We start from the raw sequence: 62,245 nt of genomic DNA on the forward strand, positions 1-62,245 counted from the left end.
TTAAAATAGGGGCTTTTGCAGCAGCTTTCGCTTACAGCCATACCACCCTGTTTCACGCCTGATCTCGTCTGATCTCAGAAGCTAAGCAGAGTTGGGCCTAGTTAGTACTTGGATGGGAGACTGCCTAGGAATACCAGGTGCTGTAAGTTTTTGAGAGTTTTTCACTACTTATCTAATACACTGGCCCTTAGTGTGGCCAAAGTTTGACCAGCTCTTTGCTTTCCCTTACTGCTTATTTAATTCAATTGCCTTTAAAGTAGCTGTTCTTTAAACAGAGTTTGACTGTTTTTAACTACTTAACTAATGCTCTTATCTTTAATGTAGCTCATTTTGAAGTATTTTTGTATTTCATTCATTACTTATCTAGTATAATGGCACTTAGTGTACCTCACCTTAAAATAGGGGGCTTTTGCAGCAGCTTTGCTTCACGGCCATACCACCCTGTTCACGCCTGATCTCGTCTGATCTCAGAAGCTAAGCAGAGTTGGGCCTAGTTAGTACTTGGATGGGAGACTGCCTAGGAATACCAGGTGCTGTAAGTTTTGAGTTTTTCACTACTTATCTAATACACTGGCCCTTAGTGTGGCCAAAGTTTGACCAGCTCTTTGCTTTCCCTTACTGCTTATTTAATTCAATTGCCTTTAAAGTAGCTGTTCTTTAAACAGAGTTTGACTGTTTTTAACTACTTAACTAATGCTCTTATCTTTAATGTAGCTCATTTTGAAGTATTTTTTTTTTTTGTATTTCATTCATTACTTATCTAGTATAATGGCACTTAGTGTGCCTCACCTTAAAATAGGGGGCTTTTTGCAGCAGCTTTAGCTTACACGGCCATACCACCCTGTTCACGCCTGATCTCGTCTGATCTCAGAAGCTAAGCAGAGTTGGGCCTAGTTAGTACTTGGATGGGAGACTGCCTAGGAATACCAGGTGCTGTAAGTTTTGAGTTTTTCACTACTTATCTAATACACTGGCCCTTAGTGTGGCCAAAGTTTGACCAGCTCTTTGCTTTCCCTTACTGCTTATTTAATTCAATTGCCTTTAAAGTAGCTGTTCTTTAAACAGAGTTTGACTGTTTTTAACTACTTAACTAATGCTCTTATCTTTAATGTAGCTCATTTTGAAGTATTTTTTGTATTTCATTCATTACTTATCTAGTATAATGGCACTTAGTGTGCCTCACCTTAAAATAATAGGGCTTTTTGCAGCAGCTTTAGCTTACGGCCATACCACCCTGTTCACGCCTGATCTCGTCTGATCTCAGAAGCTAAGCAGAGTTGGGCCTAGTTAGTACTTGGATGGGAGACTGCCTAGAATACCAGGTGCTGTAAGTTTTGAGTTTTTCACTACTTATCTAATACACTGGCCCTTAGTGTGGCCAAAGTTTGACCAGCTCTTTGCTTTCCCTTACTGCTTATTTAATTCAATTGCCTTTAAAGTAGCTGTTCTTTAAACAGAGTTTGACTGTTTTTAACTACTTAACTAATGCTCTTATCTTTAATGTAGCTCATTTTGAAGTATTTTTGTATTTCATTCATTACTTATCTAGTATAATGGCACTTAGTGTGCCTCACCTTAAAATAGGGGGCTTTTTGCAGCAGCTTTCGCTTACGGCCATACCACCCTGTTCACGCCTGATCTCGTCTGATCTCAGAAGCTAAGCAGAGTTGGGCCTAGTTAGTACTTGGATGGGAGACTGCCTAGGAATACCAGGTGCTGTAAGTTTTTGAGTTTTTTCACTACTTATCTAATACACTGGCCCTTAGTGTGGCCAAAGTTTGACCAGCTCTTTGCTTTCCCTTACTGCTTATTTAATTCAATTGCCTTTAAAGTAGCTGTTCTTTAAACAGAGTTTGACTGTTTTTAACTACTTAACTAATGCTCTTATCTTTAATGTAGCTCATTTTGAAGTATTTTTTTGTATTTCATTCATTACTTATCTAGTATAATGGCACTTAGTGTGCCTCACCTTAAAATAGGGGCTTTTTTTTGCAGCAGCTTAAGCTTCACGGCCATACCACCCTGTTCACGCCTGATCTCGTCTGATCTCAGAAGCTAAGCAGAGTTGGGCCTAGTTAGTACTTGGATGGGAGACTGCCTAGGAATACCAGGTGCTGTAAAGTTTTGAGTTTTTCACTACTTATCTAATACACTGGCCCTTAGTGTGGCCAAAGTTTGACCAGCTCTTTGCTTTCCCTTACTGCTTATTTAATTCAATTGCCTTTAAAGTAGCTGTTCTTTAAACAGAGTTTGACTGTTTTTAACTACTTAACTAATGCTCTTATCTTTAATGTAGCTCATTTTGAAGTATTTTTTTGTATTTCATTCATTACTTATCTAGTATAATGGCACTTAGTGTGCCTCACCTTAAAATAGGGGCTTTTGCAGCAGCTTTCGCTTACGGCCATACCACCCTGTTCACGCCTGATCTCGTCTGATCTCAGAAGCTAAGCAGAGTTGGGCCTAGTTAGTACTTGGATGGGAGACTGCCTAGGAATACCAGGTGCTGTAAGTTTTTTGAGTTTTTCACTACTTATCTAATACACTGGCCCTTAGTGTGGCCAAAGTTTGACCAGCTCTTTGCTTTCCCTTACTGCTTATTTAATTCAATTGCCTTTAAAGTAGCTGTTCTTTAAACAGAGTTTGACTGTTTTTAACTACTTAACTAATGCTCTTATCTTTAATGTAGCTCATTTTGAAGTATTTTTTTGTATTTCATTCATTACTTATCTAGTATAATGGCACTTAGTGTGCCTCACCTTAAAATAGGGGCTTTTTGCAGCAGCTTTTGCTTACGGCCATACCACCCTGTTCACGCCTGATCTCGTCTGATCTCAGAAGCTAAGCAGAGTTGGGCCTAGTTAGTACTTGGATGGGAGACTGCCTAGGAATACCAGGTGCTGTAAGTTTTTGAGTTTTTCACTACTTATCTAATACACTGGCCCTTAGTGTGGCCAAAGTTTGACCAGCTCTTTGCTTTCCCTTACTGCTTATTTAATTCAATTGCCTTTAAAGTAGCTGTTCTTTAAACAGAGTTTGACTGTTTTTAACTACTTAACTAATGCTCTTATCTTTAATGTAGCTCATTTTGAAGTATTTTTTGTATTTCATTCATTACTTATCTAGTATAATGGCACTTAGTGTGCCTCACCTTAAAATAGGGGGCTTTTGCAGCAGCTTTCAGCTTACGGCCATACCACCCTGTTCACGCCTGATCTCGTCTGATCTCAGAAAGCTAAGCAGAGTTGGGCCTAGTTAGTACTTGGATGGGAGACTGCCTAGGAATACCAGGTGCTGTAAGTTTTGAGTTTTTCACTACTTATCTAATACACTGGCCCTTAGTGTGGCCAAAGTTTGACCAGCTCTTTGCTTTCCCTTACTGCTTATTTAATTCAATTGCCTTTAAAGTAGCTGTTCTTTAAACAGAGTTTGACTGTTTTTAACTACTTAACTAATGCTCTTATCTTTAATGTAGCTCATTTTGAAGTATTTTTTTGTATTTCATTCATTACTTATCTAGTATAATGGCACTTAGTGTGCCTCACCTTAAAATAGGGGGCTTTTTGCAGCAGCTTTCGCTTACGGCCATACCACCCTGTTCACGCCTGATCTCGTCTGATCTCAGAAGCTAAGCAGAGTTGGGCCTAGTTAGTACTTGGATGGGAGACTGCCTAGGAATACCAGGTGCTGTAAATTTTGAGTTTTTCACTACTTATCTAATACACTGGCCCTTAGTGTGGCCAAAGTTTGACCAGCTCTTTGCTTTCCCTTACTGCTTATTTAATTCAATTGCCTTTAAAGTAGCTGTTCTTTAAACAGAGTTTGACTGTTGTTAACTTAACTACTTAACTAATGCTCTTATCTTTAATGTAGCTCATTTTGAAGTATTTTTTTGTATTTCATTCATTACTTATCTAGTATAATGGCACTTAGTGTGCCTCACCTTAAAATAGGGGGCTTTTTGCAGCAGCTTTCGCTTACAGACATACCACCCTGTTCACGCCTGATCTCGTCTGATCTCAGAAGCTAAGCAGAGTTGGGCCTAGTTAGTACTTGGATGGGAGACTGCCTAGGAATACCAGGTGCTGTAAGTTTTGAGTTTTTCACTACTTATCTAATACACTGGCCCTTAGTGTGGCCAAAGTTTGACCAGCTCTTTGCTTTCCCTTACTGCTTATTTAATTCAATTGCCTTTAAAGTAGCTGTTCTTTAAACAGAGTTTGACTGTTTTTAACTACTTAACTAATGCTCTTATCTTTAATGTAGCTCATTTTGAAGTATTTTTTTGTATTTCATTCATTACTTATCTAGTATAATGGCACTTAGTGTGCCTCACCTTAAAATAGGGGGCTTTTTGCAGCAGCTTTCGCTTATGGCCATACCACCCTGTTCACGCCTGATCTCGTCTGATCTCAGAAGCTAAGCAGAGTTGGGCCTAGTTAGTACTTGGATGGGAGACTGCCTAGGAATACCAGGTGCTGTAAGTTTTTGAGTTTTTCACTACTTATCTAATACACTGGCCCTTAGTGTGGCCAAAGTTTGACCAGCTCTTTGCTTTCCCTTACTGCTTATTTAATTCAATTGCCTTTTAAAGTAGCTGTTCTTTAAACAGAGTTTGACTGTTTTTAACTACTTAACTAATGCTCTTATCTTTAATGTAGCTCATTTTGAAGTATTTTTTTGTATTTCATTCATTACTTATCTAGTATAATGGCACTTAGTGTGCCTCACCTTAAAATAGGGGCTTTTTGCAGCAGCTTTTGCTTACGGCCATACCACCCTGTTCACGCCTGATCTCGTCTGATCTCAGAAGCTAAGCAGAGTTGGGCCTAGTTAGTACTTGGATGGGAGACTGCCTAGGAATACCAGGTGCTGTAAGTTTTTGAGTTTTTTCACTACTTATCTAATACACTGGCCCTTAGTGTGGCCAAAGTTTGACCAGCTCTTTGCTTTCCCTTACTGCTTATTTAATTCAATTGCCTTTAAAGTAGCTGTTCTTTAAACAGAGTTTGACTGTTTTTAACTACTTAACTAATGCTCTTATCTTTAATGTAGCTCATTTTGAAGTATTTTTTTGTATTTCATTCATTACTTATCTAGTATAATGGCACTTAGTGTGCCTCACCTTAAAATAGGGGGCTTTTTGCAGCAGCTTTAGCTTACGGCCATACCACCCTGTTCACGCCTGATCTCGTCTGATCTCAGAAGCTAAGCAGAGTTGGGCCTAGTTAGTACTTGGATGGGAGACTGCCTAGGAATACCAGGTGCTGTAAGTTTTTGAGTTTTTCACTACTTATCTAATACACTGGCCCTTAGTGTGGCCAAAGTTTGACCAGCTCTTTGCTTTCCCTTACTGCTTATTTAATTCAATTGCCTTTAAAGTAGCTGTTCTTTAAACAGAGTTTGACTGTTTTTAACTACTTAACTAATGCTCTTATCTTTAATGTAGCTCATTTTGAAGTATTTTTTGTATTTCATTCATTACTTATCTAGTATAATGGCACTTAGTGTGCCTCACCTTAAAATAGGGGCTTTTTGCAGCAGCTTTCGCTTACGGCCATACCACCCTGTTCACGCCTGATCTCGTCTGATCTCAGAAGCTAAGCAGAGTTGGGCCTAGTTAGTACTTGGATGGGAGACTGCCTAGGAATACCAGGTGCTGTAAGTTTTTGAGTTTTTCACTACTTATCTAATACACTGGCCCTTAGTGTGGCCAAAGTTTGACCAGCTCTTTGCTTTCCCTTACTGCTTATTTAATTCAATTGCCTTTAAAGTAGCTGTTCTTTAAACAGAGTTTGACTGTTTTTAACTACTTAACTAATGCTCTTATCTTTAATGTAGCTCATTTTGAAGTATTTTTTGTATTTCATTCATTACTTATCTAGTATAATGGCACTTAGTGTGCCTCACCTTAAAATAGGGGCTTTTTGCAGCAGCTTTCGCTTACGGCCATACCACCCTGTTCACGCCTGATCTCGTCTGATCTCAGAAGCTAAGCAGAGTTGGGCCTAGTTAGTACTTGGATGGGAGACTGCCTAGGAATACCAGGTGCTGTAAGTTTTTGAGTTTTTCACTACTTATCTAATACACTGGCCCTTAGTGTGGCCAAAGTTTGACCAGCTCTTTGCTTTCCCTTACTGCTTATTTAATTCAATTGCCTTTAAAGTAGCTGTTCTTTAAACAGAGTTTGACTTTTTAACTACTTAACTAATGCTCTTATCTTTAATGTAGCTCATTTTGAAGTATTTTTTGTATTTCATTCATTACTTATCTAGTATAATGGCACTTAGTGTGCCTCACCTTAAAATAGGGGCTTTTGCAGCAGCTTTAGCTTACGGCCATACCACCCTGTTCACGCCTGATCTCGTCTGATCTCAGAAGCTAAGCAGAGTTGGGCCTAGTTAGTACTTGAGATGGGAGACTGCCTAGGAATACCAGGTGCTGTAAGTTTTGAGTTTTTCACTACTTATCTAATACACTGGCCCTTAGTGTGGCCAAAGTTTGACCAGCTCTTTGCTTTCCCTTACTGCTTATTTAATTCAATTGCCTTTAAAGTAGCTGTTCTTTAAACAGAGTTTGACTGTTTTTAACTACTTAACTAATGCTCTTATCTTTAATGTAGCTCATTTTTTGAAGTATTTTTGTATTTCATTCATTACTTATCTAGTATAATGGCACTTAGTGTGCCTCACCTTAAAATAGGGGCTTTTTGCAGCAGCTTTCGCTTACGGCCATACCACCCTGTTCACGCCTGATCTCGTCTGATCTCAGAAGCTAAGCAGAGTTGGGCCTAGTTAGTACTTGGATGGGAGACTGCCTAGGAATACCAGGTGCTGTAAGTTTTTGAGTTTTTCACTACTTATCTAATACACTGGCCCTTAGTGTGGCCAAAGTTTGACCAGCTCTTTGCTTTCCCTTACTGCTTATTTAATTCAATTGCCTTTAAAGTAGCTGTTCTTTAAACAGAGTTTGACTGTTTTTAACTACTTAACTAATGCTCTTATCTTTAATGTAGCTCATTTTGAAGTATTTTTTTGTATTTCATTCATTACTTATCTAGTATAATGGCACTTAGTGTGCCTCACCTTAAAATAGGGGCTTTTTGCAGCAGCTTTCGCTTACGGCCATCCCACCCTGTTCACGCCTGATCTCGTCTGATCTCAGAAGCTAAGCAGAGTTGGGCCTAGTTAGTACTTGGATGGGAGACTGCCTAGGAATACCAGGTGCTGTAAGTTTTTGAGTTTTTCACTACTTATCTAATACACTGGCCCTTAGTGTGGCCAAAGTTTGACCAGCTCTTTGCTTTCCCTTACTGCTTATTTAATTCAATTGCCTTTAAAGTAGCTGTTCTTTAAACAGAGTTTGACTGTTTTTAACTACTTAACTAATGCTCTTATCTTTAATGTAGCTCATTTTGAAGTATTTTTTTGTATTTCATTCATTACTTATCTAGTATAATGGCACTTAGTGTGCCTCACCTTAAAATAGGGGCTTTTTGCAGCAGCTTTAGCTTACGGCCATACCACCCTGTTCACGCCTGATCTCGTCTGATCTCAGAAGCTAAGCAGAGTTGGGCCTAGTTAGTACTTGGATGGGAGACTGCCTAGGAATACCAGGTGCTGTAAGTTTTTGAGTTTTTCACTACTTATCTAATACACTGGCCCTTAGTGTGGCCAAAGTTTGACCAGCTCTTTGCTTTCCCTTACTGCTTATTTAATTCAATTGCCTTTAAAGTAGCTGTTCTTTAAACAGAGTTTGACTGTTTTTAACTACTTAACTAATGCTCTTATCTTTAATGTAGCTCATTTTGAAGTATTTTTTTGTATTTCATTCATTACTTATCTAGTATAATGGCACTTAGTGTGCCTCACCTTAAAATAGGGGGCTTTTGCAGCAGCTTTAGCTTACGGCCCATACCACCCTGTTCACGCCTGATCTCGTCTGATCTCAGAAGCTAAGCAGAGTTGGGCCTAGTTAGTACTTGGATGGGAGACTGCCTAGGAATACCAGGTGCTGTAAGTTTTTGAGTTTTTCACTACTTATCTAATACACTGGCCCTTAGTGTGGCCAAAGTTTGACCAGCTCTTTGCTTTCCCTTACTGCTTATTTAATTCAATTGCCTTTAAAGTAGCTGTTCTTTAAACAGAGTTTGACTGTTTTTAACTACTTAACTAATGCTCTTATCTTTAATGTAGCTCATTTTGAAGTATTTTTTTGTATTTCATTCATTACTTATCTAGTATAATGGCACTTAGTGTGCCTCACCTTAAAATAGGGGGCTTTTTGCAGCAGCTTTTAGCTTCACGGCCATACCACCCTGTTCACGCCTGATCTCGTCTGATCTCAGAAGCTAAGCAGAGTTGGGCCTAGTTAGTACTTGGATGGGAGACTGCCTAGGAATACCAGGTGCTGTAAGTTTTGAGTTTTTCACTACTTATCTAATACACTGGCCCTTAGTGTGGCCAAAGTTTGACCAGCTCTTTGCTTTCCCTTACTGCTTATTTAATTCAATTGCCTTTAAAGTAGCTGTTCTTTAAACAGAGTTTGACTGTTTTTAACTACTTAACTAATGCTCTTATCTTTAATGTAGCTCATTTTGAAGTATTTTTTTGTATTTCATTCATTACTTATCTAGTATAATGGCACTTAGTGTGCCTCACCTTAAAATAGGGGCTTTTTGCAGCAGCTTTAGCTTACGGCCATCCCACCCTGTTCACGCCTGATCTCGTCTGATCTCAGAAGCTAAGCAGAGTTGGGCCTAGTTAGTACTTGGATGGGAGACTGCCTAGGAATACCAGGTGCTGTAAGTTTTTGAGTTTTTCACTACTTATCTAATACACTGGCCTTAGTGTGGCAAAAGTTTGACCAGCTCTTTGCTTTCCCTTACTGCTTATTTAATTCAATTGCCTTTAAAGTAGCTGTTCTTTAAACAGAGTTTGACTGTTTTTAACTACTTAACTAATGCTCTTATCTTTAATGTAGCTCATTTTGAAGTATTTTTTTGTATTTCATTCATTACTTATCTAGTATAATGGCACTTAGTGTGCCTCACCTTAAAATAGGGGCCTTTTTGCAGCAGCTTTAGCTCACGGCCATACCACCCTGTTCACGCCTGATCTCGTCTGATCTCAGAAGCTAAGCAGAGTTGGGCCTAGTTAGTACTTGGATGGGAGACTGCCTAGGAATACCAGGTGCTGTAAGTTTTGAGTTTTTTCACTACTTATCTAATACACTGGCCCTTAGTGTGGCCAAAGTTTGACCAGCTCTTTGCTTTCCCTTACTGCTTATTTAATTCAATTGCCTTTAAAGTAGCTGTTCTTTAAACAGAGTTTGACTGTTTTTAACTACTTAACTAATGCTCTTATCTTTAATGTAGCTCATTTTGAAGTATTTTTTTGTATTTCATTCATTACTTATCTAGTATAATGGCACTTAGTGTGCCTCACCTTAAAATAGGGGGCTTTTTGCAGCAGCTTTTGCTTACGGCCATACCACCCTGTTCACGCCTGATTTCGTCTGATCTCAGAAGCTAAGCAGAGTTGGGCCTAGTTAGTACTTGGATGGGAGACTGCCTAGGAATACCAGGTGCTGTAAGTTTTGAGTTTTTTCACTACTTATCTAATACACTGGCCCTTAGTGTGGCCAAAGTTTGACCAGCTCTTTGCTTTCCCTTACTGTATTTAATTCAATTGCCTTTAAAGTAGCTGTTCTTTAAACACAGAGTTTGACTGTTTTTAACTACTTAACTAATGCTCTTATCTTTAATGTAGCTCATTTTGAAGTATTTTTTTGTATTTCATTCATTACTTATCTAGTATAATGGCACTTAGTGTGCCTCACCTTAAAATAGGGGGCTTTTTGCAGCAGTTTTCGCTTACGGCCATACCACCCTGTTCACGCCTGATCTCGTCTGATCTCAGAAGCTAAGCAGAGTTGGGCCTAGTTAGTACTTGGATGGGAGACTGCCTAGGAATACCAGGTGCTGTAAGTTTTTGAGTTTTTCACTACTTATCTAATACACTGGCCCTTAGTGTGGCCAAAGTTTGACCAGCTCTTTGCTTTCCCTTACTGCTTATTTAATTCAATTGCCTTTAAAGTAGCTGTTCTTTAAACAGAGTTTGACTGTTTTTAACTACTTAACTAATGCTCTTATCTTTAATGTAGCTCATTTTGAAGTATTTTTTTGTATTTCATTCATTACTTATCTAGTATAATGGCACTTAGTGTGCCTCACCTTAAAATAGGGGCTTTTTGCAGCAGCTTTAGCTTACGGCCATACCACCCTGTTCACGCCTGATCTCGTCTGATCTCTCAGAAGCTAAGCAGAGTTGGGCCTAGTTAGTACTTGGATGGGAGACTGCCTAGGAATACCAGGTGCTGTAAGTTTTGAGTTTTTCACTACTTATCTAATACACTGGCCCTTAGTGTGGCCAAAGTTTGACCAGCTCTTTGCTTTCCCTTACTGCTTATTTAATTCAATTGCCTTTAAAGTAGCTGTTCTTTAAACAGAGTTTGACTGTTTTTAACTACTTAACTAATGCTCTTATCTTTAATGTAGCTCATTTTGAAGTATTTTTTGTATTTCATTCATTACTTATCTAGTATAATGGCACTTAGTGTGCCTCACCTTAAAATAGGGGGCTTTTGCAGCAGCTTTCGCTTACGGCCATACCACCCTGTTCACGCCTGATCTCGTCTGATCTCAGAAGCTAAGCAGAGTTGGGCCTAGTTAGTACTTGGATGGGAGACTGCCTAGGAATACCAGGTGCTGTAAGTTTTTGAGTTTTTCACTACTTATCTAATACACTGGCCCTTAGTGTGGCCAAAAGTTTGACCAGCTCTTTGCTTTCCCTTACTGCTTATTTAATTCAATTGCCTTTAAAGTAGCTGTTCTTTAAACAGAGTTTGACTGTTTTTAACTACTTAACTAATGCTCTTATCTTTAATGTAGCTCATTTTGAAGTATTTTTTTGTATTTCATTCATTACTTATCTAGTATAATGGCACTTAGTGTGCCTCACCTTAAAATAGGGGCTTTTTGCAGCAGCTTTAGCTTACGGCCATACCACCCTGTTCACGCCTGATCTCGTCTGATCTCAGAAGCTAAGCAGAGTTGGGCCTAGTTAGTACTTGGATGGGAGACTGCCTAGGAATACCAGGTGCTGTAAGTTTTTGAGTTTTTTCACTACTTATCTAATACACTGGCCCTTAGTGTGGCCAAAGTTTGACCAGCTCTTTGCTTTCCCTTACTGCTTATTTAATTCAATTGCCTTTAAAGTAGCTGTTCTTTAAACAGAGTTTGACTGTTTTTAACTACTTAACTAATGCTCTTATCTTTAATGTAGCTCATTTTGAAGTATTTTTTTGTATTTCATTCATTACTTATCTAGTATAATGGCACTTAGTGTGCCTCACCTTAAAATAGGGGCTTTTTGCAGCAGCTTTCGCTTACGGCCATACCACCCTGTTCACGCCTGATCTCGTCTGATCTCAGAAGCTAAGCAGAGTTGGGCCTAGTTAGTACTTGGATGGGAGACTGCCTAGGAATACCAGGTGCTGTAAGTTTTGAGTTTTTCACTACTTATCTAATACACTGGCCCTTAGTGTGGCCAAAGTTTGACCAGCTCTTTGCTTTCCCTTACTGCTTATTTAATTCAATTGCCTTTAAAGTAGCTGTTCTTTAAACAGAGTTTGACTGTTTTTAACTACTTAACTAATGCTCTTATCTTTAATGTAGCTCATTTTGAAGTATTTTTTTGTATTTCATTCATTACTTATCTAGTATAATGGCACTTAGTGTGCCTCACCTTAAATAGGGGGCTTTTTGCAGCAGCTTTCGCTTACGGCCATACCACCCTGTTCACGCCTGATCTCGTCTGATCTCAGAAGCTAAGCAGAGTTGGGCCTAGTTAGTACTTGGATGGGAGACTGCCTAGGAATACCAGGTGCTGTAAGTTTTTGAGTTTTTCACTACTTATCTAATACACTGGCCCTTAGTGTGGCCAAAGTTTGACCAGCTCTTTGCTTTCCCTTACTGCTTATTTAATTCAATTGCCTTTAAAGTAGCTGTTCTTTAAACAGAGTTTGACTGTTTTTAACTACTTAACTAATGCTCTTATCTTTAATGTAGCTCATTTTGAAGTATTTTTGTATTTCATTCATTACTTATCTAGTATAATGGCACTTAGTGTGCCTCACCTTAAAATAGGGGGCTTTTGCAGCAGCTTTAAAGCTTACGGCCATACCACCCTGTTCACGCCTGATCTCGTCTGATCTCAGAAGCTAAGCAGAGTTGGGCCTAGTTAGTACTTGGATGGGAGACTGCCTAGGAATACCAGGTGCTGTAAGTTTTGAGTTTTTCACTACTTATCTAATACACTGGCCCTTAGTGTGGCCAAAGTTTGACCAGCTCTTTGCTTTCCCTTACTGCTTATTTAATTCAATTGCCTTTAAAGTAGCTGTTCTTTAAACAGAGTTTGACTGTTTTTAACTACTTAACTAATGCTCTTATCTTTAATGTAGCTCATTTTGAAGTATTTTTTTGTATTTCATTCATTACTTATCTAGTATAATGGCACTTAGTGTGCCTCACCTTAAAATAGGGGCTTTTTGCAGCAGCTTTTAGCTTACGGCCATACCACCCTGTTCACGCCTGATCTCGTCTGATCTCAGAAGCTAAGCAGAGTTGGGCCTAGTTAGTACTTGGATGGGAGACTGCCTAGGAATACCAGGTGCTGTAAGTTTTGAGTTTTTCACTACTTATCTAATACACTGGCCCTTAGTGTGGCCAAAGTTTGACCAGCTCTTTGCTTTCCCTTACTGCTTATTTAATTCAATTGCCTTTAAAGTAGCTGTTCTTTAAACAGAGTTTGACTGTTTTTAACTACTTAACTAATGCTCTTATCTTTAATGTAGCTCATTTTGAAGTATTTTTTGTATTTCATTCATTACTTATCTAGTATAATGGCACTTAGTGTGCCTCACCTTAAAATAGGGGCTTTTTGCAGCAGCTTTAGCTTACGGCCATACCACCCTGTTCACGCCTGATCTCGTCTGATCTCAGAAGCTAAGCAGAGTTGGGCCTAGTTAGTACTTGGATGGGAGACTGCCTAGGAATACCAGGTGCTGTAAGTTTTGAGTTTTTCACTACTTATCTAATACACTGGCCCTTAGTGTGGCCAAAGTTTGACCAGCTCTTTGCTTTCCCTTACTGCTTATTTAATTCAATTGCCTTTAAAGTAGCTGTTCTTTAAACAGAGTTTGACTGTTTTTAACTACTTAACTAATGCTCTTATCTTTAATGTAGCTCATTTTGAAGTATTTTTGTATTTCATTCATTACTTATCTAGTATAATGGCACTTAGTGTGCCTCACCTTAAAATAGGGGGCTTTTGCAGCAGCTTTACCAAACTTACGGCCATACCACCCTGTTCACGCCTGATCTCGTCTGATCTCAGAAGCTAAGCAGAGTTGGGCCTAGTTAGTACTTGGATGGGAGACTGCCTAGGAATACCAGGTGCTGTAAGTTTTTGAGTTTTTCACTACTTATCTAATACACTGGCCCTTAGTGTGGCCAAAGTTTGACCAGCTCTTTGCTTTCCCTTACTGCTTATTTAATTCAATTGCCTTTAAAGTAGCTGTTCTTTAAACAGAGTTTGACTGTTTTTAACTACTTAACTAATGCTCTTATCTTTAATGTAGCTCATTTTGAAGTATATTTTTGTATTTCATTCATTACTTATCTAGTATAATGGCACTTAGTGTGCCTCACCTTAAAATAGGGGCTTTTTGCAGCAGCTTTTGCTTACGGCCATCCCACCCTGTTCACGCCTGATCTCGTCTGATCTCAGAAGCTAAGCAGAGTTGGGCCTAGTTAGTACTTGGATGGGAGACTGCCTAGGAATACCAGGTGCTGTAAGTTTTGAGTTTTTCACTACTTATCTAATACACTGGCCCTTAGTGTGGCCAAAGTTTGACCAGCTCTTTGCTTTCCCTTACTGCTTATTTAATTCAATTGCCTTTAAAGTAGCTGTTCTTTAAACAGAGTTTGACTGTTTTTAACTACTTAACTAATGCTCTTATCTTTAATGTAGCTCATTTTGAAGTATTTTTTGTATTTCATTCATTACTTATCTAGTATAATGGCACTTAGTGTGCCTCACCTTAAAATAGGGGCTTTTTGCAGCAGCTTTCGCTTACGGCCATACCACCCTGTTCACGCCTGATCTCGTCTGATCTCAGAAGCTAAGCAGAGTTGGGCCTAGTTAGTACTTGGATGGGAGACTGCCTAGGAATACCAGGTGCTGTAAGTTTTTGAGTTTTTCACTACTTATCTAATACACTGGCCCTTAGTGTGGCCAAAGTTTGACCAGCTCTTTGCTTTCCCTTACTGCTTATTTAATTCAATTGCCTTTAAAGTAGCTGTTCTTTAAACAGAGTTTGACTGTTTTTAACTACTTAACTAATGCTCTTATCTTTAATGTAGCTCATTTTGAAGTATTTTTTTGTATTTCATTCATTACTTATCTAGTATAATGGCACTTAGTGTGCCTCACCTTAAAATAGGGGCTTTTTGCAGCAGCTTTAGCTTATGGCCATACCACCCTGTTCACGCCTGATCTCGTCTCTGATCTCAGAAGCTAAGCAGAGTTGGGCCTAGTTAGTACTTGGATGGGAGACTGCCTAGGAATACCAGGTGCTGTAAGTTTTTGAGTTTTTCACTACTTATCTAATACACTGGCCCTTAGTGTGGCCAAAGTTTGACCAGCTCTTTGCTTTCCCTTACTGCTTATTTAATTCAATTGCCTTTAAAGTAGCTGTTCTTTAAACAGAGTTTGACTGTTTTTAACTACTTAACTAATGCTCTTATCTTTAATGTAGCTCATTTTGAAGTATTTTTGTATTTCATTCATTACTTATCTAGTATAATGGCACTTAGTGTGCCTCACCTTAAAATAGGGGGCTTTTTTGCAGCAGCTTTAGCTTACGGCCATACCACCCTATTTCACGCCTGATCTCGTCTGATCTCAGAAGCTAAGCAGAGTTGGACCTAGTTAAGTACTTTGATGGGGGACTGCCTAGGAATACCAGGTGCTGTAAGTTTTGAGTTTTTCACTACTCATCTAATATACTGGCCCTTAGTGTGGCAAAGTTTGACCAACTCTTTGCTTTCCCTTACTGCTTATTTAATTTAGTGCCTTTAAAAGTAGCTGTTCTTTAAACAGAGTTTATTTATTTTTAACTACTTAACTAATGCTCTTATCTTTAATGTAGCTCATTTTGAAGTATTTTTGTATTTCATTCATTACTTATCTAGTATAATGGCACTTAGTGTACTCACCTTAAAATAGGAGGCTTTTGCAGCAGCATTCGCTTCTGGCCACACCACCCTGTTCACGCCTGATCTAAGTCTGATCTCAGAGCTTCGTAAATTGGGTCTGAATTAGTACTTGGATGGGGAGACTGCCTAGGAATACCAGGTGCTGTAAGTTTTGAGTTTTTCACTACTTGCTCTAATACACTGGCCCTTAGTGTGGCCAAAGGTTGACCAGCTCTTTGCTTTCCCTTACTGCTTATTTAATTCAATTGCCTTTAAAGTAGCTGTTCTTTAAACAAGGATTTGACTGTTTTTAACTACTTAACTAATGCTCTTATCTTTGTAATGTAGCTCATTTTGAAGTATTTTTTGTATTTCATTCATTACTTATCTAGTATAATGGCCTTAGTGTGCCTCACCCTTAAAATAAGGGGGCTTTTTGCAGCAGCTTTGAAAGCTTACAGCCATACCACCCTGTTCACATACGATCTCGTCTGATCTCAGAAGCTAAGCAGAGTTGGGCCTAGTTAGTACTTGGATGGGGAGACTGCCTAGGAATACCAGGTGCTGTAAGTTTTTGAGTTTTTTCACTACTTATATCTATTACACTGACCCTTAGGTGCTTAGCCCCAAGGTTGACCAGTAGCTCTTTGCTTTCCGTACTGCTTATTTAATTCAAATTTGCCTTTAAAGTAGCTGTTCTTTGAAGCAGAGAGTTGACTGTTTTTTTAACTACTTAACCTAGTATACTTATCTTTAATGTAATGCCTCATTTTGAAGTATTTTTTGTATTTCATTCATTGCTTATCTAGTATAATGGCACTTAGTGTGCCTCACCTTAAAATAAGGGAGCTTTTGCGGCAGCGGCTTTTAAACTACGGCCATACCACCCTGTTCACGCCTGATCATAGATCTGATCTCAGAAGCTAAACAGAGTTGGGCCTAGTTAGTACTTGGATGGGAGACTGCCTAGGAATACCAGGTGCTGTAAGTTTTGGAGTTTTTCACTGCTTATCTATTACACTGTGGCCCTTAGTGTGGCCCAAAGGTTTGAAACCAGCTCTTTGCTTTTTCCCTTACTGCTTATTTAATTCAATTGCCTTTAAAAGTAGCTGTTCTTTAAGCAGGATTTGACTGTTTTTAACTACTTAACTAATGCTCTTATCTTTAATGTAGCTCATTTTGAGAGTATTTTTTATTATTTCATTCATTGCTTATCTAGTATAATGGCACTTGAGTGTGCCTGACACCTTAAAATAGGGGCTTTTTGCAGCAGCTTTTGAAACTTCTGTTACCTGCCACCCTGTTCACGCCCTGATCTCGTCTGATCGCCAGAAGCTAAGCAGGGAGATTGGGCCTAGTTAGTACTTGGATGGGGAGACTGCCTACGGAATACCAGGTGCTGTAAGTTTTTGAGTTTTCACTTCTTATCTAATACACACAAAGTATGATGTGGCCAAAAGATTTATTGACTCTTTACTTTCCCTTTTCCCTTTATTTAATTCAATTGCCTTTAAAAGTAGCTGTTCTTTAAACAGAGATTTTGACTGTTTTTAACTACTTAGCTAATGCTCTATCTTTTTAATGTAGCTCATTTTGAAGTATTTTTTGTATTTCATTCATTACTTATCTGAGTATGTTGGCACTTGAGTGTTACTCACCTTAAAATAGAGCCGCTTTGCAGCAGCTTTTACAGCTTCTGACCATATGCACCTGTTCACGCCTGATCTTCGTCTCTGATCTCAGAAGCTAAACCCAGGAAGTTGGACCTAGATTGAGTACTTTGATGGGAGACTGCCTGGGAATACCAGGTGCTGTAAAGTTTTGAGTTTTTCACTACTTTATCTAATACACTGGCCCATGAGTGACTGGCCAAAAGTTTGACCAGCTCTTTGCTTTCCACTTACTGTATTTAGTTCAATTTGCCTTTAAAGTGGCTATTTTCTTTAAACAGAGTTTGATTGTTTTTAACTACTTAACTAATGCTCTTATCTTTAATGTAAATCATTTTTTGAAGTATTTTTTGTATTTCAATTATTGCTTATCTAGTATAATGGCACTTGAGTGTACCTCTCACCTTAAAATAGGGAGCTTTTTGCAGCAGCTTTTTCGCTTACTGACCATACCACCTGTTCATTCACGCCTGATCACTCGTCTGATCTCAGAAGCTAATAGGGGAGTTGGGCCTAGTTGGTACTTGGATGGGGAACTGCCTAGGAATACCAGGTGCTGTAAAGTTTTTGAGTTTTTTTCACTGCTTGCTCTAATACACTGGCCCTTAGTGTGGCCAAGAAAGTTTGACCAACTCTTTGCTTTTCCCCTTACTGCTTGTTAATTCAATTGCCTTTAAAGTGGCTGTTCTTTAAACAGAGTTTATTTGTTTCTTTCTGTAACTAATGCTCTTATCTTTAATGTGGCTCATTTTGAAAGTATTTTTTTATATTTCATTCATTACTTATTTTAGTATATTGGCACTAGTGTACCTCACCTTAAAATAGAGGCTTTTTACCTTTGCTTCAGCTCACAGCTGGCCCCGCACACAGGCTGCGCCTGATCTCGTCTGATCTAGGGAAGCTAGCCAGAGTTGAGGCCTAAGATTAGTACTTGAATGGGGAGACTGCCTAGGAATGCCAGGTGCTGTAAGTTTTGAGTTTTCACTGCTTATCTAATACACTGGCCCTTAGTGTGGCCAGAGGTTTGATGACTCTTTGCTTTCTCACGCCTGCTTAATTGAATTCAATTTGCCTTTAAAGTAGCTATTTCTTTAAAGCAGAGTTTGACTCATTTTAACTTCTTAACTAATGCTCTTATCTTTAATGTAAACCATTTTAGGTATTTTTTTTTTTTTTTGTATTTTCATTCATTACTTATCTAGTATAATGGCACTTGAGTGACACCTCACCCTTAAAATAGGGCTTTTGCAGCAGCTTTAAACTTCGGCCGTAGCACTGTGTTCACAGCCACCTGATCTCTCAATCTGATCTCAAGAGCTAAGCCCAGAGTTAGGCCCTAGTTGGTACTTGGATGGGGAGACTGCCTAGGAATGCCAGGTGCTGTAAGTTTTTGAGTTTTTCACTACTTATCACAATACACTGGCCCTTGATGTGGCCAAAGTTTGACCAGCTCTTTGCTTTTTCCCTTACTGCTTATTTAATTCAAGTGCCCCCCAAAGTGGCTGTTCTTTCGCTTGGGATTTGACTGACTGTTTTTAACTAACTAATGCTCTTATAACAATAATGTAGCTCATTTTGAAATATTTTTGTATTTGTCATTCATTGCTTATCTGAGTATAATGGCATGATGTACCTCACCTTAAAATAAGGGACTTTTTGCATGCAGCTTAAGCTTCACGGCCATCCCCACCCTCTTCTAAGCCTGAATCTTTGATCCTGATCTACCAGAAACTAAAGCTTGAGTTGGGCCCTAGTTAGTACTTAGATGGAGACTGCCTAGGAATGCCTAGGTGCTGTAAGTTTTTTAGTTTTTCACTGCATATCTAATACACTGGCCCTTAGTGTGGCAAAAGTTTATTAAACTCTTTGGCACCCGCCTGCCCTTATTTGAATTCAAATTGCCTTTAAAGTAGCTGTTCTTTAAACAGAGTTTGATTTCTTTTAACTACTTAACTAATGCTCTTCCCATCTTTAATGTAACTCATTTTGAAATATTTTTGTATTTCATTCATTACTTATCTGAGTATAGTGGCACTTAGTGTACCTCACCTTAAAATAAGGGCTTTTGCAGCAGCTTTCGCATGCACGACCATGCACACCCTGTTCACGCCTGATCACGTCTGATCTCAGAAGCTAAGCAGAGTTGGGCCTAGTTAGTACTTGGATGGGAGACTGCCTAGGAAGGAATACCAGGTGCTGTAAGTTTTTGAGTTTTCACTACTTATCTAATACACTGGCCCTTAGTGGCCAAAGGGTTGACCAGCTCTTTTGCTTTCCACTTACTGCTTGTTTAATTCAATTGCCTTTAAAGTAGCTGTTCGCCAAACAGGAGGTTTGGCTATTTTTAACTACTTAGCTAATATGCTTATCTTTATTGCTGGCTCATTTTGAAGTATTTTTTTGTATTTCATTCATTACTTATCTAGTATAATGGCGCTTGAGTGTGCCTGCGCTTAAAATAGGGGCTTTTTGCAGCAGCTTTAAACTGCAGCCCTTGCTACCCTGTTTCAAGCCTGATCTAGTCTGATCTCAGAAGCTAAGCAGAGTTGGGCCTAAGATTAGTACTTGGATGGGGAGACTACCTGGGGGCCTGGGTGCTGTAAGTTTTGAGTTTTTCACTACTTATTTAATACACTGTGGCCCATTAGTGTGGCCCAAAAGTTTGAAAAACTCTTTGCTTTCCCATACTGCTTTTTAGATTCTAATTGCCTTTAAAGTGGCTGTTCTTTAAACAGAGTTTGACTGTTTTAACTACTTGGCTAATGCTCTTATCTTTAATGTAGCTCATTTTGGAAGTATTTTTTTTTATGTTCATTCATTTACTTGCTCTAGTATAATGGCACTTGAGTGGCACTCACCTTAAAATAGGGGCTTTTGCAGCAGCTTTGGCTTATGGCCCATGCCACCCTCTTCACGACTGATCTCATCTGATCTCAGAAGCTAAGCAGAGTTGAGCCTAGTTAGGTACTGCTTGGATGGAGAGACTGCCTAGGGATACTGCCAGTGCTTATGCAAGTTTTTTGAGTTTTTTCACTGCTTATCTAATACACTTTGTGGCCTTAGGTGTGTGAAAGTTTGACCAACTCTTTGCTTTCCCTTACTGCTTTTAATTCAATTTGCCTTTAAAGTGGCTATTCTTTAAACAGAGTTTGACTGTTTTCAACTGCTTAACTAATACTCTTATCTTTAATGTAGCTCATTTTGAAGTATTTTTTTGTATGTCATTTCATTACTTATCTAGTATAATGGCACTGATGGTACTCACTGTAAAATAGAGGCTTTTGCGGCAGCTTTTGCTCACGGCCATACCACACTCCTTCTGGCGCCTGATCTCACCGTCTGATCTAAGAAGCTGTGCAGAGTTGGGCCTATTTTGTACTTGGATGGGGAGACTGCCTAGGGAATGCCAGGTGCTGTAAGTTTTGAGTTTTTCACTACTTATCTAATACACTGGCCCTTAGTGTGGCCAAAGTTTGACCAGCTCTTTGCTTTCTTACTGCTTATTTAATTCAATTGCCTTTAAAGTAGCTGTTCTTTAAACAGAGTTTGACTGTTTTTAACTACTTAACTAGTTCTCTTATCTTTGTTGCCAGTCCTCATTTGGAAGCATTTTTTGTATTTCATTCATTACTTATCTACCAGTATAATGGCCATTTAGTGTGCCTCACCTTAAAATAGGGGCTTTTGCAGCAGCTTTGCTTACGGCCATACCACCCTGTTCACACCTGATTTCGTCTGATCTCAGAAGCTAAGCAGAGTTTGGCCTATTTAGTACTTGGATGGGAGACTGCCTTGGAATACCAGGTGCTGTAGGTTTTGAGTTTTTCACTACTTATCTAATACACTGGCCCTTAGTGTGGCCAAAGTTTGACCAGCTCTTTGCTTTCCCTTACTGCTTTTTTAATTCAATTGCCTTTAAAAGTAGCTGTTCTTTAAACAGAGTTTGACTGTTTTTAACTACTTAACTAATGCTCTTATCTTTAATGTAGCTCATTTTGAAGTATTTTTTGTATTTCATTCATTACTTATCTAGTATAATGGCACTTAGTGTGCCTCACCTTAAAATAGGGGGCTTTTTGCAGCAGCTTTCGCTTACAGCCATACCACCCTGTTCACGCCTGATCTCATCTGATCTCAGAAGCTAAGCAGAGTTGGGCCTAGTTAGTACTTGGATGGGAGACTGCCTAGGAATACCAGGTGCTGTAAGTTTTTGAGTTTTTTCACTACTTATCTAATACACTGGCCCTTAGTGTGGCCAAAGTTTGACCAGCTCTTTGCTTTCCCTTACTGCTTTTTTAATTCAATTGCCTTTAAAGTAGCTGTTCTTTAAACAGAGTTTGACTGTTTTTAACTACTTAACTAATGCTCTTATCTTTAATGTAGCTCATTTTGAAGTATTTTTTTGTATTTCATTCATTACTTATCTAGTATAATGGCACATGCCAGTGTGCCTCACCTTAAAATAGGGGCTTTTGCAGCAGCTTTTTGCTCACGGCCATACCACCTGTTTACACCTGATCTCGTCTGATCTCAGAAGCTAAGCAGGAGTTGGGCCTATTTAGTACTTGGATGGGAGACTGCCTAGGAATACCAGGTGCTGTAAGTTTTTAGTTTTTCACTACTTATCTAATACACTGGCCCTTAGTGTGGCTGCAAAAGTTTGACCAGCTCTTTGCTTTCCCTTACTGCTTATTTAATTCAATTGCCTTTAAAGTAGCTGTTCTTTAAACAGAGTTTGACTGTTTTTAACTACTTAACTAGTTCTCTTATCTTTAATGTAGCTCATTTTGAAGTATTTTTTTGTATTTCATTCATTACTTATCTAGTATAATGGCACTTAGTGTGCCTCACCTTAAAATATGGGGCTTTTGCAGCAGCTTTGCTTACGGCCATACCACCCTGTTCACACCTGATTTCGTCTGATCTCTGAAGCTAAGCAGAGTTTGGCCTATTTAGTACTTGGATGGGAGACTGCCTTGGAATACCAGGTGCTGTAGGTTTTGAGTTTTTCACTACTTATCTAATACACTGGCCCTTAGTGTGGCCAAAGTTTGACCAGCTCTTTGCTTTCCCTTACTGCTTTTAATTCAATTGCCTTTAAAGTAGCTGTTCTTTAAACAGAGTTTGACTGTTTTTAACTACTTAACTAATGCTCTTATCTTTAATGTAGCTCATTTTGAAGTATTTTTTTGTATTTCGTTCATTACTTATCTCTAGTATAATGGCACTTAGTGTGCCTCACCTTAAAATAGGGGCTTTTTGCAGCAGCTTTTGCTCACGGCCATACCACCCTGTTCACGCCTGATCTTGTCTGATCTCAGAAGCTAAGCAGAGTTGGGCCTATTTAGTACTTGGATGGGAGACTGCCTAGGAATACCAGGTGCTGTAAGTTTTGAGTTTTTCACTACTTATCTAATACACTGGCCCTTAGTGTGGCCAAAGTTTGACCAGCTCTTTGCTTTCCCTTACTGCTTATTTAATTCAATTGCCTTTAAAGTAGCTGTTCTTTAAACAGAGTTTGACTGTTTTTAATTACTTAACTAGTTCTCTTATCTTTAATGTAGCTCATTTTGAAGTATTTTTGTATTTCATTCATTACTTATCTAGTATAATGGCACTTAGTGTGCCTCACCTTAAAATAGGGGCTTTTTGCAGCAGCTTTAGCTTACGGCCATACCACCCTGTTCACGCCTGATCCTGTCTGATCTCAGAAGCTAAGCAGAGTTGGGCCTAGTTAGTACTTGGATGGGAGACTGCCTAGGAATACCAGGTGCTGTAAGTTTTGAGTTTTTCACTACTTATCTAATACACTGGCCCTTAGTGTGGCCAAAGTTTGACCAGCTCTTTGCTTTCCCTTACTGCTTATTTAATTCAATTGCCTTTAAAGTAGCTGTTCTTTAAACAGAGTTTGACTGTTTTTAACTACTTAACTAATGCTCTTATCTTTAATGTAGCTCATTTTAAAGTATTTTTTTGTATTTCATTCATTACTTATCTAGTATAATGGCACTTAGTGTGCCTCACCTTAAAATAGGGGGCTTTTTGCAGCAGCTTTAGCTTACGGCCATACCACCCTGTTCACGACTGATCTCAGAAGCTAAGCAGAGTTGGGCCTAGTTAGTACTTGGATGGGAGACTGCCTAGGAATACCAGGTGCTGTAAGTTTTGAGTTTTTCACTACTTATCTAATACACTGGCCCTTAGTGTGGCCAAAGTTTGACCAGCTCTTTGCTTTCCCTTACTGCTTATTTAATTCAATTGCCTTTAAAGTAGCTGTTCTTTAAACAGAGTTTGACTGTTTTTAACTACTTAACTAATGCTCTTATCTTTAATGTAGCTCATTTTGAAGTATTTTTTTGTATGTCATTCATTACTTATCTAGTATAATGGCACTTAGTGTGCCTCACCTTAAAATAGGGTTCTTTTGCTGCAGCTTTCGCTTACGGCCATACCACCCTGTTCACGCCTGATCTCGTCTGATCTCAGAAGCTGCTTAGTTGGGCCTAGTTAGTACTTGGATGGGAGACTGCCTAGGAATACCAGGTGCTGTAAGTTTTGAGTTTTTCACTACTTATCTAATACACTGGCCCTTAGTGTGGCCAAAGTTTGACCAGCTCTTTGCTTTCCCTTACTGAAAGCATTAGTTAAGTAGTTAAAAACAGTCAAACTCTGTTTAAAGAACAGCTACTTTAAAGGCAATTGAATTAAAAAAGCAGTAAGGGAAAGCAAAGAGCTCTGCTTCCGGCTTGCGACTGTTCGGACGCTCTTGCTTACTGCTCCGCGCTTTGCTTCTTTTTATCTACTTTTATCTACTTTTTTTCTGATTTTACTAAGTTTTAACTTCAGCATATAGCACAGTGCTCAAACAACACATATTTGGCAAAAACTTTCGGGATTGCAATAATAGCTACTACGAAGAACTAGATTATCTGCCTCCCGCTGCTAGCAGCTTACATTCGGAGACGGAAAACACAGCTTCCTATTTTCAACAAACAAGAAAGAAAATGCCTCTTCTGGAATCTACTTGCTGCACAAACTGCCACAGACTGCTACAAAGGATTGTGGCTCTTGAAACAAAGTTACTTGCTGGACTCCCAAAACAAGCAGATCACACAGCAGATCATCACGGACCCCCTCAGCCCACAGCCGGTGAGTCCTGTGAATCGAATCAATCTCGACAGTGTACAAATGTAGCGAATCAAGCTAAAGCTGATCAACACACAAATCAGTGGCAAAGACAGGGAGCGAGACCCAAAGGCACTCGAGACATCAGACTGTCACGAGTATCTCATATTGCCGCTGTGGCATCATCTACCCCAGACATGGCCATGAGAAGGCTTGGAAAAACTGGTATTTTACCACCCCCTGTACAGCTCGAGAACAGATTTGAATCTTTAACGAATTTGGGTGAGGAATCCCCGAAAGTGACTGAGCAGGAGTCATATCAGCCAGTAGCTAACACCGCTACAAACAGGCGCTCAAGGTCGAGCAGACAGCGGCGTTCAGATCACAGAGAAGCCGAGCCCAGAACTCTGATAGTCGGAGACTCCATTATCAGAAACGTCAGGAGCAGAACGACAACTACATGCTGCTTTCCTCAAGCGACCGTCTCTGATGTAAACTATGGACTTCAGAACGTTCTAATGAAGCACAAGACTGCAAAACGAGTCATCATCCATGTGGGGAAGAATGACATTCGTAAGGAGCAATCAGAACTCCTGAAGAGGGACTTCAGTGAACTTATCGAAACACTTCAAAGAGTTGAAGTCCAGTCGTTCATCAGTGGACCACTCCCAGCAAGGGGAACAAACATGTTTTCACGGTTGCTTGGACTGAATACTTGGCTACAAAGAACCTGCAGTCAAAAAGAGTCAACTTCATCGACAACTTCAATCTGTTCTGGGGACACAGACAACTGTTTAAACTGGATGGCCTTCACCCAAACAAACTTGGTGCGAGAGTGTTAAAGGACAACATCTATTTTTCACTCCGTCATCCATCAGCAGAGTGTGCCAGTCCACTCAACATGAATGGCACACACACACCTGGACAAAGTATGGATGACGACAGGACTTCATATCAGCCTCAGAGTCATCATCTGGTCGACACATCCCACAAGGACACTGAAAACACCACAGAGCCACAACAAGCACTGTCTGTGGACACTATCACGGTTGAGCCCTGCCCGCAGAGCCCATCACAGACACAATGTGACGCACAACAACGGCTCCAGGACTCAGAGCCGAAGGACGACTCTCTGGTAATCAGCCAGGGAAGCCAGGACAGCATAATTCTGCCACCGGAAACACCAATGCTCTGTTTACCAGAGACATTATCCCTCTCTCAAGCATCGCCACTTCTCAGCTTCTCACAAAAAATGGAGGAACTGGTGGCTAAAACCAGACTCTCCCACTCCTTTGCTGCGAGCCCCCAGTTATCAACTACAAAACGGCGGGCACCACCGCCTCCAAGGCCGCTGGGCCCAGCTCGCCCTCCTCCAGCGAGAGCTCTTCGGCCGCTGCGACAACGCCAGGCCATCCCTCCTCCATCTGCAGCTGGTAAAGCAAAAACAACTGATAACAGCTCTCAGTGATGTGTTTCGGGTCCCCGCGACTACAGCAAAAACTTCCAGGGATGTTTAGAAAACAAGCGGGAACCCAGTGTGTCTCTCACTATCTCCGTCTTATTACAGGATAGAAAGTCTAAGGCCTTCTCAAGGCGTACAACTGACAAATCTAATCTATGCCCATTAGACAACAAACTCAGACTTCTATAGAAACAAAAAGTACTACCATCAAGCTAGCATTATTAAATGTTCGATCACTAAAAACAAATCATTTGTGATCAATGATTTAATAATTACAAACAATCTAGATTTTATGTTTCTAAATGAAACATGGCTTGAAGAAAGCTGCAGTGCAACAGTGCTCAATGAAACAGCCCCTCCCAACTTCACTTATATGAATGTTTGCAGAGTTGACAAGAGAGGGGTGGGGTTACTGCTCTCTTTAAAGATGTCTTTCAGTGCAGACAAGTGTCATTTGGTCAGTACTTGTCATTTGAATATCTAGGGATTGTGTTGAAAGGTGCTCCACGCATCCTGTTTATCATTATTTACAGGCCTCCAAAATATTCTCCAGCCTTTGTTGAAGAGTTCACAGAATTGTTATCAATGATTTGTTCAGAATTTGACTGTTTTGTGATTGCAGGGGATTTTAATATCCACATAGAAAATGCAGAAATCAAAACTACAAAAGAATTTGTAACCGTTTTAAACACTTTTGAGCTGATTCAGCATGTGCATGGACCTACACATCACCATGGGCACACGCTAGATTTACTCATTAGTAAGGGTTTACAGCTTTCGTCCATTGTTATCAAGGATGTAGCACTGTCTGATCACTTCTGTATTTTCTTTGATATATTGATCTCTGCTACCACTGAATCCAGATCTGTCACTGTCAGAAAGAGATGCATTAATGAGAACACAAGTGTGCTATTTATGAAGGCTGTTTCTTCAATGCCAAGCATTTCTGCCCGACTGCGTTGATCTTCTCCTAGAGTCCTTTGACTCAAAAGTTAAGAATGTCATGGATGACATTGCACCTGTGAAAGTCAGTAAGAAGACTGGCAGACAAAAGTCATGTTGGAGAAAATCAACAGCAGTGCAGATCATGAAAAGGCAATGCAGAAAGGCTGAGCGGACGTGGCGGAAGACAAAACTTGAAATCCACTATAGCATCTATAAAGACAGCCTGCATGCTTTTAATGTGGAATTAGCCACAGCACGACAGAAGTTTTTCTCAAACCTTATAAATAGTAACCTGAACAACACCCGCACTCTTTTTGCTACGGTTGAGAGACTGACAAACCCCCCAAGTCAGATTCCCAGTGAAATGCTTTCTGACAGCAAATGCAATGGGTTTGCCTCATTCTTTTCTGAGAAGATCGAAAATATCAGAAAGGCAATTAAAACATCAGATGATGTAGAGATATGTCAGATTCAACCACAATCTCAAAAAGGAGTCACTATGTGTGTTCTTGAAGCAATTGATAGCAAAACTTTGGAGGAAGTAATACAGCACCTAAAATCCTCAACCTGCTGTCTTGACACACTCCCACATCCTTTCTTAAAAGCGTGTTTGACTGTTTTAAAGCTGACATCTTAGAAGTGGTGAACACATCACTTCTTTCTGGGACTTTTCCAAACGCCCTGGAAAACTGCGGTTGTTAAGCCCCTCCTGAAAAAGAGAAATCTTGATAACAGTATATTGAGTAACTATAGACCGATATCAAATCTTCCGGTCATAGGCAAGATCATTGAAAAGGTAGTTCTGAATCAGCTGAACAGCTACTTGAACTCAAATGGTTATCTGGATAATTTTCAATCTGGTTTCAGACCGCACCACAGCACAGAGACAGCGTTAGTTAAGATAATAAATGATATTCGCTTAAACTCTGATTCTGGTAAAATATCAGTGCTGGTACTACTAGATCTTAGTGCTGCGTTTGACACTGTCGATCATAACATTCTTCTAGACAGACTGGAAAACTGGGTCGGGCTTTCTGGAATGGCTCTAAACTGGTTCAGGTCATATTTAGAGGAGGGGTTATTATGTGAGTATAGGAGAGCATAGGTCTAAGTGGACGTCCATGACATGCGGAGTCCCACAAGGCTCAATTCTTGCGCCGCTCTTGTTTAGCCTGTATATGCTCCCACTAAGTCAAATAATGAGAAAGAATCAAATTGCCTATCACAGCTATGCTGACGACACACAGATTTACCTAGCTTTATCTCCAAATGACTACAGCCCCATTGAATCACTCTGCCAATGCATTGATGAAATCAACAGTTGGATGTGCCAAAATTTTCTTCAGTTAAACAAGGAGAAAACTGAGGTCATTGCATTTGGAAATAAAGATGAAGTTCACAAGGTGAATGCATACCTTAACTCAAGGGGTCAAACAACCAAAAGGCAAGTCAAGAATCTTGGTGTGATTCTAGAGACCGACCTTAGTTTCAGCTGTCATGTCAAAGCAGTGACTAAATCAGCGTACTATCACCTAAAAAATATTGCAAGAATAAGATGCTTTGTGCCCAGGCAAGACCTGGAGAAACTAGTCCATGCCTTCATCACCAGCAGGGTGGACTATTGTAATGGTCTCCTCACTGGCCTTCCCAAAAAGACCATCAGACAGCTGCAGCTCATCCAGAACGCTGCTGCCAGGATCCTGACTCGAACCAGAAAATCAAAGCACATCACACCAATCCTCAGGTCCTTACACTGGCTTCCAGTGACATTTAGAATTGATTTTAAAGCACTTTTACTCGTTTATAAATCACTCAATGGACTAGGACCTAAATACATTGCAGATATGATCACTATTTATACACCTAACAGACCACTCAGATCACTAGGATCAAGTCAGTTAGAAATACCAAAGGTTCACACCAAACAAGGAGAATCTGCTTTTAGTTATTATGCTGCTCGCATCTGGAACCAGCTTCCTGAAGAGATCAGATGTGCTGAAACATTAGTCACTTTTAAATCCAGACTCAAAACTCATCTGTTTAGTTGTGCATTTACAGAATGAGCACTGTGCTGCGTCCGAACTGTGCTACTTTGCTTCTTTTATTTTAAACTGTTTTAAATCAATCTCTTTTTGCTTTAAATTCAATTTATCTTAAATCAGTGTTTTTATTTTATTTTAATTTCTTTTATTGTTATTTAAATCTTGTAATTATTTTATTTCCTCTTTTGTAAAGCACTTTGAATTACCATTGTGTATGAAATGTGCTATATAAATAAACTTGCCTTGCCTTGCCTTACTGCTTATTTAATTCAATTGCCTTTAAAGTAGCTGTTCTTTAAACAGAGTTTGACTGTTTTTAACTACTTAACTAATGCTCTTATCTTTAATGTAGCTCATTTTGAAGTATTTTTTGTATTTCATTCATTACTTATCTAGTATAATGGCACTTAGTGTGCCTCACCTTAAAATAGGGGCTTTTTGCAGCAGCTTTAAGCTTACGGCCATCCCACGCTGTTCACGCCTGATCTAGTCTGATCTCAGAAGCTAAGCAGAGTTGGGCCTAGTTAGTACTTGGATGGGAGACTGCCTAGGAATACCAGGTGCTGTAAGTTTTGAGTTTTTCACTACTTATCTAATACACTGGCCCTTAGTGTGGCCAAAGTTTGACCAGCTCTTTGCTTTCCCTTACTGCTTATTTAATTCAATTGCCTTTAAAGTAGCTGTTCTTTAAAAATAGTTTGACTGTTTTTAACTACTTAACTAATGCTCTTATCTTTAATGTAGCTCATTTTGAAGTATTTTTTTGTATTTCATTCATTACTTATCTAGTATAATGGCACTTAGTGTGCCTCACCTTAAAATAGGGGGCTTTTTGCAGCAGCTTTCGCTTACGGCCATACCACCCTGTTCACGCCTGATCTCGTCTGATCTCAGAAGCTAAGCAGAGTTGGGCCTAGTTAGTACTTGGATGGGAGACTGCCTAGGAATACCAGGTGCTGTAAGTTTTTGAGTTTTTTCACTACTTATCTAATACACTGGCCCTTAGTGTGGCCAAAGTTTGACCAGCTCTTTGCTTTCCCTTACTGCTTTTTTAATTCAATTGCCTTTAAAGCAGCTGTTCTTTAAACAGAGTTTGACTGTTTTTAACTACTTAACTAATGCTCTTATCTTTAATGTAGCTCATTTTGAAGTATTTTTTGTATTTCATTCATTACTTATCTAGTATAATGGCACTTAGTGTGCCTCACCTTAAAATAGGGGGCTTTTTGCAGCAGCTTTCGCTTACGGCCATACCACCCTGTTCACGCCTGATCTCGTCTGATCTCAGAAGCTAAGCAGAGTTGGGCCTAGTTAGTACTTGGATGGGAGACTGCCTAGGAATACCAGGTGCTGTAAGTTTTTGAGTTTTTTCACTACTTATCTAATACACTGGCCCTTAGTGTGGCCAAAGTTTGACCAGCTCTTTGCTTTCCCTTACTGCTTATTTAATTCAATTGCCTTTAAAGTAGCTGTTCTTTAAACAGAGTTTGACTGTTTTTAACTACTTAACTAATGCTCTTATCTTTAATGTAGCTCATTTTGAAGTATTTTTTGTATTTCATTCATTACTTATCTAGTATAATGGCACTTAGTGTGCCTCACCTTAAAATAGGGGCTTTTTGCAGCAGCTTTAGCTTACGGCCATCCCCACCCTGTTCACGCCTGATCTCGTCTGATCTCAGAAGCTAAGCAGAGTTGGGCCTAGTTAGTACTTGGATGGGAGACTGCCTAGGAATACCAGGTGCTGTAAGTTTTTGAGTTTTTTCACTACTTATCTAATACACTGGCCCTTAGTGTGGCCAAAGTTTGACCAGCTCTTTGCTTTCCCTTACTGCTTATTTAATTCAATTGCCTTTAAAGTAGCTGTTCTTTAAACAGAGTTTGACTGTTTTTAACTACTTAACTAATGCTCTTATCTTTAATGTAGCTCATTTTGAAGTATTTTTTTGTATTTCATTCATTACTTATCTAGTATAATGGCACTTAGTGTGCCTCACCTTAAAATAGGGGGCTTTTTGCAGCAGCTTTAGCTTACGGCCATCACACCCTGTTCACGCCTGATCTCGTCTGATCTCAGAAGCTAAGCAGAGTTGGGCCTAGTTAGTACTTGGATGGGAGACTTCCTAGGAATACCAGGTGCTGTAAGTTTTTGAGTTTTTTTCCACTACTTATCTAATACACTGGCCCTTAGTGTGGCCAAAGTTTGACCAGCTCTTTGCTTTCCCTTACTGCTTATTTAATTCAATTGCCTTTAAAGTAGCTGTTCTTTAAACAGAGTTTGACTGTTTTTAACTACTTAACTAATGCTCTTATCTTTAATGTAGCTCATTTTGAAGTATTTTTTTGTATTTCATTCATTACTTATCTAGTATAATGGCACTTAGTGTGCCTCACCTTAAAATAGGGGGCTTTTTGCAGCAGCTTTCGCTTACGGCCATCCCACCCTGTTCACGCCTGATCTAGTCTGATCTCAGAAGCTAAGCAGAGTTGGGCCTAGTTAGTACTTGGATGGGAGACTGCCTAGGAATACCAGGTGCTGTAAGTTTTTGAGTTTTTTCACTACTTATCTAATACACTGGCCCTTAGTGTGGCCAAAGTTTGACCAGCTCTTTGCTTTCCCTTACTGCTTATTTAATTCAATTGCCTTTAAAGTAGCTGTTCTTTAAAAATAGTTTGACTGTTTTTAACTACTTAACTAATGCTCTTATCTTTAATGTAGCTCATTTTGAAGTATTTTTTGTATTTCATTCATTACTTATCTAGTATAATGGCACTTAGTGTGCCTCACCTTAAAATAGGGGGCTTTTTGCAGCAGCTTTCGCTTACGGCCATCTCACCCTGTTCACGCCTGATCTAGTCTGATCTCAGAAGCTAAGCAGAGTTGGGCCTAGTTAGTACTTGGATGGGAGACTGCCTAGGAATACCAGGTGCTGTAAGTTTTGAGTTTTTTCACTACTTATCTAATACACTGGCCCTTAGTGTGGCCAAAGTTTGACCAGCTCTTTGCTTTCCCTTACTGCTTATTTAATTCAATTGCCTTTAAAGTAGCTGTTCTTTAAACAGAGTTTGACTGTTTTTAACTACTTAACTAATGCTCTTATCTTTAATGTAGCTCATTTTGAAGTATTTTTTGTATTTCATTCATTACTTATCTAGTATAATGGCACTTAGTGTGCCTCACCTTAAAATAGGGGCTTTTTGCAGCAGCTTTCACTTACGGCCATCCCACACTGTTCACGCCTGATCTCGTCTGATCTCAGAAGCTAAGCAGAGTTGGGCCTAGTTAGTACTTGGATGGGAGACTGCCTAGGAATACCAGGTGCTGTAAGTTTTGAGTTTTTCACTACTTATCTAATACACTGGCCCTTAGTTTGGCCAAAGTTTGACCAGCTCTTTGCTTTCCCTTACTGCTTATTTAATTCAATTGCCTTTAAAGTAGCTGTTCTTTAAACAGAGTTTGACTGTTTTTAACTACTTAACTAATGCTCTTATCTTTAATGTAGCTCATTTTGAAGTATTTTTTTGTATTTCATTCATTACTTATCTAGTATAATGGCACTTAGTGTGCCTCACCTTAAAATAGGGGCTTTTGCAGCAGCTTTCGCCACGGCCATCCCACCTGTTCACGCCTGATCTCGTCTGATCTCAGAAGCTAAGCAGAGTTGGGCCTAGTTAGTACTTGGATGGGAGACTGCCTAGGAATACCAGGTGCTGTAAGTTTTTGAGTTTTTCACTACTTATCTAATACACTGGCCCTTAGTGTGGCCAAAGTTTGACCAGCTCTTTGCTTTCCCTTACTGCTTATTTAATTCAATTGCCTTTAAAGTAGCTGTTCTTTAAAGATAGTTTGACTGTTTTTAACTACTTAACTAATGCTCTTATCTTTAATGTAGCTCATTTTGAAGTATTTTTTTGTATTTCATTCATTACTTATCTAGTATAATGGCACTTAGTGTGCCTCACCTTAAAATAGGGGCTTTTGCAGCAGTTTTCGCTTACGGCCATACCACCCTGTTCACGCCTGATCTCGTCTGATCTCAGAAGCTAAGCAGAGTTGGGCCTAGTTAGTACTTGGATGGGAGACTGCCTAGGAATACCAGGTGCTGTAAGTTTTTGAGTTTTTTCACTACTTATCTAATACACTGGCCCTTAGTGTGGCCAAAGTTTGACCAGCTCTTTGCTTTCCCTTACTGCTTATTTAATTCAATTGCCTTTAAAGTAGCTGTTCTTTAAAATGAGTTTGACTGTTTTTAACTACTTAACTAATGCTCTTATCTTTAATGTAGCTCATTTTGAAGTATTTTTTTGTATTTCATTCATTACTTATCTAGTATAATGGCACTTAGTATGCCCCACCTTAAAATAGGGTTGTTTTTGCAGCTGCTTTCGCTTACGGCCATACCACCCTGTTCACGCCTGATTTCGTCTGATCTCAGAAGCTAAGCAGAGTTGGGCCTAGTTAGTACTTGGATGGGAGACTGCCTAGGAATACCAGGTGCTGTAAGTTTTTGAGTTTTTTCACTACTTATCTAATACACTGGCCCTTAGTGTGGCCAAAGTTTGACCAGCTCTTTGCTTTCCCTTACTGCTTATTTAATTCAATTGCCTTTAAAGTAGCTGTTCTTTAAACAGAGTTTGACTGTTTTTAACTACTTAACTAATGCTCTTATCTTTAATGTAGCTCATTTTGAAGTATTTTTTTGTATTTCATTCATTAATTATCTAGTATAATGGCACTTAGTGTGCCTCACCTTAAAATAGTGGGCTTTTTGCAGCAGCTTTCGCTTACGGCCATACCACCCTGTTCACGCTTGATCTCGTCTGATCTCAGAAGCTAAGCAGAGTTGGGCCTAGTTAGTACTTGGATGGGAGACTGCCTAGAAATACCAGGTGCTCTAAGCTTTTGAGTTTTTTCACTACTTATCTAATACACTGGCCCTTAGTGTGGCCAAAGTTTGACCAGCTCTTTGCTTTCCCTTACTGCTTATTTAATTCAATTGCCTTTAAAGTAGCTGTTCTTTAAACAGAGTTTGACTGTTTTTAACTACTTAACTAATGCTCTTATCTTTAATGTAGCTCATTTTAAAGTATTTTTTTGTATTTCATTCATTACTTATCTAGTATAATGGCACTTAGTGTGCCTCACCTTAAAATAGGGGCTTTTTGCAGCAGCATTGGCTTACGGCCATACCACCCTGTTCACGCCTGATCTCGTTTGATCTCAGAAGCTAAGCAGAGTTGGGCCTAGTTAGTACTTGGATGGGAGACTGCCTAGGAATACCAGGTGCTGTAAGTTTTTGAGTTTTTTCACTACTTATCTAATACACTGGCCCTTAGTGTGGCCAAAGTTTGACCAGCTCTTTGCTTTCCCTTTCTGCTTATTTAATTCAATTGCCTTTAAAGTAGCTGTTCTTTAAACAGAGTTTGACTGTTTTTAACTACTTAACTAATGCTCTTATCTTTAATGTAGCTCATTTTGAAGTATTTTTTGTATTTCATTCATTACTTATCTAGTATAATGGCACTTAGTGTGCCTCACCTTAAAATAGGGGGCTTTTGCAGCAGCTTTCGCTTTACGGCCATACCACCCTGTTCATGCCTGATCTCGTCTGATCTCAGAAGCTTAGCAGAGTTGGGCCTAGTTAGTACTTGGATGGGAGACTGCCTAGGAATACCAGGTGCTGTAAGTTTTGAGTTTTTCACTACTTATCAAATACACTGGCCCTTAGTGTGGCCAAAGTTTGAACAGCTCTTTGCTTTCCCTTACTGCTTATTTAATTCAATTGCCTTTAAAGTAGCTGTTCTTTAAACAGAGTTTGACTGTTTTTAACTACTTAACTAATGCTCTTATCTTTAATGTAGCTCATTTTGAAGTATTTTTTTGTATTTCATTCATTACTTATCTAGTATAATGGCACTTAGTGTGCCTCACCTTAAAATAGGGGCTTTTTGCAGCAGCTTTCGCTTACGGCCATACCACCCTGTTCATGCCTGATCTCGTCTGATCTCAGAAGCTTAGCTGAGTTGGGCCTAGTTAGTACTTGGATGGGAGACTGCCTAGGAATACCAGGTGCTGTAAGTTTTGAGTTTTTTCACTACTTATCAAATACACTGGCCCTTAGTGTGGCCAAAGTTTGACCAGCTCTTTGCTTTCCCTTACTGCTTATTTAATTCAATTGCCTTTAAAGTAGCTGTTCTTTAAACAGAGTTTGACTGTTTTTAACTACTTAACTAATGCTCTTATCTTTAATGTAGCTCATTTTGAAGTATTTTTGTATTTCATTCATTACTTATCTAGTATAATGGCACTTAGTATGCCTCACCTTAAAATAGGGTTTTTTTGCAGCAGCTTTTGCTTATGGCCATACCACCCTGTTTACGCCTGATCTCGTTTGATCTCAGAAGCTAAGCAGAGTTGGGCCTAGTTAGTACTTGGATGGGAGACTGCCTAGGAATACCAGGTGCTGTTAGTTTTTGAGTTTTTCACTACTTATCTAATACACTGGCCCTTAGTTTGGCCAAAGTTTGACCAGCTCTTTGCTTTCCCTTACTGCTTATTTAATTCAATTGCCTTTAAAGTAGCTGTTCTTTAAACAGAGTTTGACTGTTTTTAACTACTTAACTAATGCTCTTATCTTTAATGTAGCTCATTTTGAAGTATTTTTTTGTATTTCATTCATTACTTATCTAGTATAATGGCACTTAGTGTGCCTCACCTTATAATAGGGGGCTTTTTGCAGCAGGTTTCGCTTACGGCCATACCACCCTGTTCACTCCTGATCTCGTCTGATCTCAGAAGCTAAGCAGAGTTGGGCCTAGTTAGTACTTGGATGGGAGACTGCCTAGGAATACCAGGTGCTGTAAGTTCTTGAGTTTTTTCACTACTTATCTAATACACTGGCCCTTAGTGTGGCCAAAGTTTGACCAGCTCTTTGCTTTCCCTTACTGCTTATTTAATTCAATTGCCTTTAAAGTAGCTGTTCTTTAAACAGAGTTTGACTGTTTTTAACTACTTAACTAATGCTCTTATCTTTAATGTAGCTCATTTTGAAGTATTTTTTTGTATTTCATTCATTACTTATCTAGTATAATGGCACTTAGTATGCCTCACCTTAAAATAGGGTTTTTTTGCAGCAGGTTTTGCTTATGGCCATACCACCCTGTTTACGCCTGATCTCGTTTGATCTCAGAAGCTAAGCAGAGTTGGGCCTAGTTAGTACTTGGATGGGAGACTGCCTAGGAATACCAGGTGCTGTAAGTTTTGAGTTTTTTCACTACTTATCTAATACACTGGCCCTTAGTTTGGCCAAAGTTTGACCAGCTCTTTGCTTTCTCTTACTGCTTATTTAATTCAATTGACTTTAAAGTAGCTGTTCTTTAAACAGAGTTTGACTGTTTTTAACTACTTAACTAATGCTCTTATCTTTAATGTAGCTCATTTTGAAGTATTTTTTTGTATTTCATTCATTACTTATCTAGTATAATGGCACTTAGTGTGCCTCACCTTATAATAGTGGGCTTTTGCAGCAGGTTTAGCTTACGGCCATACCACCCTGTTCACGCCTGATCTCGTCTGATCTCAGAAGCTAAGCAGAGTTGGGCCTAGTTAGTACTTGGATGGGAGACTGCCTAGAAATACCAGGTGCTGTAAGTTTTTGAGTTTTTCACTACTTATCTAATACACTGGCCCTTAGTGTGGCCAAAGTTTGACCAGCTCTTTGCTTTCCCTTACTGCTTATTTAATTCAATTGCCTTTAAAGTAGCTGTTCTTTAAACAGAGTTTGACTGTTTTTAACTACTTAACTAATGCTCTTATCTTTAATGTAGCTCATTTTAAAGTATTTTTTTGTATTTCATTCATTACTTATCTAGTATAATGGCACTTAGTGTGCCTCACCTTAAAATAGGGGCTTTTTGCAGCAGCATTGGCTTACGGCCATACCACCTGTTCACGCCTGATCTCGTTTGATCTCAGAAGCTAAGCAGAGTTGGGCCTAGTTAGTACTTGGATGGGAGACTGCCTAGGAATACCAGGTGCTGTAAGTTTTTGAGTTTTTTCACTACTTATCTAATACACTGGCCCTTAGTTTGGCCAAAGTTTGACCAGCTCTTTGCTTTCCCTTACTGCTTATTTAATTCAATTGCCTTTAAAGTAGCTGTTCTTTAAACAGAGTTTGACTGTTTTTAACTACTTAACTAATGCTCTTATCTTTAATGTAGCTCATTTTGAAGTATTTTTTTGTATTTCATTCATTACTTATCTAGTATAATGGCACTTAGTGTGCCTCACCTTAAAATATGGGGCTTTTTGCAGCAGCTTTTGCTTACGGCCATCCCACCCTGTTCACGCCTGATCTCGTCTGATCTCAGAAGCTAAGCAGAGTTGGGCCTAGTTAGTACTTGGATGGGAGACTGCCTAGGAATACCAGGTGCTGTAAGTTTTGAGTTTTTCACTACTTATCTAATAAACTTGGCCCTTAGTGTGGCCAAAGTTTGACCAGCTCTTTGCTTTCCCTTACTGCTTATTTAATTCAATTGCCTTTAAAGTAGCTGTTCTTTAAACAGAGTTTGACTGTTTTTAACTACTTAACTAATGCTCTTATCTTTAATGTAGCTCATTTTGAAGTATTTTTTGTATTTCATTCATTACTTATCTAGTATAATGGCACTTAGTGTGCCTCACCTTAAAATAGGGGCTTTTTGCAGCAGCTTTTCGCTTACGGCCATACCACCCTGTTCACGCCTGATCTCATCTGATCTCAGAAGCTAAGCAGAGTTGGGCCTAGTTAGTACTTGGATGGGAGACTGCCTAGGAATACCAGGTGCTGTAAGTTTTGAGTTTTTTTCACTACTTATCAAATACACTGGCCCTTAGTGTGGCCAAAGTTTGACCAGCTCTTTGCTTTCCCTTACTGCTTATTTAATTCAATTGCCTTTAAAGTAGCTGTTCTTTAAACAGAGTTTGACTGTTTTTAACTACTTAACTAATGCTCTTATCTTTAATGTAGCTCATTTTGAAGTATTTTTTTGTATTTCATTCATTACTTATCTAGTATAATGGCACTTAGTGTGCCTCACCTTAAAATAGGGGGCTTTTTGCAGCAGCTTTCGCTTACGGCCATACCACCCTGTTCATGCCTGATCTCGTCTGATCTCAGAAGCTTAGCTGAGTTGGGCCTAGTTAGTACTTGGATGGGAGACTGCCTAGGAATACCAGGTGCTGTAAGTTTTGAGTTTTTCACTACTTATCAAATACACTGGCCCTTAGTGTGGCCAAAGTTTGACCAGCTCTTTGCTTTCCCTTACTGCTTATTTAATTCAATTGCCTTTAAAGTAGCTGTTCTTTAAACAGAGTTTGACTGTTTTTAACTACTTAACTAATGCTCTTATCTTTAATGTAGCTCATTTTGAAGTATTTTTTTGTATTTCATTCATTACTTATCTAGTATAATGGCACTTAGTATGCCTCACCTTAAAATAGGGTTTTTTTGCAGCAGCTTTTGCTTATGGCCATACCACCCTGTTTACGCCTGATCTCGTTTGATCTCAGAAGCTAAGCAGAGTTGGGCCTAGTTAGTACTTGGATGGGAGACTGCCTAGAAATACCAGGTGCTGTAAGTTCTTGAGTTTTTTCACTACTTATCTAATACACTGGCCCTTAGTGTGGCCAAAGTTTGACCAGCTCTTTGCTTTCCCTTACTGCTTATTTAATTCAATTGCCTTTAAAGTAGCTGTTCTTTAAACAGAGTTTGACTGTTTTTAACTACTTAACTAATGCTCTTATCTTTAATGTAGCTCATTTTGAAGTATTTTTTTGTATTTCATTCATTACTTATCTAGTATAATGGCACTTAGTGTGCCTCACCTTATAATAGTGGGCTTTTGCAGCAGGTTTAGCTTACGGCCATACCACCCTGTTCACGCCTGATCTCGTCTGATCTCAGAAGCTAAGCAGAGTTGGGCCTAGTTAGTACTTGGATGGGAGACTGCCTAGAAATACCAGGTGCTGTAAGTTTTGAGTTTTTCACTACTTATCTAATACACTGGCCCTTAGTGTGGCCAAAGTTTGACCAGCTCTTTGCTTTCCCTTACTGCTTATTTAATTCAATTGCCTTTAAAGTAGCTGTTCTTTAAACAGAGTTTGACTGTTTTTAACTACTTAACTAATGCTCTTATCTTTAATGTAGCTCATTTTAAAGTATTTTTTTGTATTTCATTCGTTACTTATCTAGTATAATGGCACTTAGTGTGCCTCACCTTATAATAGTGGGCTTTTTGCAGCAGGTTTAAGCTTACGGCCATACCACCCTGTTCACGCCTGATCTCGTCTGATCTCAGAAGCTAAGCAGAGTTGGGCCTAGTTAGTACTTGGATGGGAGACTGCCTAGAAATACCAGGTGCTGTAAGTTTTGAGTTTTTCACTACTTATCTAATACACTGGCCCTTATTGTGGCCAAAGTTTGACCAGCTCTTTGCTTCCTTACCTTACTGCTTATTTAATTCAATTGCCTTTAAAGTAGCTGTTCTTTAAACAGAGTTTGACTGTTTTTAACTACTTAACTAATGCTCTTATCTTTAATGTAGCTCATTTTAAAGTATTTTTTTGTATTTCATTCATTACTTATCTAGTATAATGGCACTTAGTGTGCCTCACCTTAAAATAGGGGCTTTTTGCAGCAGCATTGGCTTCCGGCCATCCCACCCTGTTCACGCCTGACCTCGTTTGATCTCAGAAGCTAAGCAGAGTTGGGCCTAGTTAGTACTTGGATGGGAGACTGCCTAGGAATACCAGGTGCTGTAAGTTTTTGAGTTTTTCACTACTTATCTAATACACTGGCCCTTAGTTTGGCCAAAGTTTGACCAGCTCTTTGCTTTCCCTTACTGCTTATTTAATTCAATTGCCTTTAAAGTAGCTGTTCTTTAAACAGAGTTTGACTGTTTTTAACTACTTAACTAATGCTCTTATCTTTAATGTAGCTCATTTTGAAGTATTTTTTGTATTTCATTCATTACTTATCTAGTATAATGGCACTTAGTGTGCCTCACCTTAAAATATGGGGCTTTTGCAGCAGCTTTTGCTTACGGCCATCCCACCCTGTTCACGCCTGATCTCGTCTGATCTCAGAAGCTAAGCAGAGTTGGGCCTAGTTAGTACTTGGATGGGAGACTGCCTAGGAATACCAGGTGCTGTAAGTTTTTGAGTTTTTCACTACTTATCTAATAAACTTGGCCCTTAGTGTGGCCAAAGTTTGACCAGCTCTTTGCTTTCCCTTACTGCTTATTTAATTCAATTGCCTTTAAAGTAGCTGTTCTTTAAACAGAGTTTGACTGTTTTTAACTACTTAACTAATGCTCTTATCTTTAATGTAGCTCATTTTGAAGTATATTTTTGTATTTCATTCATTACTTATCTAGTATAATGGCACTTAGTGTGCCTCACCTTAAAATAGGGGGCTTTTTGCAGCAGCTTTCGCTTACGGCCATACCACCCTGTTCATGCCTGATCTCGTCTGATCTCAGAAGCTTAGCAGAGTTGGGCCTAGTTAGTACTTGGATGGGAGACTGCCTAGGAATACCAGGTGCTGTAAGTTTTTGAGTTTTTTCACTACTTATCAAATAAACTTGGCCCTTAGTGTGGCCAAAGTTTGACCAGCTCTTTGCTTTCCCTTACTGCTTATTTAATTCAATTGCCTTTAAAGTAGCTGTTCTTTAAACAGAGTTTGACTGTTTTTAACTACTTAACTAATGCTCTTATCTTTAATGTAGCTCATTTTGAAGTATTTTTTTGTATTTCATTCATTACTTATCTAGTATAATGGCACTTAGTGTGCCTCACCTTAAAATAGGGGCTTTTTGCAGCAGCTTTAGCTTACGGCCATACCACCCTGTTCATGCCTGATCTCGTCTGATCTCAGAAGCTTAGCAGAGTTGGGCCTAGTTAGTACTTGGATGGGAGACTGCCTAGGAATACCAGGTGCTGTAAGTTTTGAGTTTTTTCACTACTTATCAAATACACTGGCCCTTAGTGTGGCCAAAGTTTGACCAGCTCTTTGCTTTCCCTTACTGCTTATTTAATTCAATTGCCTTTAAAGTAGCTGTTCTTTAAACAGAGTTTGACTGTTTTTAACTACTTAACTAATGCTCTTATCTTTAATGTAGCTCATTTTGAAGTATTTTTATGTATTTCATTCATTACTTATCTAGTATAATGGCACTTAGTATGCCTCACCTTAAAATAGGGTTTTTTTGCAGCAGCTTTAGCTTATGGCCATACCACCCTGTTTACGCCTGATCTCGTTTGATCTCAGAAGCTAAGCAGAGTTGGGCCTAGTTAGTACTTGGATGGGAGACTGCCTAGAAATACCAGGTGCTGTAAGTTCTTGAGTTTTTTCACTACTTATCTAATACACTGGCCCTTAGTGTGGCCAAAGTTTGACCAGCTCTTTGCTTTCCCTTACTGCTTATTTAATTCAATTGCCTTTAAAGTAGCTGTTCTTTAAACAGAGTTTGACTGTTTTTAACTACTTAACTAATGCTCTTATCTTTAATGTAGCTCATTTTGAAGTATTTTTTGTATTTCATTCATTACTTATCTAGTATAATGGCACTTAGTGTGCCTCACCTTATAATAGTGGGCTTTTGCAGCAGATTTCGCTTACGGCCATACCACCCTGTTCACGCCTGATCTTGTCTGATCTCAGAAGCTAAGCAGAGTTGGGCCTAGTTAGTACTTGGATGGGAGACTGCCTAGAAATACCAGGTGCTGTAAGTTTTGAGTTTTTCACTACTTATCTAATACACTGGCCCTTAGTGTGGCCAAAGTTTGACCAGCTCTTTGCTTTCCCTTACTGCTTATTTAATTCAATTGCCTTTAAAGTAGCTGTTCTTTAAACAGAGTTTGACTGTTTTTAACTACTTAACTAATGCTCTTATCTTTAATGTAGCTCATTTTAAAGTTTTTTTGTATTTCATTCATTACTTATCTAGTATAATGGCACTTAGTGTGCCTCACCTTAAAATAGGGGCTTTTTGCAGCAGCATTGGCTTCTGGCCATACCACCTGTTCACGCCTGATCTCGTTTGATCTCAGAAGCTAAGCAGAGTTGGGCCTAGTTAGTACTTGGATGGGAGACTGCCTAGGAATACCAGGTGCTGTAAGTTTTGAGTTTTTCACTACTTATCTAATACACTGGCCTTAGTTTGGCCAAAGTGTGACCAGCTCTTTGCTTTCCCTTACTGCTTATTTAATTCAATTGCCTTTAAAGTAGCTGTTCTTTAAACAGAGTTTGACTGTTTTTAACTACTTAACTAATGCTCTTATCTTTAATGTAGCTCATTTTGAAGTATTTTTTTGTATTTCATTCATTACTTATCTAGTATAATGGCACTTAGTGTGCCTCACCTTAAAATAGGGGCTTTTTGCAGCAGCTTTGCTTACGGCCATCCCACCCTGTTCACGCCTGATCTCGTCTGATCTCAGAAGCTAAGCAGAGTTGGGCCTAGTTAGTACTTGGATGGGAGACTGCCTAGGAATACCAGGTGCTGTAAGTTTTGAGTTTTTTCACTGCTTATCTAATAAACTTGGCCTTAGTGTGGCCAAAGTTTGACCAGCTCTTGCTTTCCCTTACTGCTTATTTAATTCAATTGCCTTTAAAGTAGCTGTTCTTTAAACAGAGTTTGACTGTTTTTAACTACTTAACTAATGCTCTTATCTTTAATGTAGCTCATTTTGAAGTATTTTTGTATTTCATTCATTACTTATCTAGTATAATGGCACTTAGTGTGCCTCACCTTAAAATAGGGGGCTTTTTGCAGCAGCTTTAAAGCTTACGGCCATACCACCCTGTTCATGCCTGATCTCGTCTGATCTCAGAAGCTTAGCAGAGTTGGGCCTAGTTAGTACTTGGATGGGAGACTGCCTAGGAATACCAGGTGCTGTAAGTTTTGAGTTTTTTCACTACTTATCAAATACACTGGCCCTTAGTGTGGCCAAAGTTTGACCAGCTCTTTGCTTTCCCTTACTGCTTATTTAATTCAATTGCCTTTAAAGTAGCTGTTCTTTAAACAGAGTTTGACTGTTTTTAACTACTTAACTAATGCTCTTATCTTTAATGTAGCTCATTTTGAAGTATTTTTTGTATTTCATTCATTACTTATCTAGTATAATGGCATAGTGTGCCTCACCTTAAAATAGGGCTTTTTGCAGCAGCTTTGAAGCTTACGGCCATACCACCCTGTTCATGCCTGATCTCGTCTGATCTCAGAAGCTTAGCTGAGTTGGGCCTAGTTAGTACTTGGATGGGAGACTGCCTAGGAATACCAGGTGCTGTAAGTTTTGAGTTTTTCACTACTTATCAAATACACTGGCCCTTGGTGTGGCCAAAGTTTGACCAGCTCTTTGCTTTCCCTTACTGCTTATTTAATTCAATTGCCTTTAAAGTAGCTGTTCTTTAAACAGAGTTTGACTGTTTTTTTAACTACTTAACTAATGCTCTTATCTTTAATGTAGCTCATTTTGAAGTATTTTTTTGTATTTCATTCATTACTTATCTAGTATAATGGCACTTAGTATGCCTCACCTTAAAATAGGGTTTTTTGCAGCAGCTTTAAGCTTATGGCCATACCACCCTGTTCACGCCTGATCTCGTTTGATCTCAGAAGCTAAGCAGAGTTGGGCCTGAATTAGTACTTGGATGGGAGACTGCCTAGGAATACCAGGTGCTGTAAGTTTTGAGTTTTTCACTACTTATCTAATACACTGGCCCTTAGTTTGGCCAAAGTTTGACCAGCTCTTTGCTTTCCCTTACTGCTTATTTAATTCAATTGCCTTTAAAAAGTAGCTGTTCTTTAAACAGAGTTTGACTGTTTTTAACTACTTAACTAATGCTCTTATCTTTAATGTAGCTCATTTTTGAAGTATTTTTTGTATTTCATTCATTACTTATCTAGTATAATGGCACTTAGTGTGCCTCACCTTAAAATAGGGGCTTTTTGCAGCAGCTTTTCGCTGCACGGCCATACCACCCTGTTTCATGCCTGATCTCGTCTGATCTCAGAAGTTTAGCAGAGTTGGGCCTAGTTAGTACTTGGATGGGAGACTGCCTAGGAATACCAGGTGCTGTAAGTTTTGAGTTTTTCACTACCCATCAAATACACTGGCCCTTAGTGTGGCCAAAAGTTTGACCAGCTCTTTGCTTTCCCTTACTGCTTATTTAATTCAATTGCCTTTAAATGTAGCTGTTCTTTAAACAGAGTTTGACTGTTTTTAACTACTTAACTAATGCTCTTATCTTTAATGTAGCTCATTTTGGAAGTATTTTTTGTATTTCATTCATTACTTATCTAGTAGAGATGGCTTAGTGTGCCTCACCTTAAAATAGGGGGCTTTTTGCAGCAGCTTTTGCTTACGGCCATCCCACCCTGTTCACGCCTGATCTCGTCTGATCTGTGAAGCTAAGCAGAGTTGGGCCTGGTTAGTACTTGGATGGGAGACTGCCTAGGAATGCCAGGTGCTGTAAGTTTTTGAGTTTTTCACTACTCATCTAATACACTGGCCCTTAGTGTGGCCAAAGTTTGACCAGCTCTTTGCTTTCCCCTTACTGCTTATTTAATTCAATTGCCTTTAAAGTAGCTGTTCTTTAAACAGAGTTTGACTGTTTTTAACTACTTAACTAATGCTCTTATCTTTAATGTAGCTCATTTTGGAAGTATTTTTTTGTATTTCATTCATTACTTATCTAGTATAATGGCACTTGGTGTGCCTCACCTTAAAATAGGGGGCTTTTTGCAGCAGCTTTAGCTGCACGGCCATACCACCCTGTTACGCGCCTGATCTCGTCTGATCTCAGAAGCTAAGCAGAGTTGGGTTTTTAGTTAGTACTTGGATGAGGAGACTGCCTAGGAATGCCAGGTGCTGTAAGATTTTGAGTTTTTTCACTACTTATCTAATACACTGGCCCTTAGTTTGGCCAAAGTTTGACCAGCTCTTTGCTTTCCCTTACTGCTTATTTAATTCAATTGCCTTTAAAGTGATTGTTCTTTAAACAGAGTTTGACTGTTTTTAACTACTTAACTAACGCTCTTATCTTTAATGCAGCTCATTTTGAAGTATTTTTTTGTATTTCATTCATTACTTATCTAGTATAATGGCACTTAGTGTGTCTCACCTTAAAATAAGGGATTTTTGCAGCAGCTTTCAGCTGCACGGCCATACCACCCTGTTCGCGCCTGATCTCGTCTGATCTCAGAAGCTAAGCAGAGTTAGGCCTAGTTAGTACTTGGATGGGGAGACTGCCTAGGAATACCAGGTGCTGTAAGTTTTGAGTTTTTCACTACTTATCTAATACACTTGGCCCTTAGTGTGGCCAAAGTTTGACCAACTCTTTGCTTTTTCCCTTACTGCTTATTTAATTCAATTGCCTTTAAAGTAGCTGTTCTTTAAACAGAGTTTGACTGTTTTAACTACTTAACTAATGCTCTTATCTTTAATGTAGCTCATTTTGAAGTATTTTTTGTATTTCATTCATTACTTATCTAGTATAATGGCATTTAGTGTGCCTCACCTTAAAATAGGGGCTTTTGCAGCAACTTTGGCTTACGGCCATACCACCTGTTCACGCCTGATCTGCGTCTGATCTCAGAAGCTAAGCAGAGTTGGGCCTAGTTAGTACTTGGATGGGGGAGACTGCCTAGGAATACCAGGTGCTGTAAGTTTTTGAGTTTTTCACTACTTATCTAATACACTGGCCCTTAGTGTGGCCAAAGTTTGACCAGCTCTTTGCTTTCCCTTACCTGCTTATTTAATTCAAATTGCCTTTAAGTAGCTGTTCTTTAAACAGAGTTTGACTGTTTTAACTACTTAACTAATGCTCTTATCTTTAATGTAGCTCATTTTGAAGTATTTTTTGTATTTCATTCATTATTTATCTAGTATAATGGCACTTAGTGTGCCTCACCTTAAAATAGGGGCTTTTGCAGCAGCTTTTGCTTCACAGCCACGCCACCACCCTGTTCACGCCAGATCTCGCCTGATCTCAGAAGCTAAGCAGAGTTGGGCCTAGTTAGTACTTGGATGGGAGACTGCCTAGGAGTAACAGGTGCTGTAAGTTTTTGAGTTTTTCACTGCTTATCTAATACACTGGCCCTTAGTGTGGCCAAAGTTTGACCAGATCTTTGCTTTTCCCTTACTGCTTATTACAATTCAATTGCCTACGCTAGTAGCTGTTCTTCAAAAATTGTTTGACTGTTTTTAATTTACTTAACTAACGCTCTTATCTTTAATGTAGCTCATTTTGAAGTATTTTTTGTATTTCATTCATTACTTATCTGAGTATAATGGCACTTAGTGTACCTCACCTTAAAATAGGGGCTTTTTGGCAGCTTTACAAACACGGCCCATACCACCCTGTTCACGCCTGATCTCGTCTGATCTCAGAAGCTAAGCAGAGTTAGGCACTAGTTAGTACTTGGATGGGAGACTGCCTAGGAATACCAGGTGCTGTAAGTTTTTGAGTTTTTCACTACTTATCTAATACACTGGCCCTTAGTGTGGCCAAAGTTTGACCAGCTCTTTTGCTTTCCCTTACTGCTTATTTTAATTCCAATTGCCTTTTTAAAGTAGCTGTTCTTTAAACAGAGTTTGACTGTTTTTAACTACTTAACTAATGCTCTTATCTTTAATGTAGCTCATTTTGAAGTATTTTTTTGTATTTCATTCATTACTTATCTAGTATAATGGCACTTGAGTGTGCCTCACCTTAAAAATAGGGGCTTTTGCAGCAACTTTGGCTTACGGCCATACCACCCTGTTCACGCCTGATCTCTGGGTCTGATCTCAGAAGCTAAGCAGAGTTGGGCCTAGTTAGTACTTGGATGGGGAGACTGCCTAGGAATACCAGGTGCTGTAAGTTTTTGAGTTTTTCACTACTTTTATCTAATACACTGGCCCTTTAGTGTGGCCAAAGTTTGACCAGCTCTTTGCTTTCCCTTACTGCTTATTTAATTCAATTGCCTTTAAAGTAGCTGTTCTTTAAACAGAGTTTGACTGTTTTTAACTACTTAACTAATGCTCTTATCTTTAATGTAGCTCATTTTGAAGTATTTTTTTGTATTTCATTTCATTACTTATCTAGTATAATGGCATAGTGTGCCTCACCTTTAAAATAGGGGCTTTTTGCAGCAGCTTTCGCCACGGCCATACCACCCTGTTCACGCCTCTCTGATCTCTGGTGAAGTTAAGCAGAGTTGGGCCTAGTTAGTACTTGGATGTGGGAGACTGCCTAGGAATACCAGGTGCTGTAAGTTTTGGAGTTTTTCACTGCTTATCTAACAGACTTACACTTTAGTGTGGCTAAAAGTTTGACCAGCTCTTTGTTTTCCATACTGCTTATATTTTAATTCAATTGCCTTTAAAGTAGCTGTTCTTTAAACAGAGTTTGACTATTTTTAATCAGCCTAACTAATGCTCTTATCTTTAATGTAGCTCATTTTGGAAGTATTTTTTTTTGTATTTATTCATTGCTTATCTAGTATAATGGCAATTCTAGTGTGCCCTACACTTAAAATAGAGGGTATTTTGCAGCAGCTTTTGTTTACGGCCATCCCACCCTGTCCACGCCTGATCTTGTCTGATCTCAGAAGCTAAGCAGAGTTAGGACTAGTTAGTACTTCTGGATGGGAGACTGCCTATAAGTACCAGGTGCTGTAAGTTTTTGAGTTTTTCACTGCTTATCTAACACACACTGGCTCTTAGTGTGGCCAAAGCTCTGACCAGCTCTTTGCTTTCCCATACTGCTTATTTTAGGTCAACTGCCTTTAAATTGGCTGCTCTTTAAACAGAGTTTGACTGTTTTAACTACTTAACTAATGCTCTTATCTTTAATGTAGCCTATCTTGAAGCATTTTTTGTATTTCATTCATTACTTATTCAGTATAATGGCACTTGAGTGTGCCCCTCACCTTAAAATAGAGGGCTTTTTAAGCAGCTTTCACTACTGGCCATCCCACCCTGTTCCTCGCCTGATCTGTCAGCCTGATCTCAGAAGCTAAGCAGAGTTGGGCCTGAATTATAATTTGGATGGGAGACTGCCTAGGAATACCGGGTGCTGTAAGTTTTGAGTTTTTTTCTACTACTTATCTAATACACTGGCCCTTCTTAGTGTGGCCAAAAGTTTGACTCAGCTCTTTGCTTTCCACTCCACCTTATTTAATTCAATTTGCCTTTAAAGTGGCTGTTCTTCAAACAGAGTTTGACTGTTTTTAACTACTTAACTAATGCTCTTATCTTTAATGTAGCTCATTTTTAAGCATTTTTTGTATTTCATTCATTACATATCTAGTATAATGGCAATTAGTGTGCCTCACCTTAAAATAGGGGCTTTTGCGGCAGCTTTCAAACATGGCCATACTACCCTGTTCACGCCCTTGATCGCTCGCCTCCTGATCCTCAGAAGCTAAGCAGAGTTGGGCTCTAGTTAATTACTTGGATGGGAGACTGCCTAGGAATACTCCAGGTGCTGTAAGTTTTGAGTTTTTCATCATTTATCTAATATATCGGGTCTCTCTTGAGTGTGGCCAAAGAGTTTGACCAGCTCTTTGCTTTCCACTTACTGCTTATGTAATTCAATTGTTTTTAAAGTAGCTGTTCTTCAAACAGAGTTTGACTGTTTTTAAATCTACTTTAATTCAGTGCTTTTATCTTTAATGCAGACTCATTTTGAAGCATTTTTTTGTATTTCCTATCTCATTATTTATCTAGTATAATGGCGCTTAGTGCCTCACCTTAAAATAGGGGCTTTTGCAGCCCAGCTTTCACACTTCTGACCATGTAATTCCTGTTCACGCCTCGATCTCCGAAGTTAAGCAGAGTTAGGCCTGAATTGTGTACTTGGATAGGAGACTGCCTAGGAATACCAGGTGCTGTAAGTTTTTGAGTTTTTCACTCATCATCTAATACACTGGCCCTTAGTGTGGCAAAAGTTTGACCAGCTCTTTGCTTCCCTTTACTGCTTTATTTTAATCTGAATTGCCTTTGAAGTAGTTGTTCTTTAAACAGGGGTTGACTGTTTTTAACTACTTAACTAATGCTCTTATCTTTAATGTAGCTCATTTTTGAAGTATTTTTGTATTTCATTCATTACTTATCTAGTATAATGGCACTTAGTGCGCTCTCACCTTAAAATAAGGGGCTTTTTGCAGCAGCTTTTTAAACTACGGCCATACCACACCTGTTCACGCCCTGATTGCCGCCTGATCTCTGTGCTAAGCAGAGTTGGGCCTGAAGTAGTACTTGGATGGATGAGATCGCCTAGGAAATACTCTGTGTGCCAAAAGTTTTTGAGTTTTTTCACTACTTATCTAATACATCATTCTTAGTGTAAGCAAAGTTTGACTAGCTCTTTGCTTGCTTCTTACTGCCTATTTAATCTAATTGCCTTTAAAGTAGCTGTTCTTTAAACAGAGTTTGACTGTTTTTAACGCTACTTAACTAATGCTCTTATCTTCTAATGCAGCTCATTCTTGAAGCATTTTTTGTATTTCGCCCATTACTTCATTTCTCCTCCAGTACTAATGGGCACTTGAGTGTACTCCCACCTTGAAATAGGGGGCTTTTACAGCAGCTTTTACTTGCAGCCATCCTTAATCTCTGTCCACGCCTGATCTCCGCCTGATCTCAGAAGCTAAGCAGAGTTGGGGCCTTAGCTAGTACTCTGGATGGGGAACTGCCTAGGAATACCCGGAGTGCTGTAAGTTTTGGAGTTTTTTCACTACTTATCTAATACACTGGCCCTTAGTGCTTGGCCAAAGTTTGACCACAACTCTTTGCTTCCCCTTACTGCTTATTTAATTCAATTGCCTTTAAAGTAGCTGTTCTTTAAACAGAGTTTGACTGTTTTTTAATTCACTTAACTAATGCTCTTATCTTTAATGTAGCTCATTTTGAAGTATTTTTTTGTATTTCATTCATTTTTTATCTAGTATAATGGCGCTTAGTGTGCCTCACCTTAAAATAGGGGGCTTTTTTACAGCAGCTTCGCCACGGCCATACCACACCCTGTTCACGCCTGATCTCGCTCTGATCTCTGTGAAGCTAAGCAGAGTTGGGCCTATTAGTACTTTCTGATGGGAGACTGCCCAGCAAGATACCCAGGTGCTGTAAGTTTTTGGGTTTTCCACTACTTATCTAATACACTGGCCTTTAGTGTGGCCAAAGTTTGACCAGCTCTTTGCTTTCCATTACTGCTTATTTAATTCAATTGCCTTTTAAAGTAGCTGTTCTTTAAACAGAGAGTTTGACTGTTTTAACTACTTAACTAATGCTCTTATCTTTAATGTAGCTCATTTTGGCAGTATTTTTTGTATTTCATTTCATTTTTATCTAGTATAATGGCACTTGGTGTGCCTCATTCTTAAAATAGGGGGCTTTTGCAGCAGCTTTAAACTACGGCCAAACCACTCCCGTTCACGCCTGATCCTTCGCCTGATCCTCAGTAGCTATGCAGAGTTGGGCCTAGTTAGTACTTGGATGGGAGACCGCCTAGGAATACCAGGTGCTGTAAGTTTTGAGTTTTTCACTACTTATCTAATACACTGGCCATAGTGTGGCAAAGTTTGACTCAGCCTCCTTGCTTTCCTCATTGCCTATTTGAACTAAATCGTTTCCTTCAAAAGTAGCTGTTCTTTAAACCAGAGTTTGACTGTTTTTAATCACTTAACTAATGCCTTATCTTTAATGTAGCTCATTTTAAAGTATTTTTTTGTATTTCATTCATTACTTATTCAGTGGCATGGCACTTAGTATTGCCTCACCTTAAAATAGGGGAGCTTTTGCAGAAGCTTTACCGGCAAGGCCATACCACCTGTTCTACGCCTGATCTCAGAAGCTAAGCAGAGTTTAAGCCCCAGAAGTTAGTACTTGGATGTGAGACTGCCTAGGAATACCAGGTGCTGTAAGTTTTTGAGTTTTTTCACCATTTATCTATTACATTGGCCCTTAGTGTGGCCAAAGCTCTGACTAGCTCTTTGCTTTCCCTTACTGCTTATTTAGTTCAATTGCCTTTTGAAGTGGCGCTTTTTTTCGTTCTTTAAACAGAGTTTGACTGTTTTTAACTACTTAACTAATGCTCTTATCTTTAATGTGGCTCATTTGGAAGTATTTTTTTGTATTTCATTCATTACTTATCTAGTATAATGGCACTTAGTGTGCCTCACCTTAAAATAGGGGCTTTTTGTTAGGGGCTTTCTTGGCTTCACGGCCATACCACCCTGTTCACGCCCGATCTCGCCTGGATCTGCTAGCTAAGCAGAGTTAGGCCCAGTTAGTACTTGGATGGGAGACTGCCTAGGAAATACCAGGTGCTGTAAGTTTTTGAGTTTTTTTTTTTTCACTACTTATCTAATACACTGGCCCTTGAGTGGCCAGAAGTTTGACCAGCCTCTTTGCTTTCTCATACAGTTTATTTAATTCAATTTGCCTTTTTAAAGTTAGGCTGTTGCCTTAAAACCAGAGTTTATTTTATTTTTTAACTACTTAACTAATGCTCTTATCTTTAATGTAGCTCATTCTTTTTGCCATTTTTTGTATTTCGTTCATTACTTATTCAGCATAATGGCAATTGAGTGTACCTCACCTTAAAATAGGGGGCTTTTTGCAGCAGCTTTTAGCTTCTGGCCATACCAACCCTGTTCCGCGCCTGATCTCATCTGATCTAAGAAGCTAAGCAGAGTTGGGCCCTAAATAGCACTTGGATGTGAGACTGACTAGGGAATAACAGGTGCTGTAAGTTTCCTTGGAGTTTTACTTATCACATTTATCTAATACACTGGTCTCTGTGTAGCCAAAGGGATTTGACACTAGCTCTTTGGTTTCTTTTACTGCTTATTTAATTCAATTGTTTTTAAAGTGGCTGTTCTTTTAAACAGAGTTTGACTGTTTTTAACTACTTAACTAATGCTCTTATCTTCTTTTAATGTAGCTCTATTCCAAGCATTTTTTTGTATTTCTGTCTATATTACTTATCTAGTATAATGGCAATTCTAGTGTGCCTCACCTTAAAATAAGGGGCTTTTTGCAGCAGCTTTAGCGCTACGGCCATACCACCCTGTTCTACGCCTGATCTCAGAAGCTAAGCAGAGTGTGGGTTTAGTTACTTCTTGGATGGGGAGACTGCCTAGGGCCCTGCCAGGTGCTGTAAGTTTTTGAGTTTTTTCACTACTTATCTAATACACTGGCCCTTAGTGTGGCCAAAGCCTGACCAGCTCTTTGCTTCTCTCTCAATGCTTATTTTAATCCAACTGCCTTTAAAGTAGCTGTTCTTTAGAAGCAGAGCTCTGACTGTTTCTAATCACTTAACTAATGCTCTTATCTTTAATGTAGCTCATTTTAAAGGCATTTTTGTATTTCTCTATCTTATTACTTATCTAGTATAATGGCAATTCTAGTGTGCCCCACCTTTTAAAATAGGGCTTCTTTTTGCAGCAGCTTTCAGCTTCACGGCCACTTCCACTCTGTTCACGCCTGATCCTCCGCTCTGATCTAAGAAGCTAAGCAGAGTTGGGCCTAGTTGGAAATACTTGGATGGGGAGACTGCCTAGAAATACCAGGTGCTGGGTATGGTTTGAGTTTTTCTACTACTTATCTAATGCACTGGCCCTTGAGTGTGGCCCAAAAGTTTGACTCAGCTCTTTTGCTTTCCTTACTGCTTATTTAATTCCAATTGTCTTTAAAGTAGCTGTTCTTTAAACAGAGTTTGACTGTTTTTAACTACTTAACTAATGCTCTTATCTTTAATGTAGCTCACTTTGAAGCATTTTTTGTATTTCTGTTCATTACTTATCTAGTATAATGGCAATTCTAGTGTGCCTCACCTTAAAATAAGGGCTTTTGAGAGCGGCACAACTTCACGGCCATACTACTCACTGTTCACGCCTGATCTGCAGCTCTGATCTCAGAAGCTAAACAGAGTTGGGCCTAGTTAGTACTTCTGGATGGGAGATCATTTAGGAATACTGTGTGGTGCTGTAAGTTTTGAGTTTTTCACTACGCATTCAATACACTGGTCCCTTAGTGGGCCAAAAAGATTTGACTAGCCTCTTTTGCTTTTCCTCACGTCGTTTATTTAATTCAATTACCTTTAAAGTAGCTTTCGTTCTTTAAACAGAGTTTGACTATTTTTAATTCACTTAACTAATGTCTTTATCTTTAATGTAGCTCATCTTAAAGTATTTTTATGTTTCATTCATTATTTATCTTGTATAATGGCACTTTAGTAAAATTTCACCTTAAAATAGGGGCTTTTTGCAGCAGCTTTGCGTTTCACGGCCATACCACCCTGTTCACGCCTGATCTTTCAAGCCTGATCTAAGAAGCTACAGCAGAGTTGGGCCTAGTTAGTACTTGGATGAGGAGATCGTTTAGGAACAACAATTGCTGCCAAAGTCTTGAGTTTTTCACTACTTATCTAATACACTGGTTCTTAGCATGGCCAAAGTTTGACCAGCTCTTTGCTAACACTTACTGCTTATTTAATTCCATTGCCCTTTAAAAGTAGCTGTTCTCTTAAACAGGGAGTTTGACTGTTTTTAACCACTTAACTAATGCTCTTATCTTTAATGTGTAGCTCATTTTTGAAGTATTTTTTTGTATTTCTGTCTAATACTTATTCAGTATAATGGCACTTGGTGTGCCTCTACCTTGTAATAGGGGGCTTTTGCAGCTACTTTTACGGCTCGGCCATACAATTCTGTTCCACGCCTGATCTCATCTGATCTGGTTAGCTGGAACAGAGTTGGGCCTAATTAGTAATTTGATGGGAGACTGCCTAGGAATACCAGGTGCTGTAAGTTTTTGAGTTTTCACTACTTATCTCCAATACACTGGCCCTTAGTGTGGCCAAAAGTTTGACCAGCTCTTTGCTTTCTCTTACTGCTTATTTGATTCAATTGCTCTTTAAAGTAGCTGTTCTTTAAACAGAGTTTGACTGTTTTTAACTACTTAACTAATGCTCTTATCTTTAATGTAGCTCATTTTGAAGTATTTTTTTGTATTTCGCTCATTACTTATCTAGTATAATGGTAATTTGTGCGTGCCTCACCTTAAAATAGGGGCCTTTTGGCAGCAGCTTTCTACACATGCCCTTACCACCCTGTTCACGCCTGATCCTCAGAAGCTAAGCAGAGTTGGAGCTAGTTGGATTGCAGTAATTTCTGATGGAGACTGCCCTAGGAATACCAGGTGTGCTGTATGTTTTTGAGTTTTTTCACTACTTATCTAATGCATCAATTTTGGTGTGGCCAAAGTTTGACTAACTCTTTGCTTTCCCACTTAATGCTTATTTAATCTAATTGCCTTTTAAAGTAGCTTTTCGTTCTTAAACAGAGTTTGACTGTTTTTAACTTCCACTTAACTAATGCTCTTATCTTTAATGTAGGCCTATCTTTGAAGTATTTTTTGTATTTCGTTTACATTATTTATCTAGTATAATGGCAAGTGACTTAGTGCGTGCAGCTTTAAAAATAGGGCTTTTGCAGCAGCTTTCGCTTCACTTGCCATACCATATGTTCATGCCTCTGATCTCATCTTTGATCTACAGAAGCTAAGATGAGTTGGGCCTAGATCAAAGTACTTGGATGGGGAGACTGCCTAGGGAATACCAGGAGTCTGTAAGTTTTGAGTATTTTGATTACTTATCTAATACACTGGTCTCTTGTGTGGCCAGAGTTTGACCAGCTCTTTGGCTTTCCCTTAATGCTTATTTAATCTAATTGCTCTTTATAAGTAGCTGTTTGTTTAAACAGAGTTTGACTGTTACCAACTACTTAACTAATGCTCTTATCTTTAATGTAGCTCATTTTGAGCATTTTTTTGTATTTCGTCTTAATATTTATCTAGTATAATGGCAATTTAGTGTGCCTCACCTTTAAAATAGAGCTTTTTGCAGCAGCTTTTCGCTACGGCCATACCAATCTCTGTTCACGCCTGATCTCATCTGATCTAAGAAGCTGAGCAGAGTTGGGGCCTAGTTAGTACTTCTGGATGGGAGACTGCCTAGGAATACTGCCAGGTGCTGTAAGTTTTTGAGTTTTTCAATACTTTATCTAATACACTGTCTCATTAGTGTGGCGAAGCTCTGACTAGCCTCTTTGCTTTCTCTCCCGCACTGCTTTTCATATTTAATTCAATTGCCTTTAAAGTATTTTCGTTCTTTAAGCAGAGTTTGACTGTTTTTAACTACTTAACTAATGCCTTATCTTTAATGTAGCTCATTTTGGAAGTTATATCTTTTTTGTATTTCGTTCATTACTTATCTAGTATAGTAGCAATTTATGTGCCTCAATCTAAAATAGGGGCTTTGCAGCAACTGGGCTTACGGCCATACCACCCACTGTTCACGCCCTGATCTCAGAAGCTAAGCTAGAGTTGGGCCCAGTTAGTACTTCTGGATAAGGAGACTGCCTAGGAATACCACCAGGTGCATGTAAGTTTTGAGTTTTTCACTGCCCATCTATTACACTGGCAGCCCATGGTGTGTATTACAAAGTTTGACCAGCTTCCTTTGTCTTTCTCCCTAATGCTTATTTAATTCAATTGCCTTTGAAGTAGCTGTTCTTTAAACAGGGATCTGGCTTTGTTTTAACTACTTAACTAATGCTCTTATCTTTAATGTAGCCTATTTTGAAGTGCATTTTTTGCATTTCATTCATTACTTATCTAGTATAATGGCAATTTAGTGTATTCTCACCTTAAAACAGGGCTTTTGCAGCAGCTTTCGCTGCTGCCATACCACCCTCGTTCATGCCTGATCTGCGTCTGAAGTCTAAGAAGCTAAGCCAGAGTTGGGCCTTAGTTAGCACTTGGATGGGAGACTGCCTAGGAATACCAGGGTCTGTAAGTTTCTTGAGTTTTTCAACACTTATCTAATACACTGGCCTCTTGAGTATGGCCAGGGCTCTGACTAGCTCTTTGCTTTCCCTTACTGCTTATTGAATCTAATTGCCTTTGAAGTGGCTGTTCTTTAAACAGAGTTTGACTGTTTTTAACTACTTAACTAATATCTTATCTTTAATGTAGCTCATTTTGAGCATTTTTTGTATTTCGATTTCATTATTTATCTAGGTATAATGGCACTAGTGTGCCTCACCTTAAAATAGGGGGGCTTTTGCGGCAGCTTTACGCTTCACGGCCATCCCCACCTTCGTTCACGCATGTACAGATCTTCAAGCCTCTGATCTCAGAAGTTAAGCAGAGCTGGGCTTGAATTAGTACTTGGATGAGGAGACTGTCTAGAGATTACCAGGTGCTGCCAAGTTTTTTGAGCTTTCACTACTGCTTATCTAATACACACTGGCTCTTAGGTGTGGCCAAAGTTTGACCAGTTTCTTTGCTTTCCTTTACTGCTTATTTTAATCTAATTGCTCTTTTGTGCGAGCTGTTCTTTAAACAAGGATTTGACTGTTTTTAAATTCACTTAACTAATGCTCTTATCTTTAATGTGTAGCTCATTTTGAAGTATTTTTGTATTTCATTCATTGCTTATCTAGTATAATGGCAATTCTAGTGTACTCTCACCTGAAAATAGAGAGCTTTTGGCAGCAGCTTTAAACACGGCTATACTTACACTCCCTTTGCTCTCAACGCCTTGATCTAAATCCTGATCTCGTAGTTAAGCAGAGCTGGGCCGAAGTTAGTACTTGGACGGTAGACTGCCTGGGAAATTACCTGGTGGGTGCTGTAAGTTTTCAAAGTTTTTCTACTACTTATCTAATACACTGTGTGGCCCTCAGTGTATGCAAAAGTTTGACCAACTCTTTGCTTTCCCTTACTGCTTATTTAATCCAATCTGCCTTTAAAGTAGCTGCTGTTCTTAAACCAGAGTTTGACTGCTTGAACTACTTAATCCAATGCTCTTATCTCTTTAATGCTTAGCTCATTTCGAAGCATTTTTTGTATTTCATCCATTACTTATTCAGTATAATGGCAATTTAGTGTACCTCACCTTAAAATAAGAGGCTTTTGCAGCAGCTTCTAAACACACACCCATAATTAATTCTGTTCCGCGCCTGATCTCGCCTGATCTCAGAAGCTAAGCATAGTTGGGCCCAGTTAGCACTTCTGGATGGGAGACTGCCTAGGAATACTGTGGTGCTGTAAGTTTTGAGTTTTTTCCACTGCTTATCTAATACACTTGGCCTCTTAGTGTGGCCAAGTAGCCTGACAACCAGCTCTTTGCTTTCCCTTACTGCTTGTTGAATCCAGAATTGCCTTTAAAAGTAGTTTTGTTCTTTAAACAGAGGATTTGACTGTTTTTTTAACTTCACTTAACTAATGCTCTTATCTTTAATGTAAGCTCATTTCAAAGTGCATTTTTTTGTATTTCGTCCATTACTTATTCAGTATAATGGCAATTTGAGTGTGCCTCTACCTTGCCTTAAAATAGGGGCTTTTGCAGCAGCTTTAAGCTTACGGTCATACCACCCTGTTCACGCCTGATCTGCTGCCTGATCCTCAGTAGCCAAGCAGAGTTGGGCCCAGTTAGTACTTGGATGAGAGACTGCCTAGGAATACCAGAAGTGCTGTAAATCTTTGAGTTTTTTCACTACTTATCTAATACACTGGCATCATTCTTAGTGTACAAAGTTTGACCAGCTCTTTTGCTTTTCCTTACTGCTTATTTTAATTCAATTTTGCGCTAGTAAGGTTTTTTGTTCTTTAAACAGAGGATTTGACTGTTTTGAATTACTTAACCAATGCTCTTATCTTTAATGTAGCTCATTTTGAAGCATTTTCGCATTATTTCATTTCGTACTTATCTAGTATAAGTCAGCACTTAGTGGCTGCCTCCACCTTAAAAGTAGGGGCTTTTTGCAGCAGCTTTGGCTATGAAGCCTACTTTGACTCCTGCTCACGCCTGATTCCCGTCTGATCTCAGAAGCTAAGCAGAGTTTGGTCCCTAGTTAGTACTTGGATGTGAGACTGCCTAGGAATGCTGTGGTGCCAGCAAGTTTTTGAGTTTTTTCACTTCTTATCTAATACACTGGCCCTTGGTGGCAGCCAAAGTTTGACCAGCTCTTTGCTTTCCCGCACTGCTTATTTAATTCAGTGCCTTTTAAAGTAGCTGTTCTTTAAAACAGAGTTTGACTGTTTTTAACTACTGACCCAATGCTCTTATCTTTAATGCTGCCTATTCTTTGAAGTATTTTTGTATTTCTGTTCATTACTTATTCAGTATAATGGCAAAATTTGTTTCACCTTAAAATATTACCAGGGGCGGCAGCAGCTTTAGAAACTATGGCCATACCACCCTGTTTCACGCCCTGATCTCGTCCCATCTCAGAAGCTAAGCAGAGCTGGGTCTAGCATAGGTACTTCTGGATGGGAGACTGCCTATAGGAATACCAGGTGCTGTAAGCTCTTGGAGTTTTTTCACTACTTATCTAATACACTGGTCTTTAGTGTGGCCAGCAAAGTTTGACCAGCCTTTTGCTTTCCCTTACTGCTTATTTAATTCAATTGCCTTTAAAGTGGCTGCTCTTAAAGCAGAGTTTCACTATTTTTAACTACTTAACTCAATGCTCTTATCTTTGTAATGTGGCCTATTTTGAAGCATTTTTTGCATGTATTTCATTACGTATTCAGTATAGCTTATAAGGCACTTAGTGTGCCTCACCTTAAAATAGGGGGCTTTTTGCAGCAGCGCTTTGGCTTCATGACCACAACACCCTGTTCCATACCCTGATCCCCAGAAGTTAAGCAGAGTTAGGTCAAAGGTACTTCTTGGATGTGAGACTGCCCAGGAATACCAGGTGCTGCTTGCAAGTTTTGAGTTTTTCTCCTTTCTTATCTAATACACTGGTCTTTAGTGTGGCCAAAGCTTCATTAGCCTTTGCTTTCCATACTAAGCACAGTTCAATTGCCTTCAAAGTAGCCGTTATTTGGGAACACAGAGTTTTGACTTCTTTTATCTACTTAACCATTACTCTTTATCTTTGGGTCAGCTCATTTTGCAGTATTTTCATATTTTAATTCATTGTATATATAGTCTAATGGCAATTTAGTGTGCTCACCTTAAAAATAGAGACTTTTGCAGTAGCTTCGCTTATTGCCATCCCACCCTGTCTACGCTTGATCCTGCCTGATCTCAGAATCTACAGAGCTGTGATTAGTGAGTGATGTGGATGTGAGGACTGCCTAGAGATATGAGGTGCTATAAGTTTTGAGTTTTTTCTACTTCATATCTAATACACTCATTCATAGTGGCCATTGATTGACTCAACTCTTTCCTTCACGCTTATTTGAATTCTCAAATTGCTCAAAGTATTTATTTCATAAACAGAGTTTGATTGTTTTTAAACAACTATAACTAATGCTCTTATCTTTAGTGCAGCTCATTTTAAGTATTTTGCATGCATGTTCTGTCTATTACTTATCTAGTATAATGGCAATTTTGCAGTGTGCCCCCACTCCTAAAATCAGGCTTTTTGGCAGCAGCTGCTTGTTGCCATCCCACTTGTTCACGCCTCTGATCTCGGCTCTGATCTCAGAAGCCAAACAGAGTTAGGCCTAAAGTAGTACTTGGATAGGAGGAGACTGCCTAGGAATGCCAGGCAAAATAAGTTTTTGAGTTTTTCACCACTTCATCTAATACACTGGCCCATAGTGTGGCCAAAGGGTGACTCAACTCTTTGCTTTCCCTCACTGCTTATTTAATTCCAATTGCCTTTGTGCTTATTTCTTCTTTAAAGCAGAGTTAGACTTGTTTTTAATCACTTAACCAATGCTCTTATCCCCCAATGTAGCCTATTCTTGAAGTATTTTTGTATATTTACGTTATTTATTTATCTAGTATAATTTGCACTTAGTGTGCCTCTACCTTGAAAATAGGGGCTTTTTTGCAGCAGCTTTCCTTCTGGCCATCCTAATTCTGTTCACGCCTGATCCTCAAGCTCTGATCTCTCTAGTTAAAGCAGAGTTGGGGCCTCAATTAGTACTTCCTGGATGTGGAGACTGCCTAGGAATACCAGGTGCTGTAAGTTTTTGAGTTTTTCACTACTTATCTAATACACTGGTTCTTAGTGTGGCCAAAGTTGACTCATTTCTTTGCTTTCTTTGAATGCTTATTTAATTCAATTGCCTTTAAAGTAGCTGTTCTTTTTTTAAAATAGAGTTTGACTGTTTTTACTTCATACTTAACTGATTGCTCTTATCTTTAATGTAGCTCATTTTTGAAGTATTTTTTGTATTTCATTCATTACTGCTTATCTGAGTATAATGGCAATTTAGTGTGCCTCACTTTAAAATAGGGCGCTTTTTGCAGCAGCTTTAGCTTACGGCTATCCCACCCTGTTCCACGCCTGATCTTTCGCCTTGATCTCTTTCTGAAGCTAAGCAGAGTTGGGCCTGAATTGAAGTACTTGGATGGGGAGACTGCCTAGGAACAATTAGAGTGCTGTAAGTTTTGGAGTTTTTTCACTGTTTATCTAATACACTGGTCCCTTAGTGTGGCGCAAAGTTTGACCAGCTCTTTGCTTTCCCTCACTGCTTTATTTAATTCAATTGCTCTTAAAGTAGCTGTTCTTTAAACAGAGTTTGACTGTTTTTAACTACTTAACTAATGCTCTTATCTTTAATGTAGAACATTTGGAAGTATTTTTGTATTTCATTCATTACTTATCTAGTATACTTGGCGCTTGAGTGACCCTCCACCTTAAAATAAGAACTTTTGCGGCAGCTTTCGCTTACGGCCATCCCACCCTGTTCACGCCTGATCTGCCGATCTGATCTCAGTAAGCTAAGCAGAGTTGGGCCTAGTTAGTACTTGGATGGGAGACTGCCTAGGAATACCAGGTGCTGTAAGTTTTGAGTTTTCACTACTTATCTAATACACTGGCTCCTTAGTGTGGCCAAGGATTTGACCAGCTTTCTTTGCTTTCCCTTACTGCTTATTTAATTCAATTGCCTTTCAAGTAGCTGTTCTTTAAACAGAGTTTGACTGTTTTTAACTACTTAACTAATGCTCTTATCTTTAATGTAGCTCATTTTGAAGTATTTTTGTATTTCTGGGTTTATTACTTTATCTAGTATAATGGCACTTAGTGTGCCTCACCTTAAAATAGGGGCTTTTGCAGCAGCTTTTGCTACTGGCCATACCACTCCCTGTTCACGCCCTGATCTCAAATCTGATCTCAGAAGCTAAGCAGAGTTGGGCCCTAGTTAGTACTTCTGGATGGGAGACTGCCTAGGAATACCAGGTGCTGTAAGTTTTTGAGTTTTTCACTACTTATCTAATACACTGGCCCTTAGTGTACTGCAAGTTTGACCAGCTCTTTGCTTTCCCTTACTGCTTATGTAATTCAATTGCCTTTAAAGTAGCTGTTCTTTAAACAGAGAGGGTTTGACTGTTTTAACTCACTTAACTAATGCTCTTATCTTTAATGTAGCTCATTTTGGAAGTATTTTTTGTATTTCGTTTCATTACTTATCTAGTATAATGGCATGATCAGCCTCACCTCAAAATGAGGGCTTTTTGCAGCAGCTTTACATTCGGCGATCCATCCCTGTTCACGCCTAGTCTCAAATCTTGATCTCAGAAGCCTAAAAGCAGAGTTGAGGCCTAGTTAGTACTTGGATGTGAGACTGCCTAGGAATACCAGGTGCTGTAAGCTTTGAGTTTTTCAATACTTATCCTAATACACTGGCCCTCAGTGTGGCCAAAGTTTGACCAGCCTTTTGAAGCCTGCTATCGCTTATTTAATTCAACTGCCTTTAAAGTGGCTGTTCTTTAGTGGGGATTTGACTACTTTTAATCATACTTAACTACAAAGCTTCCATTCAATGTGTAGCTCATTTTAGCTGATATTTTTGCATTTACCGTTTCATTGCTTATCTAGTATAATGGCACTGAGTGTACCTCACTGTAAAATAGGGCTTTTGCAGCAGCTTTAGCTTACGGCCCATAACTAATTCTGTTCACGCTACGATCATCACCTGATCTCAGAAGCTTGCCAGAGTTGGGCCTGGTAAGTACTTGGATGAGGAGATCGCCTGTGAACACCAGGTCCTGTAAGTTTTTGAGTTTTTCACCACTTATCCAATACACTGGTCTCTCAGTGTGGCCAAGATTTGACCACCTCTCTTTGCTTTTTTCCCCTTACTGGCTTATTTAACTCAATTGCCTTTTGTAAGTAGCTGTTCTTTACAAACAGAGAGTTTGATCTGTTTTAATCTACTTAACTAATGCTCTTATCTTTAATGTAGCTCATTTGAAGTATTTTTTTGTATTTCGTTCATTACTTATCTAGTATAATGGTACTTAGTGTGCCTCACCTTTAAAATAGGGCTTTTTGCAGCAGCTTTTCAGCATCTGCCCATCCTAGACTGTTCAAGTCTTTACCCTGATCCTGCCTGATCTCAGAAGCTAAGCAGAGCTGGGCCTAGTTAGTACTTGGGTGAGAGACTGCCTAGGAATACCAGTGCTTTGAGTTTTTCACTACTTATCTAATACACTGGCCCTTAGTGTGGCCAAAAGTTTGACCAGCTCTTTGCTTTCCGTTACTGCTTATTTAATTCAATTGCCTTTAAAGTAGCTGTTCTTTAAACAGAGTTTGACTGTTTTAACTACTTAACTAAAGCTCTTATCTTTAATGTAGCTCATTTTGAAGTATTTTTGTATTTCGTTCATTACTTATC

The 62,245-nt window shown here is 39.1% G+C and overlaps 29 non-coding genes and 63 pseudogenes across 29 annotated transcripts; all 92 read left to right on the plus strand.

The window, feature by feature from the left end:
- Positions 1 to 29: 29 nt before the first annotated feature.
- LOC122338930 lies at positions 30 to 149 on the plus strand (annotated as a pseudogene).
- Positions 150 to 423: 274 nt separating this feature from the next.
- LOC122338846 lies at positions 424 to 542 on the plus strand (annotated as a pseudogene).
- A 281-nt stretch (positions 543 to 823) lies between these two features.
- LOC122338861 lies at positions 824 to 942 on the plus strand (annotated as a pseudogene).
- Positions 943 to 1,216: 274 nt separating this feature from the next.
- On the plus strand, positions 1,217 to 1,334 carry LOC122338845 (annotated as a pseudogene).
- A 272-nt stretch (positions 1,335 to 1,606) lies between these two features.
- Positions 1,607 to 1,725, plus strand: LOC122338916. The gene has a single exon (XR_006249898.1). It is a non-coding gene; the product is annotated as a 5S ribosomal RNA (ribosomal RNA).
- Positions 1,726 to 2,004: 279 nt separating this feature from the next.
- Positions 2,005 to 2,123, plus strand: LOC122338910 (annotated as a pseudogene).
- Positions 2,124 to 2,396: 273 nt separating this feature from the next.
- Positions 2,397 to 2,515, plus strand: LOC122338927. The gene has a single exon (XR_006249899.1). It is a non-coding gene; the product is annotated as a 5S ribosomal RNA (ribosomal RNA).
- Positions 2,516 to 2,790: 275 nt separating this feature from the next.
- LOC122338847 lies at positions 2,791 to 2,909 on the plus strand. The gene has a single exon (XR_006249872.1). It is a non-coding gene; the product is annotated as a 5S ribosomal RNA (ribosomal RNA).
- Positions 2,910 to 3,183: 274 nt separating this feature from the next.
- On the plus strand, positions 3,184 to 3,303 carry LOC122338929 (annotated as a pseudogene).
- Positions 3,304 to 3,577: 274 nt separating this feature from the next.
- On the plus strand, positions 3,578 to 3,696 carry LOC122338914 (annotated as a pseudogene).
- A 279-nt stretch (positions 3,697 to 3,975) lies between these two features.
- On the plus strand, positions 3,976 to 4,094 carry LOC122338928 (annotated as a pseudogene).
- Positions 4,095 to 4,368: 274 nt separating this feature from the next.
- LOC122338907 lies at positions 4,369 to 4,487 on the plus strand. The gene has a single exon (XR_006249895.1). It is a non-coding gene; the product is annotated as a 5S ribosomal RNA (ribosomal RNA).
- A 275-nt stretch (positions 4,488 to 4,762) lies between these two features.
- Positions 4,763 to 4,881, plus strand: LOC122338858. The gene has a single exon (XR_006249873.1). It is a non-coding gene; the product is annotated as a 5S ribosomal RNA (ribosomal RNA).
- Positions 4,882 to 5,157: 276 nt separating this feature from the next.
- LOC122338869 lies at positions 5,158 to 5,276 on the plus strand. Its single transcript, XR_006249874.1, has one exon. It is a non-coding gene; the product is annotated as a 5S ribosomal RNA (ribosomal RNA).
- A 273-nt stretch (positions 5,277 to 5,549) lies between these two features.
- LOC122338880 lies at positions 5,550 to 5,668 on the plus strand. The gene has a single exon (XR_006249875.1). It is a non-coding gene; the product is annotated as a 5S ribosomal RNA (ribosomal RNA).
- Positions 5,669 to 5,941: 273 nt separating this feature from the next.
- Positions 5,942 to 6,060, plus strand: LOC122338888. The gene has a single exon (XR_006249876.1). It is a non-coding gene; the product is annotated as a 5S ribosomal RNA (ribosomal RNA).
- A 270-nt stretch (positions 6,061 to 6,330) lies between these two features.
- Positions 6,331 to 6,450, plus strand: LOC122338852 (annotated as a pseudogene).
- A 273-nt stretch (positions 6,451 to 6,723) lies between these two features.
- On the plus strand, positions 6,724 to 6,842 carry LOC122338889. Its single transcript, XR_006249877.1, has one exon. It is a non-coding gene; the product is annotated as a 5S ribosomal RNA (ribosomal RNA).
- A 274-nt stretch (positions 6,843 to 7,116) lies between these two features.
- Positions 7,117 to 7,235, plus strand: LOC122338915 (annotated as a pseudogene).
- Positions 7,236 to 7,509: 274 nt separating this feature from the next.
- LOC122338890 lies at positions 7,510 to 7,628 on the plus strand. The gene has a single exon (XR_006249878.1). It is a non-coding gene; the product is annotated as a 5S ribosomal RNA (ribosomal RNA).
- A 274-nt stretch (positions 7,629 to 7,902) lies between these two features.
- Positions 7,903 to 8,022, plus strand: LOC122338932 (annotated as a pseudogene).
- Positions 8,023 to 8,299: 277 nt separating this feature from the next.
- LOC122338848 lies at positions 8,300 to 8,418 on the plus strand (annotated as a pseudogene).
- A 273-nt stretch (positions 8,419 to 8,691) lies between these two features.
- LOC122338917 lies at positions 8,692 to 8,810 on the plus strand (annotated as a pseudogene).
- A 274-nt stretch (positions 8,811 to 9,084) lies between these two features.
- Positions 9,085 to 9,203, plus strand: LOC122338922 (annotated as a pseudogene).
- Positions 9,204 to 9,478: 275 nt separating this feature from the next.
- LOC122338912 lies at positions 9,479 to 9,597 on the plus strand (annotated as a pseudogene).
- Positions 9,598 to 9,872: 275 nt separating this feature from the next.
- Positions 9,873 to 9,991, plus strand: LOC122338891. Its single transcript, XR_006249879.1, has one exon. It is a non-coding gene; the product is annotated as a 5S ribosomal RNA (ribosomal RNA).
- Positions 9,992 to 10,265: 274 nt separating this feature from the next.
- LOC122338854 lies at positions 10,266 to 10,386 on the plus strand (annotated as a pseudogene).
- Positions 10,387 to 10,658: 272 nt separating this feature from the next.
- LOC122338892 lies at positions 10,659 to 10,777 on the plus strand. The gene has a single exon (XR_006249880.1). It is a non-coding gene; the product is annotated as a 5S ribosomal RNA (ribosomal RNA).
- A 275-nt stretch (positions 10,778 to 11,052) lies between these two features.
- On the plus strand, positions 11,053 to 11,171 carry LOC122338893. The gene has a single exon (XR_006249881.1). It is a non-coding gene; the product is annotated as a 5S ribosomal RNA (ribosomal RNA).
- Positions 11,172 to 11,446: 275 nt separating this feature from the next.
- On the plus strand, positions 11,447 to 11,565 carry LOC122338895. The gene has a single exon (XR_006249883.1). It is a non-coding gene; the product is annotated as a 5S ribosomal RNA (ribosomal RNA).
- A 273-nt stretch (positions 11,566 to 11,838) lies between these two features.
- Positions 11,839 to 11,957, plus strand: LOC122338896. Its single transcript, XR_006249884.1, has one exon. It is a non-coding gene; the product is annotated as a 5S ribosomal RNA (ribosomal RNA).
- Positions 11,958 to 12,231: 274 nt separating this feature from the next.
- Positions 12,232 to 12,350, plus strand: LOC122338897. Its single transcript, XR_006249885.1, has one exon. It is a non-coding gene; the product is annotated as a 5S ribosomal RNA (ribosomal RNA).
- Positions 12,351 to 12,624: 274 nt separating this feature from the next.
- On the plus strand, positions 12,625 to 12,743 carry LOC122338898. Its single transcript, XR_006249886.1, has one exon. It is a non-coding gene; the product is annotated as a 5S ribosomal RNA (ribosomal RNA).
- Positions 12,744 to 13,015: 272 nt separating this feature from the next.
- LOC122338899 lies at positions 13,016 to 13,134 on the plus strand. Its single transcript, XR_006249887.1, has one exon. It is a non-coding gene; the product is annotated as a 5S ribosomal RNA (ribosomal RNA).
- A 275-nt stretch (positions 13,135 to 13,409) lies between these two features.
- LOC122338841 lies at positions 13,410 to 13,528 on the plus strand. The gene has a single exon (XR_006249871.1). It is a non-coding gene; the product is annotated as a 5S ribosomal RNA (ribosomal RNA).
- Positions 13,529 to 13,802: 274 nt separating this feature from the next.
- Positions 13,803 to 13,921, plus strand: LOC122338918 (annotated as a pseudogene).
- Positions 13,922 to 14,193: 272 nt separating this feature from the next.
- Positions 14,194 to 14,312, plus strand: LOC122338900. Its single transcript, XR_006249888.1, has one exon. It is a non-coding gene; the product is annotated as a 5S ribosomal RNA (ribosomal RNA).
- A 274-nt stretch (positions 14,313 to 14,586) lies between these two features.
- LOC122338926 lies at positions 14,587 to 14,707 on the plus strand (annotated as a pseudogene).
- Positions 14,708 to 14,981: 274 nt separating this feature from the next.
- LOC122338876 lies at positions 14,982 to 15,102 on the plus strand (annotated as a pseudogene).
- Positions 15,103 to 15,772: 670 nt separating this feature from the next.
- Positions 15,773 to 15,892, plus strand: LOC122338878 (annotated as a pseudogene).
- Positions 15,893 to 16,189: 297 nt separating this feature from the next.
- Positions 16,190 to 16,310, plus strand: LOC122338877 (annotated as a pseudogene).
- A 4,376-nt stretch (positions 16,311 to 20,686) lies between these two features.
- LOC122338870 lies at positions 20,687 to 20,805 on the plus strand (annotated as a pseudogene).
- Positions 20,806 to 21,079: 274 nt separating this feature from the next.
- LOC122338905 lies at positions 21,080 to 21,198 on the plus strand. The gene has a single exon (XR_006249893.1). It is a non-coding gene; the product is annotated as a 5S ribosomal RNA (ribosomal RNA).
- A 278-nt stretch (positions 21,199 to 21,476) lies between these two features.
- LOC122338872 lies at positions 21,477 to 21,595 on the plus strand (annotated as a pseudogene).
- Positions 21,596 to 21,870: 275 nt separating this feature from the next.
- Positions 21,871 to 21,989, plus strand: LOC122338874 (annotated as a pseudogene).
- A 273-nt stretch (positions 21,990 to 22,262) lies between these two features.
- LOC122338862 lies at positions 22,263 to 22,381 on the plus strand (annotated as a pseudogene).
- A 271-nt stretch (positions 22,382 to 22,652) lies between these two features.
- On the plus strand, positions 22,653 to 22,771 carry LOC122338909. The gene has a single exon (XR_006249897.1). It is a non-coding gene; the product is annotated as a 5S ribosomal RNA (ribosomal RNA).
- Positions 22,772 to 23,045: 274 nt separating this feature from the next.
- LOC122338883 lies at positions 23,046 to 23,154 on the plus strand (annotated as a pseudogene).
- Positions 23,155 to 23,427: 273 nt separating this feature from the next.
- LOC122338882 lies at positions 23,428 to 23,544 on the plus strand (annotated as a pseudogene).
- Positions 23,545 to 29,016: 5,472 nt separating this feature from the next.
- LOC122338860 lies at positions 29,017 to 29,135 on the plus strand (annotated as a pseudogene).
- Positions 29,136 to 29,409: 274 nt separating this feature from the next.
- LOC122338901 lies at positions 29,410 to 29,528 on the plus strand. Its single transcript, XR_006249889.1, has one exon. It is a non-coding gene; the product is annotated as a 5S ribosomal RNA (ribosomal RNA).
- Positions 29,529 to 29,803: 275 nt separating this feature from the next.
- LOC122338902 lies at positions 29,804 to 29,922 on the plus strand. Its single transcript, XR_006249890.1, has one exon. It is a non-coding gene; the product is annotated as a 5S ribosomal RNA (ribosomal RNA).
- A 274-nt stretch (positions 29,923 to 30,196) lies between these two features.
- On the plus strand, positions 30,197 to 30,316 carry LOC122338859 (annotated as a pseudogene).
- A 276-nt stretch (positions 30,317 to 30,592) lies between these two features.
- LOC122338857 lies at positions 30,593 to 30,711 on the plus strand (annotated as a pseudogene).
- Positions 30,712 to 30,989: 278 nt separating this feature from the next.
- Positions 30,990 to 31,108, plus strand: LOC122338855 (annotated as a pseudogene).
- A 275-nt stretch (positions 31,109 to 31,383) lies between these two features.
- LOC122338868 lies at positions 31,384 to 31,502 on the plus strand (annotated as a pseudogene).
- A 273-nt stretch (positions 31,503 to 31,775) lies between these two features.
- LOC122338908 lies at positions 31,776 to 31,894 on the plus strand. The gene has a single exon (XR_006249896.1). It is a non-coding gene; the product is annotated as a 5S ribosomal RNA (ribosomal RNA).
- A 271-nt stretch (positions 31,895 to 32,165) lies between these two features.
- On the plus strand, positions 32,166 to 32,283 carry LOC122338887 (annotated as a pseudogene).
- A 273-nt stretch (positions 32,284 to 32,556) lies between these two features.
- On the plus strand, positions 32,557 to 32,675 carry LOC122338903. The gene has a single exon (XR_006249891.1). It is a non-coding gene; the product is annotated as a 5S ribosomal RNA (ribosomal RNA).
- A 276-nt stretch (positions 32,676 to 32,951) lies between these two features.
- Positions 32,952 to 33,070, plus strand: LOC122338913 (annotated as a pseudogene).
- Positions 33,071 to 33,346: 276 nt separating this feature from the next.
- Positions 33,347 to 33,465, plus strand: LOC122338863 (annotated as a pseudogene).
- A 275-nt stretch (positions 33,466 to 33,740) lies between these two features.
- On the plus strand, positions 33,741 to 33,859 carry LOC122338906. Its single transcript, XR_006249894.1, has one exon. It is a non-coding gene; the product is annotated as a 5S ribosomal RNA (ribosomal RNA).
- A 275-nt stretch (positions 33,860 to 34,134) lies between these two features.
- On the plus strand, positions 34,135 to 34,253 carry LOC122338867 (annotated as a pseudogene).
- Positions 34,254 to 34,526: 273 nt separating this feature from the next.
- Positions 34,527 to 34,645, plus strand: LOC122338864 (annotated as a pseudogene).
- A 272-nt stretch (positions 34,646 to 34,917) lies between these two features.
- On the plus strand, positions 34,918 to 35,036 carry LOC122338931 (annotated as a pseudogene).
- Positions 35,037 to 35,311: 275 nt separating this feature from the next.
- LOC122338904 lies at positions 35,312 to 35,430 on the plus strand. The gene has a single exon (XR_006249892.1). It is a non-coding gene; the product is annotated as a 5S ribosomal RNA (ribosomal RNA).
- Positions 35,431 to 35,705: 275 nt separating this feature from the next.
- LOC122338911 lies at positions 35,706 to 35,824 on the plus strand (annotated as a pseudogene).
- A 274-nt stretch (positions 35,825 to 36,098) lies between these two features.
- LOC122338923 lies at positions 36,099 to 36,217 on the plus strand (annotated as a pseudogene).
- Positions 36,218 to 36,491: 274 nt separating this feature from the next.
- On the plus strand, positions 36,492 to 36,609 carry LOC122338856 (annotated as a pseudogene).
- A 276-nt stretch (positions 36,610 to 36,885) lies between these two features.
- Positions 36,886 to 37,004, plus strand: LOC122338919 (annotated as a pseudogene).
- A 274-nt stretch (positions 37,005 to 37,278) lies between these two features.
- LOC122338894 lies at positions 37,279 to 37,397 on the plus strand. Its single transcript, XR_006249882.1, has one exon. It is a non-coding gene; the product is annotated as a 5S ribosomal RNA (ribosomal RNA).
- Positions 37,398 to 37,673: 276 nt separating this feature from the next.
- On the plus strand, positions 37,674 to 37,792 carry LOC122338865 (annotated as a pseudogene).
- A 273-nt stretch (positions 37,793 to 38,065) lies between these two features.
- On the plus strand, positions 38,066 to 38,184 carry LOC122338843 (annotated as a pseudogene).
- A 275-nt stretch (positions 38,185 to 38,459) lies between these two features.
- LOC122338924 lies at positions 38,460 to 38,578 on the plus strand (annotated as a pseudogene).
- Positions 38,579 to 38,853: 275 nt separating this feature from the next.
- Positions 38,854 to 38,972, plus strand: LOC122338925 (annotated as a pseudogene).
- Positions 38,973 to 39,248: 276 nt separating this feature from the next.
- LOC122338873 lies at positions 39,249 to 39,367 on the plus strand (annotated as a pseudogene).
- A 273-nt stretch (positions 39,368 to 39,640) lies between these two features.
- On the plus strand, positions 39,641 to 39,759 carry LOC122338920 (annotated as a pseudogene).
- A 276-nt stretch (positions 39,760 to 40,035) lies between these two features.
- Positions 40,036 to 40,154, plus strand: LOC122338849 (annotated as a pseudogene).
- Positions 40,155 to 40,430: 276 nt separating this feature from the next.
- LOC122338850 lies at positions 40,431 to 40,549 on the plus strand (annotated as a pseudogene).
- A 274-nt stretch (positions 40,550 to 40,823) lies between these two features.
- On the plus strand, positions 40,824 to 40,942 carry LOC122338844 (annotated as a pseudogene).
- A 274-nt stretch (positions 40,943 to 41,216) lies between these two features.
- LOC122338853 lies at positions 41,217 to 41,335 on the plus strand (annotated as a pseudogene).
- A 271-nt stretch (positions 41,336 to 41,606) lies between these two features.
- On the plus strand, positions 41,607 to 41,724 carry LOC122338875 (annotated as a pseudogene).
- A 271-nt stretch (positions 41,725 to 41,995) lies between these two features.
- On the plus strand, positions 41,996 to 42,114 carry LOC122338921 (annotated as a pseudogene).
- A 274-nt stretch (positions 42,115 to 42,388) lies between these two features.
- On the plus strand, positions 42,389 to 42,507 carry LOC122338851 (annotated as a pseudogene).
- Positions 42,508 to 42,779: 272 nt separating this feature from the next.
- On the plus strand, positions 42,780 to 42,898 carry LOC122338866 (annotated as a pseudogene).
- A 275-nt stretch (positions 42,899 to 43,173) lies between these two features.
- Positions 43,174 to 43,293, plus strand: LOC122338842 (annotated as a pseudogene).
- Positions 43,294 to 43,570: 277 nt separating this feature from the next.
- Positions 43,571 to 43,690, plus strand: LOC122338884 (annotated as a pseudogene).
- A 275-nt stretch (positions 43,691 to 43,965) lies between these two features.
- On the plus strand, positions 43,966 to 44,084 carry LOC122338871 (annotated as a pseudogene).
- Positions 44,085 to 44,762: 678 nt separating this feature from the next.
- LOC122338885 lies at positions 44,763 to 44,882 on the plus strand (annotated as a pseudogene).
- Positions 44,883 to 45,155: 273 nt separating this feature from the next.
- Positions 45,156 to 45,276, plus strand: LOC122338886 (annotated as a pseudogene).
- Positions 45,277 to 46,349: 1,073 nt separating this feature from the next.
- On the plus strand, positions 46,350 to 46,472 carry LOC122338879 (annotated as a pseudogene).
- Positions 46,473 to 60,292: 13,820 nt separating this feature from the next.
- On the plus strand, positions 60,293 to 60,415 carry LOC122338881 (annotated as a pseudogene).
- Positions 60,416 to 62,245: the final 1,830 nt, after the last annotated feature.

Source organism: Puntigrus tetrazona, unplaced genomic scaffold (genome assembly GCF_018831695.1).
Source record: "Puntigrus tetrazona isolate hp1 unplaced genomic scaffold, ASM1883169v1 S000000989, whole genome shotgun sequence".
Lineage (NCBI taxonomy): Eukaryota > Metazoa > Chordata > Actinopteri > Cypriniformes > Cyprinidae > Puntigrus > Puntigrus tetrazona.